The sequence below is a fragment of the Hemiscyllium ocellatum genome, unplaced genomic scaffold, assembly GCF_020745735.1.
Source record: "Hemiscyllium ocellatum isolate sHemOce1 unplaced genomic scaffold, sHemOce1.pat.X.cur. scaffold_2207_pat_ctg1, whole genome shotgun sequence".
In the NCBI taxonomy this organism is placed as follows: domain Eukaryota; kingdom Metazoa; phylum Chordata; class Chondrichthyes; order Orectolobiformes; family Hemiscylliidae; genus Hemiscyllium; species Hemiscyllium ocellatum.
Genome location: NW_026868009.1, coordinates 20106 through 81624, shown reverse-complemented (window position 1 = coordinate 81624; position 61519 = coordinate 20106). Strand labels below are relative to the sequence as shown.

Here is a 61519-nt window from a genome sequence, read left to right as displayed (position 1 = left end):
CGCAGGTCAGGCAGCATCCAAGGAACAGGAAATTCGACGTTTTGGGCCAGAGCCCTTCATCAGGAATCACTCCTTTTCCTTGGATGCTGCCTGACCTGCTGTGCTTTAACCAGCAACACATTTTCAGCTCTGATCTCCAGCATCTGCAGACCTCACTTTTTACTCATATGTATCAAGGACCCACAGTAACTGTTCCTTGTAGAAGCTGCACATTTCAATTGTGCCCATCCCTCCAGTTTCCTTGCCCATCCCATGCATCCTAAATCTTGCCTAATCACATCGTAGTTGCCTTTCCTCCAACTCATAACTCTTGTCCTGCAATATATACCCATCCCTTTCCATTGCTAAAATAAACTTAACCAATTTGTGGTCACTATCATGAAGTGCTCACCTACCTCCAAATTGAACACCTGGCCAGGTTCATTACCCAGTACTAAATCTGACGTGGCCTCGTCCCTTGTTGGCCTGTCTGTGTACTGTGTCAGGAAACCCTCCTGTACACATTGGACAACAACTGACCCATCTAAAGTAGATGAACTATAGTATTCCTAGTCAATATTTGGAAAGTTAAAGACCCCCATAACAACTACTGTGTCACTCTTGCTCCTGTCCAGAAGCATCTTTGCTATCCTTTCCTCTACATCTCTGAACTATTTGCAGGCCTATAGAAAACTCCCGACAGAGTGACCTCACCTTTCCTGTTTCTAACCTCAGTCCATACTACCTCAGTAGAGAGTCCTCAAATGTCCTTTCAACAATCATAATACTGTCCTTGACTAACAATGCCACCGCACACCACCTCCCCGACCTTACTATCTTCCCTGCTCTTACTGAAACATCTAAATCCTGGAACTGCAACAACCAACCATGTCCCTACTCTACCTATATCTCCAAAATGGTCACAACATCGAAGTCCCAAGTACCAACCCATGCTTCAAGTCCAATATTTCACCTGCTCCAATCACATCTCTAACTCAGAGAATGATGTGGTTTCCACTGAGCCATTGCTGATATTTAAGAACAAGCCTGTTGATGCATGGCCCCTTATCATTCCTGTTTGTGTTACAGATCAGGACAGTTTCATCCTCTATGCTGAGATTGACAGCAACAGAACAGGTAAATGGCTGCACCTTAAAGGTTTTGAGCAATTGTCTAATTGATATTCAGATTCTATAATCAAACTAAGAGAACATTTTGTCTTTGTTAAAGGTGGCAAGAGATTCACAAACAGTCTGTCAGAAGGCCGTGAGTCAACATTTGTTTCTATATTGAGAAAATGTATTGTTTGAGATCACTCCCACTCCCCCATATCTTTAAGAGCTGATTTCACTGTGGGTCTGGTTTCCTGAGGAGGAGTTGCAGTGTTGATGTTTGAAGCTGCAGTGGGAAACTGGTCAACTCATAGAATTCGTGCCTGGCCACCGTCAGAGAATCATCCCAAATGAGAACCCCCAGTTCAGTTTTAACTGACCTTGAATTCTCCCCTGATGAGGTCTTCATGATGCCAGTCTGACCCAGTACCATTCCCTCAGAAGACGTTTGTTGAAGGGTGGTCGGGTCTGATAAACGTGATTGAATTTTTAAGGAGTATTGAAGGATGGTTGATTGGGTGTTTGATATTGACCATCAATGCGGATGTTAGCAAGGTGTTTGGTGAAGTTCCACAAGGCAGACTGGTCACAGAATCAAAGGTTCATGGGATCCAGGGGAAAGTGGCGAGATTGATCCAAAGCAGGAGACATTGAGTTATTGTGAGTGGGTAGTTTTGTGACTGCGATGCTGTTCCGAGTGCCACTCAGGACTAGTTCCCTCAGTGTTCAGCTTCTATCAAAGTTTGGACATGTATGTAGGAGTCATGATTGAGAAACAAACAGACAAACTCAGCAGGTCTGGAGAAAAGAAATGGAAGAAAGCTACAACATGAAGGGACTTAGGGGCACTTGTGCACAAAACAAAGGTGCAGAAGAGATTGAGCAGGATGTTCCCTGATTTGGGTGTGTTAACTATCAGGAGAACTTGGTCAAACCTGGATTTATATTTGTGAGAGTATTGGAGGGTGAGGGGAGACCTGACAGAAATACATAAATTTATGAGAGGCAGGGATAGGGGGGACAGTCAGTTTTTTTTCAAAGAGTGGAGATGTCATATACAAGCGTCATAAATTTAAGGTGAATGAGGAAAAATTTGAGGGTGATTTGTGAGGATAGCTTTTAACAAAGAGATGGTAGGTGTCTGGAACAGGCTACCAGGGGAGGTGCTAGAAGCAGATCTGTGAGCAACATTTAAGAGCCATTTAGACAGGTCCATGAACAACAGGAATAGAGAGGGATGGACCATGTGCTGGGAAATGGGATTAGTTTAGAATGGCATCATGGTTTGTACTGACATGGAGGACCAAAGGCCATGTTCCTGCACTGTCCTGTTCCATGTTCTGTAGTCTATGTTTAGAGAGACAGGAACCGTCAACACATCTAAAACCCAGGAGAAAGTGTGGACTGCAGATGCTGCAAATCAGAGTCAAAATGTGTGGTGCTGGAAAAGCACAGCTAGTTCGGCAGCTTCCAAGAGGCAGGAGAGTCGATGTTTCAAGTATAAACTCTTCATCAAAAATGAGTCTTCTGCTCCTCGGATGCTGCCTGACCGGCTGTGCTTTTCCAGCACCACCCTTTTTGACTTCGACATTTAAAACTCACTTGGATGAGGATTTGAATAACATGAGTCTCCAGGGCTATGGACCAGGAGCTGGGCAGTGGGATGTTCTAGAGAGCCCTTTATCAATCAACACATATACAATGGGCTGAATAGCCTCCTCTTCTTGTTCAGGAAGCCTTCCAATATAAATCAACAGAAAATGCTGGAGAAACTCAGCAGGTCTGGCAGCATCTGTGGAGAGAAACCAGAGTTAAAATTTCAAATCCAGTGATCCTTCTTCAGAACTGTCTGTAGCTGGAGGAAAATGGTATCTATGGTAAAGACAGGTGATGGAGGAGGGGAAAAGGAGTGAGCAGATAGGGGGAGATGGAGCCCAGAGGTAGTGAATGGAAGTCAGATCATCAAAAGGATGCCAGGGAGAATGAAAAGCTGATAGTGGAGACAATAAGTTGGTGAAAATGGTTTGGCTGTGCTGAAAACAACTCATGTCATGACAGGGCCTGAGGTGTGAGGATGGATAAAGCACATGGAATGATGTGTTCTGGCTGTAAAAGTATTTAGAACTCAATACTGAGGCCAGGAAGCTGCAGGGTGCCCATGTGGAGAATGAGATGCTGTTCTTCCACCTTGCACTGAGCACCGCTGGAGTGCTGTGGAAATGGTGGTTAATGATCCTCTGGATGTGGATGTGGGTGGGATGATAGATGAGGGCAAGGCAAGGGAAGGGAAGTGATGAGGGCAGAAATGCAGGAGATGGGTTGGACACGGCTGAGGGCCTTGTCAACCGTGGTGATGGAGAATCCTTGGTTGAGGATAAAGCTTGACATTTCGGAGGACCCCTGTGCAGAATGTGGCCCCATCAGACAGATGCGGTGGGCTTGGAGAAACTGGGAGAATGGAACAGAGTCTTTACAGGAAGCAGGGTGTGAGGATGGGGAGTCAAGGTAACTGTGGGAGTCAGTGAGTTTGGAATGAATATTGGTGGCCAGCCTATCCCCAGAAATAGAAACAGAGATGTCAAGGAAGGGAAGGGAGGTGTCAGAGATCAGGTGAAGGTGAGAACAGGGTGGATATTGGAAGTGAAATTGATCACTTTTTCCAATTCTGGATGAGAGAGGGAAGCAGCACTGATGATGTCATCGACATACAGGAGAAAGAGTTGTGGGAGTGGCCTGAGGAGGCCTGGAATGAGGAATGTTCCACTTGCCCCACAATGAGAGAGGCATAACTGGGGCCCAGGTGGGTACGTGTGACCACACCAATGAAGAGGAGGTGGCTGGAGCTCACTAACCAATAATTCTGACACTGACATAAAGTGGCAAAAGAATCATGGATGTAGTTGGGAAGGGCTGGACAAGGGGCGGAAAAATTGAGTGAAGGTCAGCAGAGATAAGTTCCCTCAGGCAGGAAGAAGCAGGAACCCTGGGTCTGCCTGGGCAGTCCAGCTATAGATTTTGGGAAGAAGGCAGAAGTGGGCAAGTCAGGATTGTGGGAATGTGAGCTTGGAGGCTATGGGGGTGGTGGGGAGATGCTGGATCAGATGAACTTTGTAACTGTTGTGGACACAACAGCCTGACACCAGTCAGTTTGGGGGACATAGGGGTGAATGGTGGAGGGCAGAGAAATAAAATGATCCATGTAATGTTAGCAGTTCTCGATGGACAGGTAAAATCTCCGGTGTGAGATGATTGATGATCATTTCAATCCGTTCAACCACAACACTGATTACTCTTCAAGTCACTTGTCTGTATCTTGCCTTCTTATCAGGAGTAGCTTCCTTGTTCCTTGTTACATTCAGTGTTAACTCTCTCCTGTATCCCAGGAACAGATCCTTGATGTTGTGTTGACTCCTTCTTCTCAGGGATGGCTAATGAACATGTTGCTTTTAATTCCTTGATAACAGTTTCTCCTTGTCCCTTTTATCTCAGTACCACTGCATTTCAGAAAAAAGTCATTGTTGATTCGTTTAAGCTCTGAATCATTACTAAAGTTCTGAAGTTTACATTCTCACAGCCCCTCATTATTCTAAACTCCAGGGGAAACAAACCCAGCCTGTCCTCCCTCTCCTCATGAGACAACCTCCTTCTCAAACTCAGAAACTCCTTTGAGCCAGCACCAATATCCTTCATTATGTACAGCATTTGAGATGTGATCTCAGAACTGCCTTGTATATCTAAAATAACATGTTTATGTTTATATCCAATTCCTCTTTTATTCAAGGATAGCATTTTATTAACCTTCCTGATTCCATGGTGTAAGAATGTACCTCCCTTTGTGACCTGATTCCCACCACAGGTTAGAATTCTGCAGTGGTTCTCCATTCACATATTTCTCTACTTTTTCCCTGTGTTTAGTGTGTCTGCCCTGCCCAATGTCTGTACTCTGTGATCAATACAGGCGAATCCAACTCTCCTGTTCAGTGCTTTAACCAGATGATGACATCATGATCACATTGTGGTTTGTGGCAGCTTGCAGTAAGAAATTAGTTGACTGCAAACATAAAAATAGAGCATCATCTGCTGTAAGGGGTTATTCAGTGCCCTGAGATCATGAAAAGTTAGGCGTAAATGCATTTATTTTCATTCTGGTAATGAGAAATGCAACAACCAGTTTGTGAAGAGTAATGTCCCACAAACAGCACTGTGTTCAATCAGTTAGCCTGTGTATTTTCATGATGTAGCCTGAGGGATGAGTGATGGTGAGGACACAATGATCTGGGTTGAGGGATGAGTGACAAGGACACGGTAGAGAGCTCCTCTGTTCTTCATTGAAGTAATGCATGTGGAATTGTTCACCTCCACCTGAGAGAGCAGGCCAGTGCAACCTTGAACATCTGAGCCACAAGATAACACTTTAGACATTGCAGCGCTCCATTCGAACTGCTCCGAAGTCTCAGCATTGATCTTACGTTGTAATCACTGGAATGGGGAATTGAACCCACAGCCTTCTAACTCCGAGGGGTATGTGGTGTCCACTGAGCTGTTGCTGATACCTAACAACACACCTACCAATAAATATCCCCTTATCATTCCTGTTTGTGTTACAGATCAGGACAGTTCCAGCTTCTGTGCCAAGATTGACAGCAACAGAACAGGGAAATGGCCGTACGTTGGTGGTTTTGAGCTTTTGTCTAGATCTGAGATGAGATGAGTGACTGGTGTGGACAGAACAGCCTGAGAGTATTCAGTTCAGTGGGAGAGAGGAGTGAATGGAGGAGGGCAGAGAAATACAAAGACCAGTGTCAGTTCTCAATGAACGAGACAAGTGCGGCTTAAAGGCCAGAGGGAGGGGTCCAGGTGGAGGAAGAGAGTTGGAGGTGGGTGAAGGGGTCTGTGGGATGGACAGAGGACTCCTGTCCAAAGAAATGGGCACTGAGGCAAAGGCAACGGAAGAAGAGATCAACATCATGTCGTGTCTGAACTTCAGTGAGGTGGGAGTGCAAAGTGATTAAAACTGAGACCTTTGCTGAGTACAGAACATTCAGCATCGGAGAAGGGATAGTGAATGTCCAACAAGAGGTGGAGGCAGGAGAATGGGGAGAGACAAGTGGGACAGTGGGTGGAGGAAGGTTCTAGAGGGGTGGGGGTACATGGTATCGGGTGAATGAGCCGGAGAATTAAGTCGAACTGGGGCTCAGGACAGCTTTGAGACAGTTGAAGGGGTGCTGATGGAGAGAGAGGTCAAGAGTGTGTACATGATGGCACATAGCACTGAGGGTGGGTCTCTGGATGTGGTGAGAGCAGCTGTCTGAGGAGAGAGCTGTGATCCTGGGTGGATTCAAAACACAAAGGACGAAACTCATTCACTGTTTATGTCAACGAATGACCCCATCCCGTCCCATCAACCCCTCTCATCCCAATAGCCTCAGTGCTAACACAAGCCTTTGGCCTTATCGAGAGGAGTGGGGACAAGGTAGGAGAGCAGAACTGAGCCAGAACCAGATCAGTTATGGTCTTAATGAATTGTGGAGAAAACTCAATGGGCCATAGGGCTTGCCCCTGCTGTGAAGTACGATGTACATATCTTCTTGAAATTGAAGCAGATGAGGTTCAAAGTTACTGGCTGTGTGGTTTGGGAATTGGCTTTGGGCCAGGAAGCAGAGCGCTGTGGTCTGTGGTTTTATTTCAGACAGGAGGGAAGTGTGCAGCGCTGGTGATATAACTCTCTTCTTGATCTTTGTGAGTGATCTGCACTCAGGGATACAGGACAAACTCCAATGTTTGCAGATGACACAAAATTCAAAACCCAGTGAAGAGTGAGGAAAGTGCTGACAGGCTCTGGGGCATATAGGCTGGTGAAATGGCTAGCCAAATGAAAGTTAACACTGGGAAGAGTGAAGTGACACATCATGATAGGAAGAACAAAGAGAGGTGTGATAAATGGTGTAATTTTACAATGGTTACAGGAACAGAAAGTTAGCAGAAATGCACATTGAGAAGTCTTTGAAGCTTGGAGGTTTAATGAAATGCATTAAAATAGGCAAAAGAAATGTTTGTTTTTATTGAATGCCAAATGGAGTAGAAAAGCAAGGATGGACATTTCCAAAACATCAGTTTGAGCCCAGCTGCAGACACATGACCAATTCTGTGCACTATCCTTTAAGGAAGATGTTTTTGTACAAAGCAGATGAATCGAATGGTTCCAGAGAAGAGAGACTTCAGTTCTTTGGAGGAACTGGTATTGTCTTTACAACAGAGAAGATTCAGGGGAGATTTGATTGGGCTGTGCCAATTCAAGAAGAGTCTTTCGAAAGCAAGTCATGAGCAACTGTTTCCAAAGGCAGGACAGTCAGTTAGTAAATGGATCCAGGTAAAGGTGGTGATGAAAGAACCAGAGGTCACATGACAGACTCAATGCAGCAGACCCAGGAAAGGACACGGGGTGTGTGACTAATTTCAATAGCTTTTTCAAAGGGCCAGCCCAGGCACAGGGGGCTGAGTGGTCTCCTCCTGTTATGTATAATGCAGTACAACGGGAAGACAATATTTCCTGTTTTGCTGCCACACTGGAGTGGCATTCCATAAGACACACGTGTGACATAACAGAGTTAACTCTGATCTGTACCTGTCAGAGACTGGAACAGTTACTTTGATTAGATTACTTACAGTGTGGAAACAGGCCTTTCGGCCCACCCAGTCCACACCGACCCTCCAAAGAGCAACTCACCCAGATCCATTCCCCTTTATTTACCCCTTCACCAAACACTATAAGCAATTTATCATGGCCAATTCGCTACCCTGCACATCTTTGGACTGTGGGAGGACATTGGAGCACCTGGAGGAAACCCATGCACACACAGGGAGAATGTGCAAATTCCATACAGACAGTTGCCCGAGGTGGGAATTGAACCCAAATCCCTGGTGTTGTGAGGCAGCAGTGCTGACCACTGTACCACTGTGGCACCCCTTAATCGCTCCGAGTCTCAGAACGATTTGTATTTAACAAGGTGATTGTGAATCGAAACATTATAAAACATCCTGCAAGCTGCAGTAGTTGGTTAATGAATTGAAGAAGTCCCAAACACACACAAAAAATGAAATGATTTCAAAAATATAGAGGCAAAAGCTTTTGAAGTTTGTGTCTTTGGAAGAACAGGGAATGTGTCTAAACACTGTTCAGTTTCCTGACCGTGAAGATGCAGTCACTGCATTCCTGTTTGTTACTGCAGTTACATGGGATCACCACCAGCTCCAAGTTCCCTTCCAAGCCACCCACTCTGTACTGACATGGAAATATATTGTCGTTCGCTCACTGTCACTGGGTCACACTCCTGGAATTCCCTCCCCAGTGGCATTGTGGGTCTCCCAACATTTACACCGACTGATGATGAAAGCAAGGACTTTTTGCTGCCTTGTGGAGAGCTTTGTTGTCAAACAGTCACTGCCATAGTTTCTGGAAGGTTGAGCTGTCTCAGCTGATCCAGTGTTGGATCTCTTCCCCAATGGGCATTGAGAAGCAGAGTGCCCTCGTGGTCACCTATGGGCTGGACTGAGACTGGCACTGATGGGCAGAGCCAGTGATGTCAGCCCTGGGCAACCTTTTGACGGAGGTGCTCCCAAGCTATCGAGAGTGCTTAATGTATCCCGGAGTCTTAGCATGTACAAGAGGTAGAATATTGAACTGACCAGTGATTTGTGTTTTGGTTTGGCAACACTCAAGCATTGGCCAAGTCCCTTGTTTGCAGCATTGAAGAGATCAAGGGTGGCTTGCTAGTCGGGTGCAGAATGTGAAAACAACAGTGATGTTATCAGTGCGTACTGCATCTTATGTTGGTCTGTTGTGGTCATTTTATCATTGGCATGGATGAGACTGAGGTTGAAGAGATTTCTGTCTGGGCCGTGTTTAATCCTGAAACCAGAAGTCAAAGCTGCTGTTTGGTAGATTATAGATAATATGGAGCTATCACACAGTGTTGCTTTACCTTGGTCATATTCCTTGAAGACATCCGTTCCTGAAGATGTCAAGTCATCCCAAAGCAATTGCAGAATTTGGAAGAAGTTTCTGGACATTCCAAATTTTAAGAATATGATTCATCAAGTGATTTACTGAGTCATCTGCTGTGATCAGGTTGAGAAATGTAATACAGAGTTCCTGGTGTTGTTTTTGACATTTCACTTGGATTTGTCTGACAACAAAGGCCATGTTGGTGATTCTATTGGAAGGTTTAAAGCTGTAGTGTGTCTTTGGAAGGATTCCCACAGCCACAGGAAGTAGGAGAGTCAGGAGAATGTGTATCAGGACGTTCTCCACTAAGGACAAGATGCTCCACCATTCAAGAGGATCATGTTTGAGCTTGTAGTTCAATACCACTTTCCTGCACTATCCCTTTACCCCTCAATGTTTTTAATGCCGGGAAACTATCAATCTCATTCATGAACATACTCAATGGTTAAGCTTCCACAGCTCTTTGATGAGAGAATTCCCAAGATTAACTGCTTCGAAACAACAAATTCCCCCTCATCTCAGTTCCAACCACCTATCCCTCATTCTGAGACTGTATTCCCTGGTTCAAGACAGTGTATGACACTCACTCTGTAACAAGTGAATCTTTTTGTTGATATGGAAATCCAATCCGTTCACCACATTCCAGGTGGGATCTCACCAAAGATCGATATAATTGCAGTGAGATGTCAGGAATTAAGGGAGGGCCACACCAGGAGTGAAGGAAGGCCTAAACCAGGAGTGAGGGAAAGCCTGAACCAAGAGTGAGGAAAGGCCTGCAGCAGGAGGGAGTAAGCTACCCTAGATCTCTTCAATGCTTCTAAGGGTTGTACCATTTACTGTATACTTCCCTCTTGCATTAGACCTTATGCATCACCACATGTCTCTCAAAATTAAATTACAACAGCCATTTCTGTGCCCAAGTTGACAGCCTTTATATGTCCTGCTGTATCCTCTGGCAATCTTCCTCACGATCCAAAGCTCCCTCAATCTTTGTGTCATCTGCAAACTTACTAATCATCCCACTTACAATATTCTCCAAAATATTTATAAGTGTTGTGAACTAACAGGGGTCCCAACACTGACTCCTGTGGATCACCAATGGTCACAGATTTCCAGTCAGAAAAACACCCTTCCACCACTACTCTCTGTCTTCTATGACTAAGTCAATTCTGCATCCATCTTACCACCTCTCCGCAGATCCATGTGGCTTCAATTTCAGTATCAGCCTGTCATGAAAATCTTTGTCAAAGGCCTTACGAAAGTCCATGTGGACAATATCTATCACCCTGTCATTGTCAATCATGAAACTTGCTCAAAAGGCTGAATCAAGTTTCTGTGACATGACCTTCCTGCACAAAACCATGTTGCCTCGTGTTAATAAGAAGATATTTTTTTCAAATTGAGTATAGCCAGTCATTAAGAATCTACTCCAATATTTTCCCTACCACGGACGTAAGGCTCACCAGCCTGTAAGTTCCTGTATTATCCCTGTTGCCCTCAAACAAAGGAACAATGGTGGCTCTTCTCCAGTGCTCTGGGACCTGTCCTGTGACTAAACAGAATCCAAGGATTCTGTACAAGCTCCCAACAATTTGCTTCCTCACCTCGATGAGTCAGAGGAGGCAAATCTCTGTGTCTTTAAAATAAAATATCTGTTTCTGTACCCTCCATTTACCAAAGTAAATGGAAAATCATCCTGTACAATGTTTCTAAATGCATATTTGCTGCAGTGCAATCTTTGAGACTGGCTGCTGCTTTCCATCACTTCCTGATGACATTGGCTTCCTCTTTGAGCATGTGGCACCTTGTAGCCCTGTATAAATCTGCTCACTGACAGCCCCTCCCATTCTTCAACAATTACTGTACCTTACAGCAGTGCCCTTTTGTGGGACTGGAGTCACATGTCGGCCAGACCAGGTATGCAATGGGATGCATTGAAGAAGGAAATAAGGAGAGTACAGGGCTAAAGGGTGGGACCAACAAATCCAGTGAACCTTGAATACTGAGGAATACACAGCATTGGATGAAGGGAAAAGGGAGGCTTATGGCAGATACTGAGAATTCAAAACAGGAGCAATTTCTGGAGGATTATAAAATGTGCAAGTGGGAACTTAAAGTGGAGATTCAGAGTGCTTAAAGGAAATATGAAAGTATACTGACAGGTAATATAAAGAAACATTCAAAATATTTAAAGGAATATTCATGGTAAAAAGACAACAAAAACCATGGTTGTAATTGAAACTTGAACCCAGAAGATGTATGTCAGGCTGTAATTGACAGCTTTATGTTGCTGTTCAGGTGTGAGAGGGATGATTTTGGTGTAGAAATCAGGGAGATAGTCTGTGACAAGGTTAAAGAAATGAACATCGAGAGGAATTGCTGAGTGGTATGGACGGCAAAAAGTAGATAAATCTCCAGGGCAGGATGAAATGTATCTCAGGTTGTTGAGTGAGGCAGGGGAGAAAATAGCAGGGGTTTTGGAAATAATTTTCCATTCCTCTCCGGCTGCAGGAGAGGTGCTGGAGGACAGGAGGACAGCCAGTGTGGTACCTCAAGAAGGGAACAAGGGATAAACCAGGAAACTTCAGGCTAGTCAGTCTTAACTTAGTGTCAAAATGTGTGGCAGATCAGGTTATTGAACGGCTTATGCCCAAAACATCGACCGTCCTGCTCCTCAGATGCTGCCTGACCTGCTGTGCTTTTCCAGTGCCACACTGTTCAACTCTGACTCTCCAGCATGTGCAGTTCCCACTTTCTCTCAGTCTATACTCAGTGGTGTGGAAACTGTTCGAGGTAATTCTGAGGGACGGAATGGATCTGCATTTGGAGAGACAGGGATCAATCATGAACATGGATTTGCTCAGGAGGTCATATCTTAACAACTTCCCTGAATTTGTTTTGAAGAGGTTACCAGATGTGTAGACGCGGGGAATGAATTTAATGCCATCTTTTTAATGCAAAGGGAGATAGATTTTAAAAGAGATCTTATTGAATGATGGAGCTGGCTCGAGGGGCCAGATAGGTAGCATCTGCGGTGCAGGAGAATTGACGTTTCGAGTATAAGCCCTTCACCAGGAAGGATCTTTCTTCCTGATGGAAGGCTTCTTCCCGAAATGACGACTCTCCTACATCTCAGATGCTGCCTGACCGGCTGTGCTTTTCCAGCTCCACACTCTTCGACTCTAATCTCCAGCATCCGCAGTCCTCACATTCTCCTCGAGGGATCAGACAGCCCTCTCCTGCTCCGATTTCTGATGTTCTTGTGTCTTCTTGGACTTCGGCAAAACTTTTGACCAGGTTCCATATGGGAGAACGATAGCAAAGGTGAGAGCCCATGGGATCCAAGGAAATTTGGGGCAAATTCGATGCACAATTTACTGACTGGCAGGAAACAGAGGATGATGGTTGAGGGACATTTTTGTGACTGGAATGAAGAAGGGTTGATCAATATGGTTCCAGATGATAAACAAATAGTTGTGGTGGTAAATATTGAGGAGGATAGCCTTAGATAACAAGAGGATCTATACGGGCTGCTCAGATAGATTGATCAGTAGCAAACAGTATTCAACCTGGATAAGCGTGAGGTGATACACTTGGGCAGGACAGAAAAAGCAAGGGAAGACATAATGAGCAATAGGACCATGGGAAACACCAAGGATCAGAGTGACCTTGGTGTACATGTACACCAGGAGAAAGTGAGGACTGCAGATACTGGAGATCAGAGCTGAAAATGTGTTGCTGGAAAAGCGCAGCAGGTCAGGCAACATCCAAAGAGCAGGAGAATCAACGTTTCGGGCATGAGCCTGAAGAAGGGCTCATGCCCGAAACATCGATTCTCCTGCTCATAGGATGCTGCCAGACCTGCTGCGCCTTTCCAGCAACACATTTTCAGTACATGTACACCAGTCCCTTAATGTATCGGGACAGGTGGATAACGTGGATAAAAAACCCTATGGGATACTTCCCTTTATTAGTTGAAGCATAGAGCTTAACTCAGAGCAGTGAGGTTATGCTGGAACTGGATGAAAAATTGGTTAGGTCACAGCTAAAGAATTGTGTGAAGTTCAGGAATCCATATTATGGGAGGGATCTGGAGAGGGTACAGAGCAGATTTGCCAGGATGTTACCTGGGCTGGAGAGTTTCAATTCTGAAGAGAATTTGGATAGATTGTTTTCTCCAGGGAGGAGGAGATTGAGAGGAGACATGATTGAAATGCTTAAAATTATGAGGGACATAAATACGGTTGAATTGAAAATTATTTCCCCATGATGGAGTGATCAGTGACCATGGGACATTAATTTAATGTACGGGGCAGGGTGTTTGTTTTTATTCATTCATGAAACATGCATGTCACTGGCTGGCCAGCATTCATTGGCCATCCCTTGTTGATCTCTTGAGAAGATGGCGATGAGCTGCCTTCTTAAACCGTGACAGTCCACGTGCTGGAGGTTGACCCATAATGCCTTTAGGGAGTGAATTCCAGGATTTTGACCGAACAAGAGTGAAGGAGTGATGATATATTTCCAAGCCAGGACGGTGAGTGCCTTGGAGGGGAATTTGCAGGTGGTGGTGTTCCCATTTATCTGCTGCCACTGAATGTTTAGCTGGATGTTATCGTGGGTTGGGAAGGTGATGTCTCAGGATCTTTGATGAATGTTAGAGGTTTATCGGAGATGTGAGGGAAACCTTTTCACTCGGAGGAACGGGAATCTGAAAGTCATTGCTTTTAAGGGTGACACAGGCATGAAACCCTCATAATGTTTAAGGTCTGTTTAGGTGCAATGTTGATGTATAAAGTATTGGGACAACTGCTCGATAATAGAATTGGAATGGGTAGATGGTTGGTTTTGACCAGCATGGACTCAATGGGCCAAAGGGCCTTTTACTGTGCTCTACATCTCTATGACTCTATGATCAAGACCATTAGGGGTCGTGTGGTACAGTGGTAATGTCCCTCCTTCAAAGCCAGGAGGTCTCCGTGAAGTCCCACTTGATCCAGAGGTGTGTAATAATATCACTAATCATTTTGTTTGGAAAATATCTCCAGGAAAGTATTACTCACTTGAAATACCTGGGAATGGGTGTCAAAGTGCCACATCTTAGCATGGTGAGGGGATGGTAAGTGGGTTCTGGAAGGGGGAGCATAAAAGGGATGCCTTAGCAAGGGACACACTTTGAATTTAACCCCCAATAAGTTCCCTCATGTAAACTGTGATCCCCAATATCTCTGAGACACTGTGAACCGTGATTCTTTAAAATCATGGACCGACTGGATGTACATTGTGAAGGACCAGGATGTGTTTCCCTCTGCAATGGAAGGGATTGGCTCAGAGTGCTGGGTGCAGGGTTTGTAACCTGAACCATGGGACTGTGGGAAAATTGGAAACCCTGGCATAGGGTTGGGAACTGTGGAATGAGGAAACCCGTGGGAAGGCATCTGAGACTTCCCGACTTGGAGAATGTGGAAAGATCGTTTATGCTCTTCTTTTCTTGAGAATTTCAATCAAATCATCCCAAACCTTCCAGTGCAACAGGATACAAACATAATTTGTGATCCCACACCTTGTAATTTAACTCTGTGAGATCTGATGTCATCATTCTGCACCACACCCTTTCTCAGGTCAGAATATCCTTCCCAAGGTGTGTTGCCAAGAACGGCTCGTGAATTGAAAAAGGCATAAAATTAAAGATTATCCTTCTCAGGTTCAAATTCTTCCACAGCATTGGGTCTGTCATCCTTATACACTCACAATATTTCCAAATCTGGCCCCTCCACGTCGCTTCCTGTAAATGTAAACTCACCATAGTCCCAGAGGGCATCGGACTGTTCTCTCATTAGAGAGGAAAAGCTAGGCAAACGTGAGGACTGCAGGTTCTGGAGATCAGAGTCTAGATTAAAGTGATGAAGGGCTTTTGCCCGAAATGTCGATTTTCCTGCTCCTTGGATGCTGCCTGACCTGCTGTGCTTTTCCAGCACCACTCTAATCTACGCTCATTAGAGAGAGATGTGTGGTGGTGGTTTCACCGGACTGTAATAGTAACATCACTGAGGTCTAATTTTCAATCTCCAAGACTGTGAGAATCCCTGTCCAAACCTCTCCAACTCTCTTTCCCCCTCTTAAGTCGCTCCTGAAGACATGCGTGTTGGAACACCACCTGTCCAAATAACTCCGAATATGGTTTGATGTCTGATTCTCATGCAGTTCATTGAACATTTTCCAATGGTAAAGCTGTGATGTGAATCCAGGATTGTGTATGATTCTTTGATTCCAGAGTCAGAAAGCTAATGCAGTAAGGCAGTTTCAGAGTGAATCCTGTTTGTATTACAGCTCAGCCTGACTCCTGTACCTATGCCAGCATCGTGTTTGACAGCAACAGACAAGGTAACCAGCTACATACTTTTTTTCCCACATAGTGGTATTTCTAAACATTTAAAATACATCCTCCTCACTAACAGACTATTCTCTTTCATTTCAAGGTGACAAAACTCTCCGGGTTGCTGATTCAGAAGAGAGTGAGTCAGGTTTGTCCTTTCCGAATCCTAATCCTAATTCTTTCTCCTTTCCCAATCCCTGAAGCCCATTGTCCGATGTGTGGGACAGTGCTAGTTGAGCCTGGGTGATCCATTTCCTTGTTATTTGAGACCCCAACTTTGGGTGGCGCCATTATGGAGATTTAATCACATGACCTTAAAGCCCCATTCCCTCACCACGATGCTGTTGTCATTGGCCCGTCAATCTATTCATCTTCATTAGAGTGTTCCTTTACTCCACCAATCAGAAAGCAAACAGTCTCTCCACTATCCCATTGGATGATACTTGACTGTCTCTCAAAAAGCTTGTCTCTCCCAATGTATTTGTGAGCGTCATCAAGAGAATGAGGGGAAAATGTACAACTGATGGAGTAAATATTTCCCTTTCCTGTAACTACTCTGATAGTGATGGGACTGATATTTGGGTAAATATGCCCCTTTCCTGCATTTACCTTTAAACTGAATTTATAATTATCATCAGCTCTGATTTCTGTCTCTTTCTAGCGGATGTAACCTATGCAGCTGTGGTGAAGACACATTAGGAGCGAATAAGAACTGAGGTTGCGTTGTTTCTCAGATCAAATTCAAGGAACGTGATGGAACTTACCGGCTCAAAACTTGGCATTACTATTCTTCAAAATTGTTTTTTAAATTTTTTTAAAAATTGTGCCTTTTTATCTTAGTGTATTTTTAATTGTGGACTGAAAGGCATCAGAATTGTTGAAAACCAAAGATTGTTTAAGGGATACTGCACACTTTTGAAAGCAAGTAACCTGACACTCATTGTAACTGTTGTTTACACAGCTGCTGGGTCAGACAGCAACAGAAGAAGGTGCAGACGAACTGGAGACATGCCCATGTACAACTGGCGATTCAGCCAGAAACAAGTATCTGATTGGTCTTTGTACTAAAGACCAGTAATCAATGACAAAGACCATCTTGCTACCAATGACTATGTGATTGGTTCCCAGCTAATTGAACAGGTTGTGGATATGAACATGACAGGGAGAAGCCATCTGACCTCCACCTTCTGAGGAGCTGTTCATCATCAGCTCTGTTCCGGCAGGAAAATCTCCTTTAAATCTGAGGATAACCAGCTGATTGTCTTTTCCTTCAGCAGTTGCAGTAAGTTCTGACCTTTAATGAGTAAGTCAGACCTTTTATAAACCACACACTCTATCTCTAGTAAACCAGTGACAGCATCTGGAGAAGCAGCATTCTGATCAGCACAAGAATCATCTCAGCAGATCCCGCGAACAGGGATTGACGAAACTGTTTTCTGTGATTGATGTTTATTTTCTGTGTGTGTGTGTGTCTGTGTGTGTGTGTGTGTGTGTGTGTGTGTGTGTCTGTGTGTGTCTGTGTGTGTCTGTGTGTGTGTGTCTGTGTGTGTGTGTGTGTGTGCATACAATATGTGCTTGCTTTTAAGGGGACTTGATTCATGAGCATCTTAGAGTTTTAACTAATGTTGTTATAGCTCAATGGTCCATCATTTTTGTGTGGAATTAGAGTCTATTTATGTGTGATAAATATTTATCCTTGTGAAGAACCGAAACCTAGTCTGTGCCTTCTGTCATCTTTAGTTTAAAACTCAGGAGAAACTAACTTTTGTGACAATTCAGGGAATAATGCAACTTGATTTCCAACATGTTACCTCAGTGAGGCAGAACAGTATCCATCCATATGTAATAGACCACATTTGGAATATTGTGTCCAGTTCTGGTCGCCCTGCTATAGTAAAGATACAGAGGGTTGGGAGAGGGTGCAAAGAAGGTTTACCAGGATGCTGCCTGGACTGGAGAGCTTGCCTTATGAATAAAGGTTGAATAAGCTCGGACTTTTCTCTCTGGAGAGAAGGAGGAAGAGAGGAGACCTGGTCAAGGTGTACAAAATAATGAGAGCAATAGCCAGAGACTCTTCCCCAGGGCAGGATTGACTGGTACGAGAAGTCATAGTTTGAAGACATTAGGTGTAAAGGAGACGTCAGAGGCAGGTTCTTTACACAGAGAGTTGTGAATACGTGGAATGCATTGCCAGCTGTGGTGGTGGAAGCAGAGTCATTGGGGACTTGCCTTAAAGGGTCAGTTTCAAGTACCCTACCACACAGAGTGCACAGCAGGGGGGTAACCACAGGATGTCCACACTGTTCTAATCTACTTAACTGAACAAAGAATTCTCAAGTACTTGCCTTAATGGGTCAGTTTAAGTACTTTACAGATAAAAACAAATGAACTATCCCAACCACTGAAAGCAGCAATGAATTGATAAGTGCATCCTGGATTGTTTAATGTGATGAAATAGCTCTTGCTCGCGGTCCGTGGTTACCCTGGGGAGAGATCTGTTGTTATCCTTGTTTAATAGCTGAACTGTTTTGACACAATACAATGGATATGCTCAGGATGTATATGACCTAACCCTCCCCTACTTTTTTTTTAAAACAAAAACAGAACATGGTAATGTGAATCCCAGGTGGAATGTTAGATTGGGTTTCGATGATTATTAGGCTCCAACCTTGGTTTCTAGCGGTAGAGATTAGGACTGTTTAAATGAGCTGACCATGATGTGGTTAGGAGAAAAACAAAATCTGAGACGAAGTGGTCATGAAGATCAATGTTTCAAAGACGAGTGAATGTGTCGGGGCTTGCAAGAGATCAATCATTGAAATATGAATGAAAATGAAGCTGGCCTGACTGACAGAGACCAGTTTTAAATGTGGGTCATAGAAATGAAGATGAAAGTGAAGGTACCATGAAGAATCTGACTTGGAGATTCTATCCAATGAGCAGAAAATTGAAGAATTATAACTTGGTTAAATTCCTCAGCGTGCAGAGGAATAAAGCTGGAAGAGGTGTGAGCTGCATGACAGTTTTGATGAGCAGAAACAGTTGCATCTTCCCTTGAGTGGCTGTCAGGAGCTGTTTCATCACTTGGATCATTGAATCAGTGCATTTGTCAAAGAGACACCAAACAGAGAGTCTGAATCCTCTGTCTCTGGGGTGTCTGTATCAAATCCTCCCTGTTCTCCTATTGGTGTGCTATCCGTCCCCCTATTGGAGAAATGTGGAATTGCCACCTGGGAGTTTACGTCAGTTTTGTTTAGTCTGTAATTCTCTCGGTTCCCAGACATGGGCTGTGCCATGCCCCCTATTGGAGACATCTGGAATTACCGTCTGGGAGTCTGAGCTCGCCTGCTCTGGGTTTCCCTGTTGGTTTACTATCACTCCCCCTATTGGAGTCATCAGGAACTGCTGCGTGACAGTCTGAGTGAGTCTGTTCTGAGTGAGTCTCATGTCCATGGTGCGGAGATACCGTTAAGTGTCTGAGTTATACTGAGTCGGGAATGTTCAGTTTGCCGATCTGTCAGGGGGTTCTCGGGAATCTGTGACATTTCCGTGTTGTCACTGGGTAATGTGTGATGCCAATCTGTTGCACACTCTCCTATTGGGTCATTTAAACTGGTCGGGGGTCCCTTGGATATGGAATCTGCTACTGGTGACAGTGATGGAAGTGTATCATTTCCATCAGGGGTGGGTGCCCTGAGGATGTGTTATGGGGTGTCCTTGGTCTTGTTATTTGGTCTGAAACTGTGTCATCTGCCTTCCATATACTAAGGTGGTGAGAGTGGCTGTGTTGTGTGCCAAAGGCTTTTAACTGGTTTCTGTGGTACCAGCCAGTTTTACCCATGGCTAGTAGAATCTTATAGACTGAGGGGCTAGCTTTATCCACCACCATAAGTGGATTGGAATATTTAGGGGAAAGGAAGGAACTTGGCTCATAGACCTGGAGCATTACTTGCTATCCAGTGGGGTACTCGATACGGTTAACTTTGCGATTGAAGTAAGCCTTGCTTAGTTTCTTTCTCGTCCCTAACTGGATGGCTACTGCCAGCTAAGTGCCTTTGCTATTGTGGGTGAGGTGCTGTCCAGCTTTTTGTCGGGGAGGTCAGTGAGGCAGGCTCTGATAGGTCAAGTCCGAACAGGGAGACAACCCCTTTCATGGGTCAGCCTGTCATCAGTTGAGGGGTGGGTGGTATCTCCTCACCATGAGGACAAATGGAAGCACTGTCTCCCAGGTTTTGTTATTCTGTTGCACTGTTTTCCTCATCATCCCTTTCAGTCCGTGGTTCATTCTGCCTGTGATCCCACTGGATTGGGGGTGGTAAGTGATGTGGAATTCCTGTTTGATACCAAACATGGTCAACACATTTTGCATTACTCGGCTAGTGTAATGGGGTTCCCTGATCTGACTCGATACTGCAGGGTCAACCCCATCTCGTGAACACCTGTTGTGTGAGGATCTGGGCTGTTGTTCTCACTGTGTTTGCCCCAATGGGAAATGCATCGATCCGTTTTGTAAAAGTGTCGATGATGTCATGGATGTAGGTGTATCTGTTTTCACATGGAGGCAGGGCACCTATAGAGTCATCTTGGAGGTTTGTCCAGGGCCCTTCCACTGGACGTGCGTGCCAACACAGTTCTTCAAGTGTTCTGTCACAGCCTCAATTCCCTGGTGACCATGCCATCATGGAATTGGTAAATAATGTGGTTCCTGTCCTGAGTCAGGACTTACATAGACTCCTGCATTTGAACTAACCCATCATGTACTTGCAGGGAATCTTTCCACCTAGCTTAGCCATCTGGATAAATCCCTGCCACAATCTGTTTTAACGGGTCATCATGATGTTGCTCTTGTCTAAGGTCTTCTACGTTAGTCTGACTTACAATGACTGCATTGGCCTGCTCACCTATAGGTAGCTGCCACAATTTCCAACATGAGTCCTTTTTTTGGAGAATTCACCTGCTCTGTGGTTACCTTCTGGGGATGTCTTGTGGTGGTGTTTAACTTTAATTATACTGTATTGCCTTCCACGGGCAGACTGCAGTCTGTACTGAAATAAAGGGGACTGTTGGTAGTGATTTCCCATTGGCAGAAATTAAACCTTTGCTTCCCAGAGTGGTAAGAATTCAGTGAGGCTGTTGCACACACACATGCTGTTAGAGAATATATATCTGTGGGTGGAGGAACAGGTTGGAGTGGCTAACTACATAAGCCACAGCTGCTAGTTCCACAGCCTGGTCACTGAGATGGTTGGGTAATTTTCAGTCTATTTCAACCAATAGCTGTCCCTGAGTGTTGGTCGTGTATATCCCACAGCAGGTGATCCACATGCCATCCTGTCCAGTGGAGGCTCCACCTACAGAAATTCCGATGGCTGTGTCTGCTTGGTTATTCTCTTGTCTCATCCCTAACCGTTTTCCCTGCTGTTTGGGTCATAAAAGGGCCGGTAGGGTGTTTTGTGGCTGTGATTTGGCAGTCATGTGGGTCTCCTCCATAATTCAGGACATCAGCTAGGAAGCTGGGCACCTTGGTACGTTTGACCGTGATGTCCCGACTCTGAAGCAGTGGAGTCCATTGTGTGGCTCAAATCTGTCTCACCGAGCCATCTTTGATTGGGCTGTCCAGCAGGAGCTGGATTGGTGTATGTTCAGTCAGTATGGTCAGTGGGTTTCAACCAATAATGTAGTCAAAGTATTGGCCTGCCCAAAAGACTGTGTGGTGGTGCCATTCCCACATGGAAAGCCCTTGCTCCACAGGCTGTAGGACCCTGGAGACATAAGCTCCTGGCCCTTGCCTACCGTGTCACTCTTGCAGTGGAACAGCAGCTATCGTCTGGTCTGTGGCTGCAGCTTCGAGGACGTATGGTAAATCAGGGTTGGGAACTAGTCAGGCAGGTGCTGTTGTGAGGGCGTGTTGTAACTCAGTTACTCCTCTGTGTGTTGAGGTGTCCAATTCCAGGCAGCGTCCTTTATCAGTAACTCTGAGACTGGGGCTGCTTTGATGGTGAACCCATCAATGTGGTTTCTGCACTATCCCACGAACCCAAGGAAGGATCAAAGTGCAAGACCATCTCGGGGGAGTGGGAGTCGTTCTGTGGTCTCTAATCGCATTTGGTCTATTTCCCTTTTCCTGTGGGTGATTATCATTCACAAGGATGTGACCCTAGGCTGTAGATTTGTGTCTTTTTCAGATTAATTTTGCATCCTAGCCTGTGTAATAGATTGAGTATGTCACCTCGGAGCTGAATGTGCTCCTCCTTTGTTTCTGTTTACACAAGTCGGTCGTCTACATATTGTATGAGGCAGAAGTGAAACCTGCAGATGCTGGAAACTAGAGTTTAGATCAGAGTGGTGCTGGAAAAGTGCAGCAGGTCAGGCAGCATCCGAGGAGTAGGAAAATCAACGATTCGGGCAAAAAGCCCTTCATCAGGAATATCTCTGCCAGTAGCCTCCTCCAAATAAGGGTACTGGGCACCTCCATGTCTATTGAATGACTCCCTGCTCCCAATTGTCCCCAGGGTGACATTCCATTTACCCATTCAAGTCCAGCTTCAGGTGTGTATTGCAGGGTCTGTAGCTGTCAGGTTTGTTTGTAAACCGTCTGTGAGCAGCTGTAGCCTGTCTGGATCCTGCAGCGTGTGGATTAGCACAGTCACTTTAGTCAAGGCTGGGTTTGATTTCCCAGCATGCTTTAATCATTGTCCATTTAAATCATTTAAATGGCTGATGGAATTTAACGTGAGCAAGTGTGAAGTCTTGCACTTTGGCAAAAAGAATAAAAGCATAGACTACTTTCTAAATGGTGAGAAAATTAGTAAAGCCAAAGTACAAAGGGATCTGGGAGTGCTAGTCGAGGATTCTCTGAAGGTAAACATGCAGGTTGAGTCCGTGATTAAGAAAGCGAATGCAATGTTTTCTCTTATCTCAAGAGGGTTGGAATATAAAAGCAGAGATGTGCTACTGAGACTTTATAAAGCTCTGGTTAGGCCCCATTTGGAGTACTGAGATAACATGAAACTTTTTCTCTTCCTTTCAGGCATGAACACAAGCTGCAACAATTCAGAGTTACCCCCACCCCTCTGGAACCTTCCTCCACCCACTGTCCCACTTGTCTCTCCCCATTCTCCTCCCTCCACCTCTTGTTGGACATTCACTATCCCTTCTCCGATGCTGAATGTTCTGTACTCAGCAAAGGTCTCAGTTTTAATCACTTTGCACTCCCACCTCACCGAGGTTCAGACACGACATGATGTTGATCTCTTCTTCCGTTGCCTTTGCCTCTGTGACCATTTCTTTGGACAGGAGTCCTCTGTCCTCAGCCTGAGCTACAAATCTTCCAAACTCGCTCACCCCTTACAGCAGATGAAGCTCTCTATTTTTATATTGGTAGTCAACTAATTCATTACTGCAAGATGTCACAGACAATGTGATAATGTTGCCATAATCTGGTTAAAGGCCTGAACAGGAGAGTTGGATTCGCCTATATTGATCACAGAGTACACATTGGGCAGGGCAGACACACTAAACACAGGGAAAAAGTAGAGAATTATTTAAATGAGTAGGACTGCAGAATTCTGAGGTGTGATGGGAGGTAGGTTAGTCAACAGATGCACCATTGTAATCAGAGTCAAGAGAGTGATGCTGGAAAAGCACAGGAGGTCAGGCAGCATCCGAGGAGCAGGAGAATCAAGTCCTGCAGTCCTTACTTGCACCATGTCATCAGGGAGGTTAACAGCATTCTATCCTAGAATAAAGGAGGAATTGGTATCAGAGTATAAATGTTTTGCTTCAGTTATACAGAGTATTTCTGAGACCATATCTCAAATGCTGTACATAATGAAGGATATTGGTGCTGGCTCAAAGGGGGTTTCTGAGATTGAGAAGCAGGTTGTCTCATGAGGAGAGGGAGGACAGGTTTGGTTTGTTTCCCCTGGAGTTTAGAATAATGAGGGGCTGTGAGAATGTAACCTTCAAACTTTAATAACTATTCAGGGGATGAACGAATAAACAATGACTCTCTCTGGAATAAACTGGTCCTGAGATGAAAGAGACAAGCAGGAACTGTTATCAAGGAGTTAAAAGCAACATGATAATTATCCATCCCCAGGAAGAAAGAGTCAACACAACATCAACATGTTGTTCCTGGAGACAGGAGATAGTTAACACCAAATGTATCAAGGAACAAGGAAGCTACTCCTGATAAGAAGGTAAGTTACAGACTTGATCACTCATGGATTTTGTGGATGAAATTATCTAACGGATACTCAATAATGTCACATCAGAAACTCCACATGAAGTAAAATCCTGTAAGAATTCACCTTCAGAATTTTACAGTAGCAGAACTCCAGAGAACAATTCAGCAAAAGGATTGGACCTTGGATATCCAGAGACAGATGCTATTGGTTAGAATCGTAGACTAAATTCCACCAAAAATCAGGGACTAGCTAAGTTGAATCGTGAGGCTTAACTTGTTTTTTTTAAGGAGTCCTATTTTATTGCTATATGCAATAAACTTTGGGAAGATGGTTCAATATTTCATTGTCTCGAAGATTTCTTAATATGTATCCAAATTAAACGAAGTTTGTGGTAATTCACACACAACAGGGATCACTTGATTGAAATGTATAATATCGTAAATGTTTTTAGAGTCATAGAGATGTACAACATGGCCATAGACCCTTCAGTCCAACACTTCTATACCATCCAGATATCCTAAATTAATCTGGTCCCATCTGCCAGCATTTCATCCATATCCTGCTATGGATATACCTTTCCTGTTCATATTCCCGTCAAGATGCCTCTTAAATGTTGCAATTGTACCAGCCTCCATCACTTCCTCTGGCAGCTCATCACATACATGCAATGCCCTTTGCGGGAAAACGTTACCCCTTTTAAATCTTTCCCTCTCACTTTAAAATTATGCCCTCTAGTTTTGAACTCCACTATGGTGGAGCTCCATCCACGCCCTTCATGATTTTAACTTCTCTCAGGTCACCCCTCAGCTTTGAACAGTCCAGGGAAAACAGCCCCGGCCTCCTCAGGCTCTTCCGAAATCTCAAACCCTTCAACCCTGACAACAACCTTGTAAATCTTTTCTGAACCCTTTCAAGTTTCCCTTCATCCTTCCTATAGCAGGGAGACCAGAACTGAATGCAGCATGATAAAATTGGCCAAATCAGTGCACTATATAGCCACAGTATGACATCCCAACTCCTATACTTAATGCACTGCCCAATAATGGCAAGCATACCAAATACCTTCATCACTAACCAGCTCTACTTGCAACTCCATCATTCGGGAACTGTGAGTCTGTACTCTAAAGTCTCTTTGCTTGGCAACACTCCCCAGAACCTAACCATTAAGTGTGTATGTCCTACTCTGATTTGCCTTTCCAAAATGTAACACCTCACATTTGTCTCGATTAAACTCCATCTGCCATTCCTCGGCCCATCATTCCACTGATCAAGTTCCCATTTTACTCTGAGATAACCTTCTTCACTGTCCACTCCATCACCAATGTTGGTGTCCTGTTTTCCCGGACAGTTGTGTGATGTTGGAATTCTTTGCCTCAGGAAGCCGTGGAGGTAGGGTCATGGAATATTTTTAAAGGTAGTGATGGACAGATTCTTGTGAATCCGGGGAATCGAGGTGAAAATGTGGAATATGAAGCACAAACAAATCAGCCAAGATCTTCCTGAATGTTGGAGCAGGCTTGAGGGGTTGAATGGTTTACCTCTGCCCCAATTTCTTCTGGTCATATGTTTCATTCTGGGTAGGACCACACAGACTGTCCAAAACATTCATGAGAGATGTGATTGGAGCAGGGACGATATTGGATGATAGGAGAGAGTTGAGGTAAGGCAGGAACAAATATTAGAGGGTGCAGGGAGTGAGAAGATGATGAGAACAGATTCAGTCGTTTTCATATCCGTGCAAGGCACGTGGGTCTCACAGGCAAGGCCAGCGTTTGTTGCCCATCCCTGAACACCCTTGAAGTGAGAGGCTTGCTTGGCCATTTCAGAGGGCAGCAGGTCAGAGTCCGACACATTGCATTCAATCGCTCCAAAAGGACACACTGAGGCTTGAAATGGGAATCTGAAGTCACCTGTTGGGCAGCTTGGGTCAAGATGGTAGATTTGCTTCCCTGCAGGACATTAGTGAAACAGTTTCTATCTTTAAACAACAATTGATGTTAATTCAGATGGTCACCATCACACAGTTGAGTTTACAATTCCAGATTTGATAATTAAATGTAAATTCTACAAGTTGCCATGGTGAAAATTGAACCCCTCTCCCCAGAGCATGAACCTGACCCTCAGGTTCCCCACAGCAGCCCAGCTACTGGGAGTCATTTGGAGATGTGTGACACCCAAGTGGACTCTTCCTTGACCCATACCGAAGCAGCAGACAGACTGGCCGTGAACAGCTCGAAGCAGCAAGGACCGGGCCGAGCCAGTTACTCAGCCAGATGATTCAGGGAATCGGAAATGGTTATTGTCCAAGAATCCATCCAGGGTCAGGGACTGAGGAGAAGATTTCCATCTCCATCGCTCAGATAATAATTTAAAAGTGGATTTCCATCTCCATCGCTCAGATAATAACTTAAAGGTTGGTTTCCATCTCCAATGCTCGGATAATAATTTAAAGGTGGATTTCCATCTCCAATGCTCGGATAATAATTTAAAGGTGGATTTCCTTCTCCATTGCTCAGATAATAATTTAAAGAGCCTGGTCAGCTCCCTTCATGGAAACCCATTGGTTGTGGGATCACTTAGCTCCGTCTACCATTTGCTGCTTGTGCTGTTTGGTACACAAGTACACCTGTATGGTCACTTCTCCAGACTAACACCTCAGTTTTAGGTGTGGCTGTTGCTGCTTGTGACATGCCCTCCTACACTCTCCAGTGAACCTGGAATAATCCCCTGGCTTAATGGTAATGGCTGAGTGAGGGAGATGCCGGACTATGAGGTTACAGATGTGCTGGAGTACAATGTTGCTGCTGCTGATGGCCCACAGTGTCTCATGGATGTGCAGGCAGGAGTTGCTAGATCTGTTTAAAACCTGTCACATTTAGCATGGTGATAGAGTCACACAACATGTAGGAGAGGACCTTTTGTCAGAAAACACACACACACACACACACACACACACACACATCCACACACATCGAGACACACAGACACACACACAGACACACAAATACACCCACAGACACACGCACACACACCCCCACACACAGACACATACACACATAAACAAATAGACACAGACACATACACACACCAATATACACACAGACACACAGACACACGCACACACGCACATGCAGACACGCACAGACACACACAGATACACAACACAAACTAAGCTCTGGTCTTTGGGGAGGAGGAAACCACATAAAACCTTTTCAATGGTTCTCTGTTCACAAGACCTGCTGAGATGATCCTTGTGCTGATCAGAATGCTGATCCTTGGTCTTCCTTCTCCAGGTCGGTGATACCTGGAATAATTTGTTTTGAAAGTCTGAAATAAACTGAAAACTGGCTCTTGAAGGCCAGTTGTGATGGAGCTGAGTGAGTTGTTCAGGAAGAAGACCATATGACACAGGAAATGAAGTGGGCTATTCATCCCATCAGTGTCTTGCAGGTACAGTGCTGCTGTGACTGAGGGGTTGGGAGGATATGAAATGGGAACCATTCACAAACAGGAAACTTCAAACAGACATGTGACTGTCATTCCTTTTACTAGTATATGAATATCATTGTCCTTTCCCTGTATGTGAGAGAAAAGATGTCAGATGTTGGTGTGACTATGTGTGTTCCAAAGTATTCACTAACCAGATTAGACCATCCTGGAACATGTGCTGACTCTGTGTCCCCCACCTGCAGAAGGTGCTGGGCTGGGTTTCACCAGCAATTTCTGTTTTTGTTTCTGATTTCCAACATCCACCGCTCTTTGTCATTTTTTCAATTCACTGCGGCGAGTGTTTGTATTTCAGACTGGAGGGACGTGTGCTGAAACAAGGCTCTTTTTGAGCTGTGTGTATGACCTGGACTCAAGTGGACAGGACAGAATTTCAGTACTTGCAGGGAATATGAAGATCCGAAGTGTAGTGTAATGGACCAGATCAAACCACCTCAAAACATATCAAGGAGATAGCTTTGATCCTAATTTCTTTCTTGTTTAAATGCAAGTTCAAGGCATTGCACTCGAGATGTGATTCCATTGGTCAAACTATTCACCTTTCAGCAAAACTCAATTTATTCTGACATCACAATTTAAATACAAATGAAAAAAAAGAATTGGCATTACTTTACCTTTAATAAAATACTTAACAAAATAATATATTATTTAACAACTGCTCATCAACTGCTCCAATACAGCAGCATCGCATAAGCACACACTTGGCAAAGGTAACATCAACAAAGCAGACCTCCTACACTTGCAGAGATGAGATTGGAGCAAGTGGGATATTGGTTGCTAGGGGAGGGTCAAAGGGAAATAAGGGTAGAGAGAGTGAAGTGAGGCAGGGCCAGGTGTTAGAGGGTGCAGGGACTGAGCAGAGAGTGAAAACAGATTAGGTAGATTTTTAAAATTCGTTCAAGGCATGTGGGTCTCGCTGGCAAGGCCAGTATTTGTTCCCCATCCCTAACTGTCCTTGAACTGTGAGGCTTGCTTGGCCATTTCAGAGACAAGGACAGAGTCAGACACATTGCATTCAATCTGTCCGAAAAGGTCACACTGAAGTTTGAAGTGGGATCAGAAGTTACCTGGAGGGCAGATGGGGGAAAGATGGTGGATTTGTTTCCCTGAAGGACATTAGTGAAACAGGGTTTTTTTTGAGCAACATATGATGATAATTCAGATGGCCACCATCAGGAAGAACAAGGCTTCAATTCCAGATTTATTAATTAAATTCCACAAGTTGCCGTGGTGAGAATTGAACCCCATTTCAACAGAGCATAAACCTGATCTTCAGAGCCCCCTCAACAGCCCAGCTATGGGAGTCATTTGGGATGTGTGATTGGACTCTTTTCCTTGATCCATACAGACCGGCCATAAACAGTTCGAAACAGCAAGGAACGGGCCTGACGATTCAGAAAATCAGAAATGGTTATTGTTCAAGAATCCATCTAGAGCCAGTGACCGAGGAAAGGAGTTTTAATCTTCATTGCTCAGATAATAATCTAAAGAAACCAATCAGATCCCTTTCTGGAATGTTATGAAACAGGGATAGAAGCCAAACCAAACCCACCTCACTATCACTGGATACACAACACAATGAAAAGAAAACATTCAATGATCCTCAAAATGACTGAATGATTCTGACTGAGACATGACAAAGAACACATCTTGGACACCAAGTCTACAATTTTAACAAAAATTAACAATTCATTCTGAAGAACAAAACTGAGCACAGATAAACTATAAGGCAATAGCATGTTTTGAGTCAATTTGTAGTTCAGGTTAAGGTTCTGGATGTAGATTTGTTATCTGAGCAAACCAATATCCAAAACTATAAGGCAATCTAATTAATATCGACCACCTAAGCCCAATCTTCATTGATTATAAACATCCAATCAGACATCTCTCACAAATATGTGTGCAGACATACACACACATGCAGAGTTAAGATAAATGAGAAAAATAAAAGAATTGTGATTTTCCAGTTTGATGACCATTTTACTGATAAACGTCAGGCCTTTATGAAATCCTTGGATGATGAGTTCTCTTCCAGGTACATTGGATGTACCTCTTGCTTGAATTCCAAAGTCACTGGTCAATACAGATCGCTTCTGCAGATAGAGCTATAGAGTCATGGAGTCCTACAGCACAGAGACAGGCCCTTTGCCCCAAATGGTCCATGCCCACCAAAATGTCTGTCCACACTAACCCCATTTCTCTGCACTTGACCCATATCCTTCTAATCCTTTCCTGGACACGTATTTACCCAAATGCCTTTTAAATGTTGATAATCTATCCACCTCAACGACTTCCGCTGTCAGCTCATTCCAAGTTTGCAGGTGACACTAAGATTGGTGGAGTAGCAGATAGTGAAGGGGACAGTCAGAGAATTCAGCAGAATATAGATAAATTGGAGAGTTGAGCAGAGAAATGGCAGATGGAGTTTAATCCAGGTAAATGCGAGGTGATGCATTTTAGAAGATCCAATTCAAGAGCAAACATTATGGTAAATGGACAAGCCCTGCTGAAAATTAATGCACAGAGAGATCTGGGTGTTCAGATCCATTGTCCCCTGAAGGTTACAATGCAGTTCGATAGATTGCTCGAGAAGGTATACAGCATGGTTTCCTTTATCAGGCTGGGTATTGAGTACAGGAGTTGGTAGGTCAGGTTATGGTTGTATAAGATTTCGGTTCGGCCATGTTTGGAATGTTATGTACCCATCTGGTCGCCATGTAACCAAAAGGATGTGGATGCTTTGGAGAGGGAGCAAACGAGGTTCACCAGGATATTGTCTGGTATAATGGGGTGCTAGCTATGAAAAGAGGTTGAGCAGATTAGGATTATTTTCATTAGGAAGACAGAGGTTGAGGGGCACCTGATTGAGTCTACAAAATCATGAGAGGTATAGACAGGGTGGATAGCAAGAAGCTTTTTCCCGGAGTGGGGTCTCAGTTACGAGGCGTCATGAGTTCAAAGTGACAGGGGAAAAGTCTTTTTGTTGGGAATTGATGAGACTCACAGTTGGTGTGTTCCTCCCAGGTGCCAGGGTCTATGATGTATCAGATCGTATCTTTGGGGTCCTGAAGGGAGAGAGTGACCAGCCGCAAGTCGTGGTCTATGTAGGGACCAACAACATAGGTAGAAAGAGGGATAGGGATGTAAGGCAGGATTTCAGGGAGCTAGGGTGGAAGCTGAGATCTAGAACAAACAGATTTGTTATCTCTGGTTTGTTACCTGTGCCACATGATAGCAAGGCAAGGAATATGGAGAGATATCAGGGGAACAGAGATGGTGTAGGAGGGAGGGTTTCAGGTACTTGGATAATTGGGGCTCATTCTGGGGAAGGTGCAACTTGCACAAACAGGACGGTCTTCACTTGAACCAGAGGGGTACTAATATCCTGGGTGGAAAATTTGCTGGTGCTGATTGGGTGGGTTTAAAGAGAGGGATGGGAACCTGAAGTGTAGTTCCAGTAGACAGGAGGATGAGAGTGGGGAGGACACGGGCAGGATTACACGGTCACAGGAGTGTGCTGGCAGACAGCAAGCTGGTTTGAAGTGTGTCTACTTCAATGCCAGGAGTATCCGGAATACGGTAGGTGAGCTTGCAGTACGGATGGGTACCTGGGATTTCGATGTTGTGGCCATTTTGGATACATGGATAGACCAGGGTGAGGAATGGATGTTGCAGGTTTTCAGAATTCAGATCATTCATTAAGAACAGGCAAGGCGGTAAAAGAGAGGGAGGTGTAGCCTTGTTCATCAAGGAAAGTATAATGGTGGCTGAAAGAACTTTTGACACCATACTACTCCTGAGGTAGTATTGGCTAAGGTTAGAAGCAGGAGAGGAGAGGTCACACTGCTGGGAGTTTTTTTTTATAGGTCTCTGCAGAGCTCCAGGGAAGTGGAGGAGAGGATTGGCAAAACGATTCTGGGTAGGAGTGAAAGGAATAGGGTGATCATTAAGAGGGACTTTAATTTCCCCAACATTGACTGGAAATGCTATAACTCTAGTACTTCGGTTGGATCAGTTTTTGACCAATGTGTACAGAAGGGTTTCTTGACACAGTATGTCGAGGGGCCGACAAGAGGGGAGGCCACACTGGATCTGGTGCATGGTAATGAACCAGGCCAGGTGTTTGATTTAGTTGTAAGTGAGCACTTTGGAGAGAGTGACCATAATTCAGTTATGTTTAGTTTAACGATGGAAAGCGATAGGTACATGCCACAAGTCAAGGTTTATCGATGGGGCAAGGGCAAGAAGAACACAATTAGTCAAGAATTCGGATGCAGAGAATGGGTTATCAAAATGCAGGGGATGGGGACAATAGAAATGTGGAGCTGGTTTAATGATCAGATATTGCGTGTCCTTGATAGGTATGTCCCTGTCAGGCAGGGAGGAAGTTGTAAGGTAAGGGAACCGTGGTTTACTACAGAAATTGCATCTCTTGTTAATTGCAAAAAGGAGGCTTATATGTTGATGAGACAAGATGGTTCAGATGAAGTGATGGAGAGATACAGATTAGCTAGGAAAGATTTAAAGAGAGTTAAGAAGAGCAAAGAGAGGACATGATCAGTTTTTAGCAGGTAGAATAAAGGAAAACCCTAAATCTTTCTAGAGATGTGTGAGGAATAAAAGGATGACTAAGGTAGGAATAGGGCCAGTCAAAGACAGAAGTGGGAAGTTGAGTGTGGACCCTGTGGAGATCAGAGATGTGCTAAATGAACATTTCTCATCGGTTTTCACTCAGGATAAGGAGAACATTGTAGAGGAGATGAAAGAGATACAAGATCAATTCTAGAAAGTGTGAAAGTAGACAAGTTCCCCTGGGCTGGATGGGATTTATCCAAGGATTCTCTGGGAAGTTATGGAGGAGATAGCAGAAGCTTTGGCTTTGATATTTGAGTCATCACTGTCTACAGGTTTAGAACCAGAGGACTGGAGGATTGCAAATGTTGTGCCCTTGATCAAGGAGGGCAGGAGGGATGACCAGGTAATTATAGACCAGTGAGTCTGACTTCTGTTGTAGGAAAGGTTTTGGAAAAGATTATAAGAGATAAGATTTATCATCATCTAGCTAGCAATAATTTGATTGCAGATATTCAACATGGTTTCGCCAAGGGCAGGTCATGTCTCACAAACCTCATTGAATGTTTTGAGATGGTGACCAAGCATGTAGGTGAGGGTAGGGCAGTTGACGTGGTGTACATGGACTTCAGTAAAGCCTTTGATAAGGTTCCACATGGTAGTCTGTTGGAGAAAATGCAGAGGCATGGGATTGAGGGTGATTTAGCAGTTTGAATTAGAAACTGGCTTTCTGAAAGGAGGCAATGAGTGATGGTTGATGGAAAATATTTAGCCTGGAGTCCAGTTACTCGTGGTGTGCCACAACGATCTGTTTTGGGACCACTGCTGTTTGTCATTTTTATAATTTGGAGATGCCGGTGTTGGACTGGGGTGTACAAAGTTAAATATCACACAACACCAGGTTATAGTCCAACAGGGTTAATTGGAAGTCATTTTTGTAAATGACTCAGACGCAGGCATAGGTGGACGGGTTAGTAAGTTTACAGATGACACTGAATTGGTGGAGTGGTGAACAGTGTGGAAGAATGCTACAGGTTGCAGGGGGACTTGGATAAACTGCAGAACTGGGCTGAGAGGTGACAAATGGGGTTCACTGCAGCAAAATATGAGGTGGTTCACATTGGAAAGAATAACTGGAAGGCAGAGTAATGGGTCAATGGAAAGATTCTTGGTAGTGTGGATGTGCAGAGGGATCTTGGAGTCCATGTACATAGATCGCTGAAAGTTGCCACCCAGGTTGATTGTGCTGTTAAGAAGGCATTCCGTGTGTTAGGTTTCATTGGTAGAGGGATTGAGTTCTGGAGCTGCAATGTCATTCTGCAACTGTACAAAATGCTAGTGTGGCTGCACTCGGAATATTGTGTACAGTTCTGGTCGCCCCATTACAGGAAGGATGTGGAAGCATTGGAAAAGAAGCAGAGGAAATTTACCAGGATGTTGCCTGGTCTGGAGGGAAGGTCTTATGAGGAAAGGCTGAGAGACTTCAGTCTGTTCTCATTGGAAAGAAGAAGGCTAAGAGGGGATTTGATAGAGACATACAAGATGATCAGAGGATGAGATAGAGTAGAAAGTGAGCGCCTTTTTCCTCAGATAATGATATCAGCTTGTACGAGGGGGCATAACTACAAATTGAGGGGTGATATATTTAAGACAGATTTTAGAGGCAGGTTCTTTACTCAGAGTGATAAGGGTGTGGAATGCCCAACCTGCTAATGTAGTTAACTCAGCCACATTAGGGAGATTTAAACAATCCTTGGATAAGCACATGGATAATGATGTGATAGTGTAGGCAGACGGGCTTAGAATATTTTACAGGTCAGCACAACATTGAGGGCTGCAGGGCCTGTTCTGTGCTGTACTGTTCGATGCTCTATGTTCTAAGATTAAGGGAGATATGTGTGGAAGGTTCTTTACGCAGATTGGTGGTGAGTGCCTGGAACGGGTTGCCAGCGGAGGTGGTAGAGGTGGGCATGATACATTTAAGATGTATCGAGACAGAGACATGAATGGGCGAGAGCAGAGGGGTACAGATCCTTAGAAAATAGGTGACGGGTTTAGACAAAGGATCTGGAGCAGTACAGGCTTGGAGGGCTGAAGGGCCTGTTCCTGTGTTGTAATTTTCTTTGTTCTTTGTTCCACATCTAAGAAACACACAACAAATATGTGGTTGGAGATGTGGCTCCAGGATTCACACAAAGACCCACAGAACCTATGAAAAGGGGTACAAATTTCCTCAGTAGATGATAACACTCATGAGTGAGTAATCACCGATGACAATGACAATGACCTTGAATTAACCTGCGTTAGTTTTCCAGACCATATTCCAACAGCAATGTTTCCCTTTTCTTCTCTCATCTTTTGTCAAACAACCTATTTTTCAAACTTTAATTCTCAACTTTAAAATCACAGTTCCAAACCAAAAGTGAAGAAACCAAAAGAAAAGTAGTGATGCTCTCAATGGGAAACATGCTGCTTTTCACTGGGTCACACGGAATGGGAAGAGAGTTAGTCCAAAGTGGTCAGGCTGTACAGTGAGGATGGTACTCTGTCACTGCATGTCTGCCCACTGTGTTGATGCTTCACACACTCGATGTTACAGTGTCTGAAATGGATGGTGATTGGTCAGTTCGAGTACAGCCAGTACCTGAGGCCAACGGCTGCTGGGCCTGATGAGGCTCAGGAATGCTGGATGACCCTGGATCATTCCTGAAATACATACAAGGAACATTAATATTCAGAGGAAGCTAATGGCATAATCCCCAGGTCACAGTAACAAGAATCCTATCTTTTTGCTTATCCCCTCACAGGTCATGGGTCGGGCTGGCTGCTCCTAGCTGTCCATGAGAAGGTGGTGGGGAACTGTTGCTGGATCAAAATCCTGGAAATCCCTCCCTAAGGGCTCTGTGGCTCTTACCTCCAGAACACCGACTGGAGCAGTTCATGAAGGCAGCTCACCCCCACCTTCTCAAGGGCAACTGTGGACAGGTAGTCAATGCTGGCCCAATCAGAGATGCTCACGACCGGCAAATGAATAAACAAAATGTTCAGATTTAGACACAACTCACCCATGTCACCCTTGAAGAATTCACCACCAGAAACAGTTCTGCCTTGGTACCAGAATGTACCAAAGCACCCAAGGGTCAGCTTTGAGCAACTGGTTACAAGGCAGGGAGGGAGGGTGTTGGAGATGTGGGGAAAATTCCTGCAAGGGCTTCCCATCTGCTGTAACTTTGGAGGATGCTACAGAACATGGAAATCTTGGAAAGTGGGGGATGATCAGGAAACCACGTTCCCACCCAGTGAAAATTCAGCTGCTCGGAGGGCAAGGGAGAAATAGTAGGATTCACAAAAAAGGTCCTTTTTATCCTCAGCACTCACTGCAAGTGATAACATTCCAATCTTTCCCTCCATGAAACAGCCATGACAACTCAAAGTGACCACTGTGAGAAAAATGGGGAACACTTTCGTTTTATACAAGGATGAATTGTAGATTGATTTGCAGAATAGAGCTCTCAGATTAACCTGGAGCTGAAAACTTACAAACAGCCAGAAATTGACCAATTCTGTTCAGAATTTATTTCTCTGTCATTTACCTCTCATTTTCCCAGTGAGTGTTTGAGCAACTTGTAAGCAGGAAAATAACACATTCGGAGATCATTAGCAGGAGGCTGCATTCTGTCTCTGAAAAGGAGATATTCAATACAACCCTGAACTAGAGCAAAAGTGAGAGCTTCCTGATGAAGAGCTTTTGCCCGAAACATCGATTCTCCTGCTCCTCGGAAGCTGCCTGACCTGCTGTGCTTTTCCAACACCACACTCTCGACTCAGAGAATTTCTACCGCTACTCTCGTGTCAGTCACTGACTACCTTACCTTTTCAAAGGTGTCGTTCTCTTGATTTGCTGTGAACACCCTGAAGAGAAAAAAAAGTTTCATAAATATTTTGTAAAATTATGAACAAATTTGTCACATTGTCTCCACAATTGGAAATGTTTTCCCCCCATACACTTTCATCCCTTTATCCTCAAGAACTCTAACGCCTTCTTAAAAACATTCTTTGCTTTGGCCTCAACTGCTTTCTGTGACAGAGAACTCCACAGGATCACAGTAACTCCAAAGGGACTACTCTCCATGTCAATCCTGAATGGTCTACCCCATATCCTTTGACAGTGACCATTGGTTTTTGTCTCCCCGGTCACTGGAAACATCTTTCCTACATTTACCTCGTCGAGTTTTACTGAAATTTCACACATTTCCCTGAGATCCCCCTCATTTTTCCAAACTCCAGTGAATACCATCCGAACCGATCCAATCTCTCTTCATACATCAGCCCTGAAATCCCAGGAGTCTGTCTGAGAAACCTTCATTGCACTCTGTCCAATGCCAGAACATCCTTCCTCCCATAAGGGGACCAGAACCTCACCCAGTCCTCCAGGTGTGGTTTCTCCAAGACCTTGTACAATTACAGCAAGACATTCCTGCTCCTGTATCAAAACTTCTCTCTATGAAGCCAAAATGCAACTGACAAAGAAACGGAGGGAGAGGCCATGAAGATAAGGATCAGAATTTAAACGTCTCAAGGTCTTCAGCACTGACATAACTGAGCTCAGGATTCTGAGGCCTTCAATATTCCTCAGACATCCTGCCTGTTCAATTTGTTCAGCCAGAGCAAAGACAAGTAATGAGGGCAGTCCCAAAACAGATCAGTGCCTGAACATTGCACTCACTGCACAGGCCAGAAGAGGAGTCCATGTTACCATTCCTCCCCAAATATAGCTCTGTTACTCAGACTATCTGAGCCACCGTGTCTATGCCTTTATCCAGCAAACTCTCAAAAGCCACTTGAACAATAAATCACATAAGAATAATGTGGTGAACTGCAACTTCCTTTCTGTTCTGTTTGAGAGTCTGTACAAAGTGGGAATGAATGCAAAAGATGTGGGTTGTTGTGATTCTGTCAAATGGGAGTGAATGAAAAGATATTTTAGCGCATTGAGATTCAACAGTGATGGGAGGAGAATGGGGATTGATCCATCAGAGTTCAATGGAATGGGTTTAAATGGATCTCCTTGTGAAACAGCCTCAATGTTAAATCACTCACAACAAGGCTCCATCCCAGGCAACATCCTGGTGAATCTCCTGTGCACCCCTCCCTCTTGTTATGACAGAACCATACTGTTTTATCAAACCTCATTCTCCATGAACCCACCTCCTTTGTTGCTGAAGTTGATGAAGATTATGAAGCAGATGGGCAGGATGAGAAGTGTTGGAATGACTGGCAGATATACAGTGGTGGGCTCAGTCCTGTTCACTGTAAAACAGCAAGAACAGCATTATTCAGGAATCCCTCCATGTTGCTGCAGTGAAACTTGCAGCAGGGTTACAGAGCAAGAGGTGAAATGTACAAACAGGATGTTCTGTAATGGGGCAAACCAGTTCAACACTCTCACCTGCTGTTTCCCACAGACCAGGAATGTGCTCCCCTCCAAATACTTACCCAATTATCGCCTGAAAGATCACTCTATTAAATCTATTTCCATTGGCCTTTCAGGCAGTGCATTGCAGTTCAGAACAACTCCTGAAGGAGGCAACTGCTTAATTCTGTGATACAGAATATAAGGTTAGATGGATACTTTAAAACATTCTGCAGGGTATTTCCTGGACCCAGTCTTGACTCACCAACACAAGGGCACCCATTACTGAGCACTGATCTACCATCCCACCCTGTCCTGTGTCCTACATGTAGGCCAGACCAAGTAAGGAAGGCAGATTTCATACTGTAAAGGACCTGACTGATTCAAATGAACTTTCCCAACTGTCAACAGTGGTCACATGTGACCATAAGGTTACTTTTTCATTTAAATTCCAAATGTTTAAAATTTCATTTATCTTTCACCTTCCGCCGTGGTAGGATTTGAACTCATGGCCCCAGACATGAGTGTCTGGATTAGTTGCCCAGTGACAGCAGCAGTATACCACTATCTCCTTTTATAACCCATGTGTGAATGCAGGGCTAGGATAGGTCCCATGTGGCTGTGATGCCTCACACAGTCAGACAGAAACTGGGGGAATGTACTTGCACTGATGGAACTATTCCCGATGAAGGTGTGAACACTTTCATTGTAACCAAGAGGGACACATTACTCTGCAGCACCTTCCTGCTCGAGGAGATGATCCCATTGTCAGTTTAACTTTGGATCGTTTGAAGATTGAACTGAATATTCTGAGTGTGTCAATGCCTTTCAATACTGACATCAGAATGTACCTAAAAGGATCAACACATCAAATTACATTAAATGTTTAAAAAGTCAAATTTCAAACACAAAAGCAAAATACTGCAGATGTTGGAAATTTGAAATAAAAATCAAAATGCTGTAAATACTCAGCAGGCCAGACCCCACCTATGGAGAGAAACAGGGGTAATATTTTAGTTTCAATGACCAAATCATTAAAAATTCACAGAACCTGCTGCACTCTCACTGTACACCCTCTACAGACGGAATACTTCTTCATATTCATTAAATTACAGGATGAGAAGGACATTGGGTAGGGCAGCATTGATTACTCATCCCTATTAGTTAAGAATAAACCACATTGCTGTGTGTCTGGAGTCACAAGTAGGCCAGGCCAGGTTAGGATGACAGTTCCCTTCACGAAAGATCATTAGTGAACCAGATGGGTTTTTACAACAATAAACAGTGGTCACATAGTCAGCTTTTGACTCTTACTTTGAGAATTTTATTAATTTCAAATTCCACCATCTGCCATGGTAGGATTTGAATCCTACTCCCAGAACATTACCTGGGTGTTGGATTAACCATCCAACGATTATATGATCAATTGTTGTCTCCCATCCAGAATGATTTCTTACCATAAACCCACACCCGTGTCTCTTTCTAGATCAGATACTGAGAATCAGTTTGAGGTGTTTCCCTCCTCTGGGTTCCCGATGAGCTCGTACCGATTTCCACTGTGTACAGTTGTCCAAGTTCCTTGTGATTGGGCTGTAAATGTAATGAAGTGTTGGGAGGCCTCCTTCCTCATCCAGGTAACAGTGGTCAGGGGCGTGGGAGTCCCAGCTCCTGAAGATACAGGATAAAGTAACTGAATCTTCCTCTGTCCCACTCACTACTGAGACATTTCCTTGAGCAGCTGAGGAAGGACGAACATCAAAATGGTAAAAATTCTGGGAAGCATCAAGAGAGATAAGTATCCAGGGCCGGATCAGATATATCCAAGGTTACTATGGGAAGCGAGGAATGAGATTGCTGCTCCTCTGGTGATGATCTCTGAATCCTCACTCTCCATGGGAGTAGTAATGGATGATTGGAGGGAGGCGAGTGTTATTCCTCTGTTCGAGAAAAGGAATAGAAAAATCTCTGGGAATTACAAACCTGTCAGTCTGATGTCTGTGGTAAGCAACTTCCTGGAAAGGATTTATGACTATTTGGAAGAACAAAGTTTGATTAAAGATTGTCAGCGTGGCTTTGTGAGGGTCAGGTGATGCCTCACAAGCCTGATTGGGTTGTTTGAGGATGTGATGAGATAAATTGTGGAAGGTTGAGCATTGGGTATGGTTTTTATGGATTTCAATAAGGCATTTGATAGTCAATTAATTCAGACAGTTAGTAGGTATGAGACACAGGGAGATGTGGCTGTCTGGATACAAAATTGGCTTGCTGAATGAAGACAGCAAGTGATAGTGAATGGAAAGTATTCCACCGAGAAGTCAGTGACCAGTGATGTTCCACAGGGATCTGTTCTTGGGCCTCTGCTCTTTGTAGTTATTATAAATGACATGAATGAAGACCTGTCAGGGTTGGTTAGTAAGTTTGCCGATGCCGGTGGTGTTGTAGTGAGTGTAGAGTCCTGTTGGAGGCTACAACAAGCCATTGGCAGATGCAGATCTGGGCTGAGAAATGGCAGATGGAGTTCAACCTGGATAAATGTGAAGTGGAGCATTTTGGAAGGTCGACTTTGAATGCTGAATACAAGGTTAAAGACAGGATTCTTGACAGTGTGGAGAAACAGAGGATCTTGGGGTCCATGTACATCGATCCCTCAATGTTGTCACCCAAGTGGATAGCATTGTGAAGAAGGCGGATGGTGTTTGGTTTTCATTAACAGGTGGAATTGAGTTTAAGAGCCGCGAGGTTTTGCTTCAGCTCTATAAAATCCTGGTTAGACCACACTTGGAATATTATGTCCAGTTCTGGGTTGTCCCATTACTGGAAGGAAGTAGATGCTTTAGAGAGGGTTCAGAGGATATTTGCCAGGATACTCACAGGATTGGACGACTTGTCTTATGAAGAGAGGTTGAGTGAGTGAGGGCTTTTTGCACTGGAGAGAAGCAGGAAGAGAGGTGACTTGATAGAGGTATACAAGGTAATGAGAGGCATAGACAGAGTAGATAGCCAGAGACTCTTCCTAAGGCAGAAATGACTGTCACAAGGAGTCATCATTTTAAGGTGATTGGAGGAAGGTATTGGGGAGATGTCAGAGGTAGTTTATTTATGCAGAGACTGGTGGATATGTGGAAGGCAGTGGTAGTAAAGTCAGAAACATTAGGGATATTCAAACGACTGTTGGACAAACACAAGAATGGCAGAAGATTGAGGGTGTGGAGGATATTTTGATCTAAGGTTAAGATAAATGGTCAGCACAACATCGTGGGCTGTAGGGTCTATACTGTGCTGTACTGTTCTGTGTTCTATGTAACATACAAGGCTATGGACCAAATGCTGGAAGGTTGGACAGGTGCAGACTGACAGTGATGTTTTTGTTGGTGTAGACTGTATGGCTCAAGGGCCTCTTCCATCCTGTCTAATTCTATAATTGTATGGATCAGCCTTCCTTATGGTTCCTTCCATAAGGAACAAAAACGGAAATAAGATGTTGTGGGAGTAAACCATGGGTCCCATAGCAGTAGCTAAATGGTGGGTGTCATGGACCAGGCCACACCCCCTCAAAACACTTCAGGAAATTCGCCCAGACCCTAACTTATTGAGTTGTTTTATGCAAATGTCGATTGGATAATCCAGGAGAGATGCATATGGCCCAACCACTCACTTTTAAACAAAACAGTATTTATTCACACATGAACAAAAGAAAAACACATTTGAATCCCAGAACTATTTAAAAACCCAATCGCCTCGATTGCAACTTAATGATGCTGTTCCAAATGCTTGGAACGTCCCCATAAACACTCTCTTGGCAAAAAAGCTACAGTCAAACCCTGGTTCACACAGGAGAGATGTCAGAGAGAGAGAGGATCAATATGGAGCTGTTTCTTTGACCAGCAACCTCCAAAAACTGACTGCTTGCTGAACCAAACCAAACCAGAAAAAGTTAAGCTGGGTTAACTGGCCACTTCCCTTTCATTGCATAATTCTTTTCTGTTTTAATTTGAAAGCCTATTTCCTGAGGCAGTATCTGTTATCTATAATCAAATAGGCCCTAAAACTTCTCTGTTTACAACCCCTCTCAATAAACCAAGAACAGAATATCCTTGTCAAAGGAGCAGTATTGTCACAGTGGGGAAGGGAATAAATCAGCAGATAGTAAAGGCATGTAACAGAGGCAGTTCATTAATCATGGGTGACTTGAATCTTCGTGCACATTGGGATAGTCAGATTAGCAGAGGGAGCCATGAGGAAGAATTCAGAGACATATTGAAGGCAGTCTCTGAGAACAATGTGATGTGGATCCAACCAGGGATCAGGCTAGTTTGGGTTTGGTGATGTGTCATGATTCAGGCTTAATAACTGATGACAGAGTGAAAGATACCCTGGAATCTGTCACCATAACACGATAGCATTGAATATTCAGTTTGAGGGGGAGGAGCTTGGGTTGGCAGCTGCTGTGCTTAGCTTATCGAAGGGAATGGGGGCAGAACTGGCTGGAGTGAGCTGCAGAAACAGTTTAGCAGCAAAAACAGATGAGGAACAATAGCAGACTTGTAACAAGATAGATTATGGCTCCACAGCTCCAAACCAAAGGGGTTGCCATGGACACCCGCATGGGCCCCAGCTATGCCTGTCTCTTCGTAGGATATGTGGAACAGTCCATCTTCCGCAACTACACTGGCACCACCCACCACCTTTACCTCCACAACATCGATGACTGTATCGGCGATGCCTCATGCTCCCACGAGGAGGTTGAACAGTTCATCCACTTTACCAACACCTTCCACCCTGACCTCAAATTCACCTGGACCGTCTCAGACTCCTCCCTCCCCTTCCTAGACCTCTCCATTTCTATCTCGGGCGACCGAATCAACACGGACATCTACTATAAACCGACTGACTCCCACAGCTACCTAGATTACACCTCAGTTCTGTTGGTTACACAAACTGATAGAAAACAGAGAGTTGGGATAAGGTGGGAGTGATATCCAGCCAGCAAACTGTAATTAGTGGTGTATCACAGGATCTGAGATGGGGCCACATTTATTATAATATACATTAATGATTTGGATGAGGTCAGTGTAGCTGTAGAGAGATGTTGACAGGTTAAATAAGTGAGAAAAACTTAGCAATTGGAATATAATGTGGAAAATGTAAGGTCATACATTTGGCACAAAGAATAGAGAGGCTGAATATTCGTGAAACAGAGAAAGCCTGCAGAAAGTTCCAGAACAGAAGAACATGCAAATTTCACAAAAACATTCAGCAGAGAGTAGGGAAGGTCAATGAAATGCTCACCTTTATTTCAAATGGAATCGAATTTTAAAGTGGGGAGGTTTTACCAGACACTAGTTAGTTCACAGCTGGAATATTGTGGATAGGTTTGGTCCCTTATCAAAGGAAAGTGAAACTGGCATTGGAGGCAGGCCAGAGAAGATTCAATTGGTTGATGCCAGGTCGGGAGGGGCTGTCTTATGGGCAGCGTTTGACAAGATTGAGCCTGTGCTTGATGGATTACAGAAGAATGACAAGTGACCAAATTGAGACATTAAAGATGCTTCGAGTGCTTGATAAGGTGGATGCAGCGTGGTTGTCCCCCTTTGTCAGGAACAGAGGGCATCAGCTCAGAATGAGGGGTTACACATTTCAGATGAGAGGAATGTTTTCTCTAAGAGGGTAGTGAATCTCTGGACTACTTTACCACAGAGAGCAGTTAATGTTGGGTCATTGAGAATAGTCAAGGCTGAGACAGACAAATTTTTAATCATTCACGGAATCAGGGATTGTGAAGATAAAGCAAGAATGGGGAATTGACGTTTATCATCACAGTCATGATTTCACTGAATGTGGAACAGACTCAATGGGCTGAATGGCCTTCCTCTGTTCCTATATCTTATGGGCTACCTGCCTCAGTTCTCAACACCTCCATTTCTGAAACCTGTAAATCCCATTTCCTTTTCCAACCACATTCTTATCATGTCCTGACATCTTCAAAAACAAATTAGGGAGTTGATGGGATACCATGGGGAGTTTCAGACACGGTGATGGAATGGTCCATAAATCCCAGCCTCATCTCTCTCTCTCTCCTTCTCACTGCCTCCTGCCTGAGACCAACTGAAAGAGCCCAAGAGAAGGAGCCAACCCGAGAGCTCCCGGTCCAGGTGGAGTCTGTTCCCATTGAGCTATCGGGGCAGTGACACCATCCTAACATTGTTCCTTACCTTCAACTTCCAGCGTTGTTGGAGACTTTGTTTGAAAATTCTCAATATTGAGCTCTACACAATAGGGACCAGCATCCTCCTGGCTCAGTCCCTTCATCATTATTGAGACATTGTGGTTGGTGAGACCCCCCACGAATCTGAATCGATTCCCACCCTCGTGCTGTGTCACATTCTCACACAGCTCACCCTGGGAATGGTCTGGACCAGGATATGTACACTTAAAGAAAAAACCCATGTTTCCGCCTTGTACCATAAGATGGAGCCGGTGAGTGTGAGGTGAGTGTCAGGGTGGGTGAAGCTGCAGGGTAAGACAGCGGAGCCTCCTTCCTCAGCCCTCACTCCATCCGCGACTGTCATTGACCAACCATTAACAGAAACCACTGTGAGGGAAGAGGGAGAGAGAGAGAGGGAGATAGTGTCTGAACACAGACATCAGTGTGTGGAAGTGAAACTTGGAGACTCTATTCTGAGTATGTTATTTAGTGAGAACAGGTTAAACAGCTATAATGAGAGGGAGTGAACAAATAGTAATGTAAATTCATGAGCAATCCAATACACTGGGGACAGAGTTTCAGTTCCCACCATGGCAGCTGCTGGAAATTCAAATCAGTTATTACATCAGGAATTAAACACCAATCTAATGGGAACCATGAAACCATGATCAATTGTTGGAAAAAATCCATCTGGTTCACTGATGTTCTTTAGAAAAGGGAAATACCGTCCTTACCCAGTCTGACCTGCATGTGACTCCAGTCCCACAGCAACAGATTCAACTCTAAAACTCCCACATCAATGGCAAAGGGAGACCCTGAGTTGGACAAAACCAGTATAAAGTGTGAAAGGGAAGTTACAGAGATGTGCAGCACCGAAACAGACCCTTCAGTCCAACTTGCCCATGCCCATCAGATATCCTGAATAAATCTTGTCCCATTTGCCATATTTGGCCAATACCCCTCAGATCCCTTCCTATTAATATACCATCCAGATGCCTTTTAAATGTTATAATTATACCAGCCTCTACCACATCCCCTGGCAGTTCATTTCATTCTCACACCACACTCTGCATGAAAACGGTGTCCCTTCGGTCCCTTTTAAATCTTGCCCCTCCCACCTTAAACCTGTGCCCTCTAGTTTTGGACGCCCGTACCCTGGAGAAAAGACCTTGACTATTTATCATGTTTAAATTACGATTTGATGAACACCTTTAAGGTCACCCGTCAGCCACCAACACTCCAGGGAATCTTGCCCCAGCTTATTCAGCTTCGCCCACAACTCAAGCCTTTCAGGCCTGGTATCATTCTCCTCAATCTTTTCTGAACTCTTTTGAGTTTCACAGCATCTTTGCTATAGCAGGGAGGCCAGAAATGAATGCAGTATTCCAAAAGTGGGCCAACCAACATCCTGTACAGCCATGACAAGACCTCCTCATTCCTGTACTCAATGCATTGATCAATAAAGGTGAGTTTATCAAATGCTTCCTTCATTAACCAGTCTACCCTTTGACTCCACTTTCAAAGAACAATGAACCTGCACTCCAAGGTCTCTTTGTTTGGCAACACTCCCCAGTACCTTACCAGGAAGTGTATAAGTCCTGCCCTGATTTGCCTTAACAAAATGCAACACCTCAAAATTATCTAAGTTAAACTCCATCTGCCACTCCTCAGCCCATTGGCCCATCTGATCAAAGTCCCATTGTTCTCTGTGATAACCTTCTTTGCTGTTCACTACACCTCCAATTTTGGTGTCATCTGGAAACTTACTGACCATTTCTCTGATATTCACATCTGAGCCATTTATATAAATGATAAGAAGCAGTGGATCCAGCACCGATCCTTGCAGCACACCGCTGGGTACAGGCCTCCAGTCTAAAAAGCAATCCTGCACCACCACACTCTGTGTCCTATCTTCAAGCCAGTTAGGTATCTATATGGCTAGTTCCCCCTGTATTCCATGTGATCTAACCTTGTTAACCAGTCTATCATGCAGAACCCTGTCAAATACCTTGCTGAAGTCCATTTAGGCCATGTCCACCACTCTCCATTCATCAATCATCTTCATCACTCCTTACTAAACTCAATGATTCATGTTATGGCTGAACATGTCCTACTGATCCACACATTATCAGGAGCTACACAAATGTACAAGAATCCCAATAGGATGACCCCAACACCCAAAGTGCCTGACAGACTGTTACTCAGGACAGAACTGAGCAACACCAGGATTCTTCAGTAACAGTTAAATAATTCCATGAATGAATAATTCCAGTAATAAGAGCAGTGAAAGAAATGGATACCTAATTAATGCTCCGAAACAGCATCCCTTCAAAGCCACGTACACACACACACACACACACACACACACACACACTTAAGACAGAGAAAAGATAGACGATTTATATGAGTGACAAAAGAATGTAGACAGGGTAACAGGGTAAACAAAACTCTGAAAATAAAAGTCCTGACCACAAGATGGAAGGATCGTTCTCTCTCACAGTTCTTGTGTTTTTTGTAGCAGGAATGAGATGCTGTGTTCCGGACAGTGATGGTTATGCTTCAAATTCAACGGCCATTCAGGAGAACTTAGAACTTTTCACATGTGACTTCTTTCTTTCCAGATTACTTGTGTTTTCTCTGCTTTTCTCTCCAGTGATGGGGGAGAGGCAGAGCTGGCTGCTTTCTCTCTGTAGGCCCCAGATACTTTCCACTTTCAGAGACTCCAGGAATATATAACTTTGTAACAGCACAGTTCAACCAATCAGACAGCAGTTGCTGAGCAGAATTTTCTGAACTCGAAACATTATCATGAAGTCCGATGACATCAGGTCAAACATGAGCAAGGGAATCTCTGGATGACTACCCACTGCCACATTCCCCCCACTCCCAGGCTTCTGATCATGTTTATCACCACTTGGAGGAAGCACTGAGGTCAACACTGGCACAGAATGTACTCTGGGTGGGAGACGTCACTGTCCAACACCAAGACAGACTCAGCAGCTTTACTACTGCCTGAGCTGGTGGAATCTGAAATGACATAGCTCTTGGACTGGGTCTGTGGCGGGTGGTGAGGGAACCAACAAGAGAGAAAAGCTTGACCTTGTCCTCAGTCGTCTATCTGCCTATTATAGAATTGGGAGGAGTAACTATCACACAGTCCCGTGGAGACAAATTCCCATCTTCACACTGAGGTACATCCCCACCATGTATGGCACTAGGCCTGTGTTAAATGGGACAGACTTTGAACAGATCGAGCAAGTCAAGACTGGGATCCCTGAGACACTGTGGGCCATCAGTACAGCAGAGTGAGCTGTAACACAATCTGTAAGCTCATGGCATGTAATTCTCCCCCACTCAGCCATTACAATCAAGTCAGAACATCAATTCTGGTTCAATGAACAATGCAGGAGGTGATGCCAGGAACATCACCAGCAAACCTGAAAATGAGATGTCAGCTCTAAAACTACTTCTGTGTCAAACAGCATAAACCACAATTGATGCTCTGGGGGAAGTGATTCCACTGTCAGTGCATCAGATATAAGCTCAGCAGACCTGTCACATGCAGTTATGAATGGGTGAGGACAATTAAGCAACTAACAGGAATATGAGTCTCCACAAATATCCCCATCCTCAATGAGGGGGGGCCCTGCTCATCAGTGCAAATAATAGGGCTGTGGCATTCACACCTAACTTGACCCAGAAGATGTCCCCAGCATCATAGAAGATTCCTTACCCAGCGGCAAATATAATTCAGTGGGTCAGCATTCACGTGTAGATAGGGCTAGGGACAGAAATCATGGGATCTAGTGCTGTTCCTCACACAGCCCCTGGCCCAACCTCCAGGACATACACTCACTTCCACTGACCTGACACAGTGAACACCCTTCTTCAATCCTGATGTACTGTCCACCCCTGTCCTGGAGAGACCTGACCAAGTAAGGATGGCAGAGACAAAAACAGAAATTGTGGGAAAAACTCAGCAGGTATGGTGACATCTGTGGAGAGAAAGTAAAGTTAATGTTTTGGGTCCAGTGACACTTCTTCAGAAATAAAATGATCAATGACAGTGGACTGAGAGGAGTGTGGGTCTTGCAGCTGCTCCTGAGATTCAGATTTATTTTCAAATTTACTTCCAGCTTTCTTACATTTATTACATTTCAGTCAGAAAAGCTTTTTGTTTGATTCACTTTTAGTTATTTTATATTCAATAACACAAAAGAAATTCCCAAAATGGACAGGCACAATTTATTTTATCAAACAGAGTCCTATCAATGGACTTTTTGGATAGGCCCACATGTGGGCTGTGGGAAGTTTTGCTGATGGAAAATCATTGCTGAGGGAAGTTTTGTTTCAAACCAAGTTGTGGTCACAGAACTCTTGGACAGGTTAACACGTGGTTGGCTCTGGAGTGGGATTTTATTTTTAATCAGAACATTGATAGCTGTCTGCTGACCACTTGTGCTTAATATTAGCTCTTTTGATAAAGAAATGTAGTTTATTTTAGAGTTAAAATGTCAGTGTAAGTTGCTTCTTTTTTGACTTAATGACATTGAGGACATACAAGAGACACAGAGTTAGATGGCCAGTAGATTTCGAGAGGTGATAACACAGCAGGATCAGTCAGATAGGATGACTGTCAGGAAAGGTAAGAAGGTAGTTCAGAAATCTCTCGGACTGTTGAAAGGATAATCTCTCAGAGGAAATTAGAAGGGACAGTCAGATCTCGGGCGCTAAAAATGAACCTTATGTTCAAAGGGATTTGACAACATTTAAAAGAATAATTGTTGTAGGTGATTCTCCTGTCAAGGCGACAGACAGGAGGTTCTGCAGCAGTGAGCATGGATCTAGGATATTAGACTGTTTTCTTGGTGCTAGGATTAAGGACATTGCAAAATGTTTGAAGCATACTGTTAAAGGGAATAATGAGAAACCAGATATTTTTGTACACATTGATGGGAATGACATAGTTAGGGAAAAGATTAAGTCTTCACAAAGTAATATCAAAGGTTAGGTCGAAGATTAAAAAACAGACCCACAAAAGTAATAATCTCTGGTTTACTCCCAAAGCCAAGCTCAGATGAGGGAACAAAAGGATAAAGGAGACAAATCAATGGCTGAAGAGGGATTCAGATTCTTGGATCACTGTGTCCTCTTCTGAGACAGAAAAGACCATTCACAAAGGACGGTTTCAACTGTACTGCTTTCGGGAACAATGTGTGAACAAAGGGATTGAGTTTCCAGTCAGGGATAGGAGAGAATCGTACACTAAATATAAACAACTGGATCCAAATGGATCTCTTGCACCATATAATGAGTGTCGGGGCATTCATACGAGGGCGATCAGGAAGTCAAAGAAAGGACATGAGATAGCCTCAGCAAATAAGGTTAAGGATAATCCAAAGGGATTCTATAAATACATTAAGACCAAGACAGCAACAAGAGACAGAGTATAGGGCAAAGAGATTGCCTTTGTATTCAACCTCAAGAGCTGGAAGAGATCTTAAGTGAATATTTGTTGTCAGTTTTTACTGTGGAGAGAGAAGTGGAGGTGAGAGAACGCTGAGAAATAAATATTGATGTTTTGAAAACCGTTTGCATTACAGAAGAGGAAGGGCTGGAGGTCTTTGAAAATATAAATCTCTGAGCCCTGATCTCATGAATCCCAGGACTTTGTCAGAAGTTAAGATGAAATTGCTGGGCACCTTGCAGAAACATTTGTATCATCTATAAATACGAGTGAGACGCTGAGTGAGTGGAGAGTGACTAATGTTCAAGAAGGGATGTCAGGGGAAGCCTGGGAACTTCAGACCTGTGTGTCTGACTTCAGTGGTGGATAAGTTGTTGAAAATAATTCTGAAATTTGGGATTTATATGCATTTGGAGAGGCAAGGAATGAATAGGGATAGTCAACATGGGAGACTGATCAACAAGATTAGATCTCATGGAATACAGGGAGAACCAGTTATTTGGATACAGAACTGGCTCAAAGGGAGAGGACAGTGGGTGGTGGTGGAGGGATGTTTTTCAGACTGGAGGCCTGTGACCAGTGGAGTGCCACAAGGACTGGTGCTGGGTCCTCTACTTTTTGTCATATACATAAATGATTTGGATGTGAGCATAAGAGGTACAGTTAGTAAGTTTTCAGATGACACCAAAAGTGAAGGTGTAGTGGACAGCAAAGAAGGTTACCTCAGATTACAACAGGATCTTGACCAGATGGGGCAATGGGCTGAGAAGTGGCAGATGGAACTTAATTCAGATAAATGCGAGGTGCTGCATTTTGGGAAAGCAAATCTTAACAGGACTTATACACTTAATGGTAAGGTCCTAGGGAGTGTTGCTGAACAAAGAGACCTTGGAGTGCAGGTTCATAGCTCCTTGAAAGTGGAGTCGCAGTTAGATAGGATAGTGAAGTAGGCATTTGGTATGCTTTCCTTTATTGATCAGAGTATTGAATACAGGAGCCGGGGGGGGGGGGGGGGGTCATGTTGCAGCTGTACAGGACATTGGTTAGGCCACTGTTGGAAGATTGTGTGCAATTCTGGTCTCCTTCCTACTGGAAAGAAGTTGTGAAACTTGACAGGGTTCAGAAAGGATTTACAAGGATGTTGCCAAGATTGGATGATTTGAGCTAAATGGAGAGGCTGAACAGACTGGGGCTATTTTCCCTGGAGCATCAGAGGCTGAGGGGTGACCTTACAGAGGCTTACAAAATTATGAAGGGTATGGATAGGATAAATAGGCAAAGTCTTTTCCCTGGGGTCGGGGAGTCCAGAACTAGAGGGCATAGGTTTAGGATGAGGGGGAAAGATATAAAGCAGATCTAAGGAGCAAATGTTTCACACAGAGAGTGGTACATGTATGGAATGAGCTGCTGGAGGAAGTGGTGGAGGCTGGTACAATTGCAACATTTAAGAGGCATTTGGATGGGTACATGAATAGGAAGGGTTTGGCGGGATATGGGCCGGGTGCTGGCAGGTGGGACTCGAGTGGGTTGGGATATCTGGTCAGCATGGATGGGTTGGACTGAAGGGTCTGTTTCCATGCTATACATCTCTATGGCTCTATGACTCTAGAGATAGTCAGCATGGTTTTGTGCAAGTGATATTGTGTCTCACAAACTTGATTGAGATTTTTGAAGAGGTAAACAAGAAAATTGATGAGGGCAGAGGGGTTAACATTGTTTACTTAGACTTTGGTAAATCCTTTGACAAGGTTCCGCATTGTAGACTAATTAGTGAAGTTAGATCCCATGGGATTCCGGGTGAGCTTGGCAAGTGGATGCACAATTGGCTGAAAGGCAGAAGACAGAGAGTGACGGTGGAGGGAGGGTTTTGTTTCGGAGGCCTGTGACCAGCAGGGTTCCACGGGGATCGGGGCTGGGCCCACTTTTGTCAGTCATTTGTTTTAAAAATTTAGATAAGAACACAGAAAGAATGTTTTACAAGTTTGCGGTTGACACCAACATTGATGGTACATTGAACAATCTTAGAATACAAAGAGATCGTCATCAAATGGGTTAATGGGCTGAAGAGCGACAGATGGAGTTTAAGATAAGTGTGAGGTATTGCACTTTGTGAAAACAAACAAAGGCAAGACTTATACAATTAAAATTAGGGCCTTGGGTAGTGCTGTAGAACAGAGACCTTGGGATTCAGGCATCATCTATATATACAGTGGTTCAGCAGCAGTTGGGATATTATGTTCAGGGTGGACAGGATGCTGGTGAGTCCTCTATAGTGTCCAGTTCTGGTCACCCTGTTATTGCAAGGATATCATTTAGCTGGAGAGGGTTCAGAAGAGATTTACCAGGAAGTTGCTGAGAAAGTAGGCCTTGAGTTACCGGAAGAGGCTGGAGCGACTGGGACTTTTCTCACTGGAGTGTACAAGGTTGAGAGGTGACCTTATCAAGATCGATAAAAGCCTGAGGAATATAGATAAGGTGAATGGCAGGTGTCTTTTTGCTCAGGTGGGAGATTTCAAGACTGGGGCATATCTTTAAGGTGAGAGGAGAAAGGTTTTAAAAAGACATAAGGGGCAGTTTTTATTTTACACAGAGAGTGGTTCATGTGGAATGAGCTTCCAGAGGAAATGGTGGATGTGGGTACAGTTACAATGCTTAAAAGACATTTAGATAATTTCATGAAAAAGAAATGTTTGGAGGGATACAGGCCAAGTGCAGGCAGGTGGGAGTACTTTAGTTTGGGATTATGGTCAGTGTGGACTAGTTGAACTGAAAGGTCTGCTCCTGTGCTGTATGACTCTATAACTGATTATAGCTGGGAAAAGGTTGGTATAGATGCTGAAGATGGGGAGGTGGGTGAGGGGGCAGGAGTAAAAACTCAGTGGGAAGGGACCTCAGACAGAGAGAAAAACAATTGGACAGACAAACGAAAGGGGAAAGGTCGGCCTGGGAGAATGAACAGCTGCTGATGGGGACCATGCGTCACTGACAATGGATTGTTTTGGTCGTAGCCCATGTGATGACAAGGCCTGGTGTGTGGGGGTTGGGGGAAGGAGATAGGAGAAGGTGCTGAGGCACTAAAATTATTGACCTCAATATTGAGTCCAGAAGGTCACTGGGTCCCCAAAAGCTGGTGTGTCAATCTGGCAGGCAACTGGATGTTCAGCCTCATTTTTGTGGACGAACATTTCTGTTCTGCAAAGTAATCACCCAGTCTGTGTTTTGTTTACCCAATACAGAGTTTGAAGTGGACTGTGCAGAGTTGGTGGATTATGAGCAGCCCCGAGCCTGCGTGAGGTGGTGCTGATGGAGAGAGAAGGCTCAATATTGTGCGTATGGCAACAAATGACACTGAGTATGAATGGCAGATTTCATTCTCTAAATCAAGTCACCGTATTCCTACCAGACCATGGGCTGCTTTCTCTTGAGAGAGAGAGAGAAATGTTGGTGGTTTAACCTGAGGGCCACCGCACCTCAGTGAGGGGAGAGTTGAGAAGGAGGGTCCCTCATGGTCACCTGAGCCAATGTGGGGATTGAACCCACACGATTGGCATCACACTGCTTAGCAAGCCGACCGCCCAGCTAACTGAACCAAACTCCAGATTCCCTGAAGTGTACAACTGAATCAGATCAGATTTTCCAAATCTCAGCCATGAGGTTAGCTTTACTTTCAAATTCCAGATTTTAAAAAACATTTATTCACAGTTCACCTTCTGTTGTGATGGGATTTGAACCCATAGCCACAGACTTGCGTGTCTGGATTAGTCAACCAGCAACAGTAACAAATGTGTTGCTGGTCAAAGCACAGCAGGCCAGGCAGCATCTCAGGAATAGAGAATTCGACGTTTCGAGCATAAGCCCTTCATCAGGAATCCCCTGCTCCTGCCCCACCGAACTCATCTCCCAATACCTCGACACGGTCCTGTCCCCTTTAGTCCAAGAACTCCCCACCTACGTTCGGGACACCACCCACGCCCTCCACCTCCTCCAGGACTTTCGCTTCCCCGGTCCCCAACGCCTTATTTTCACTATGGACATCCAGTCCCTGTACACCTCCATCCCCCATCACGAAGGACTCAAAGCCCTCCGCTTCTTCCTTTCCCGCCGCACCAACCAGTACCCTTCCACTGACACCCTCCTTCGACTGACTGAACTGGTCCTCACCCTGAATAACTTCTCTTTTCAATCCTCCCACTTCCTCCAAACCAAAGGAGTTGCCATGGGCACCCGCATGGGCCCCAGCTATGCCTGCCTCTTCGTAGGATATGTGGAACAGTCCATCTTCCGCAACTACACTGGCACCACCCCCCACCTTTTCCTCCGCTACATCGATGACTGTATCGGCGCTGCCTCGTGCTCCCACGAGGAGGTTGAACAGTTCATCAACTTTACTAACACCTTCCATCCCGACCTGAAATTCACCTGGACCATCTCAGACTCCTCCCTCCCCTTCCTAGACCTCTCCATTTCTATCTCGGGCGACCGACTCAACACAGACATCTATTATAAACCGACTGACTCCCACAAGCTTATTCCTGATGAAGGGCTTATGCTCGAAATGTCGAATTCTCTATTCCTGAGATGCTGCCTGGCCTGCTGTGCTTTGACCAGCAACACATTTGCAGCTGTGATCTCCAGCATCTGCAGACCTCATTTTTTTACTACAGCAACAGTAACAGTATACCACCACCTTCCTTTATAACCCATGGGTGAATGCAGGGCGCGGATAAGTCCCACATGGCTGTGATGCCTCACACAGTCAGATGGACACTGTGGGAATGTAGTTGCACTGATGGAACTATTCCTGATGAAGGTTGTAACCAAGAGGGACACATCAGACAGTTGCACCTTCCTGTTCAAGGAGATGATCTCAATGTCAGTATAACTTTGGGGCTTTTGGAGATATAACTGAATGTTCTGAGTCTGTCAATGTCTTTCAATACTGACATCAGAATGCACCTAAAAATGTCAGGACAGCATAGTACATTAAATATGGACTAAAATTAAATTTGAAACCCAAAGCTAAAACTCTACAGATGGTAGAAATTTTTAATAAACATCAAAATGCTGCAAATACTCAGCAGGGCAGAGAATACCTGTGGAAAGAAACAGGGTTAATGTTTTAGTTCCATGTCCTTTCACCAGAAAATCAAATCGCAAAACATTCACAGAATCTGTTCCACTCTCACTGTGCACCTTCTACAGGCTGAAGAATGTGGGAACGGTTTCTTACCATGTACCTGCAGCCGAGTCTCTTTCTGGATCAGATACTGAGAATCAGGTTCGAACTGTATTCCACCAGACACAGGTAAGTGTGATTGTCCCTCACACTCAGCTGGTTTATCCTGGTCGAGGCGTTTCCCTCCTCTGGGTTCCCGATGAGCTCGTACCGATTTCCACCGTGTCCAGTTGTCCAAGTTCCCTGTGATTGGGCTGTAAATGTAACGATGTGTTGGCAGGGCTCCTTCCTCATCCAGGTAACAGTGGACAGGGGAGGGTAGTACCAGCGACTGAAGATACAGGGTAAAGTAACTGAATCTCCCTCTGTCCCACTCACCACTGAGACATTTCCTTGAGCAGCTGAGGAAAGGACAAACATCAGAATGGATGAGGTCAGTGTGCAGAAGTTCTTATTTCAATATGTTACATTCCTTTCAACTTCACAATAAAATGAACAATTAAAGACTCCACTCACATCTCTAACAGGTCTGTCCTAGACATTCCCCAACAAGAGTCACCCTGATCAAAATGTCTCCTCGTCACTCAATTTGAAAACCTTGATTACAAGATACTTCCATGATGTGGGGGTGCCAGTGTTGCATTGCGGTGGACAAAGTCAGAAGTCACACTGCACCAGGACTTCACCTGATTCAGGAGTAGTGCTCTGAACCTTGTTATTTCAAATAAACCTGTTGGCCTATAACCTGGTGCCGTGTGACCGCTGAAGGTACTTACAGATCGGATCCATTGAACCCTCCTGAATTCATTCATGCAGAACCCTCCGCCCGATGCTCAATACTAATATTCTTTAAACAAGGTCAAGGATTTTACAGCCTCCCCCTCACTCTGTTGCTCAAACACATTCAAAGTATTGACCACACTCTGTGTGAAGGAGAGCCCCCTGGTGTCATTCCTAATGTAACCATTCCCCAGCTCCAACCTGTGACCTTTGAAGTGAGCACAGGCTAATTTAAACTCAGAGTCCAGATTACATTTTCCTACACTGAGTAAAATATTTGGGTGCAGGAGGAGGGGGATAACCAGCCATGTGCCTCTTTGCTGCATGAACTTAAAAGAGGAGCTATGAGATTAAATGTTCTCTCATTCTTATTTAAATCAGTAATCTGTTATTTTGTAATTGTTCCCCTGTTTGACTTCTGTTCACAAGAGCAAATATCCTCTCAGAATCTGCATTGTCAAGCTCCTCAGGATCTTGAGGAAGGGTCACTCAGCCTGAAACATTAAGTCTGATTTCTCTCCACAGGTGCTGCCAGACTTGCTTTTCCAACAGTTTCCATTTTTGTTTCTGATTTGCAGCATCTGCAGTTTTTTGTTTGTATTTTCCTCAGGATGTTCGCTGTTTCATTAATTTCTACTTTTGTTTTATTTGGTGGGTGTCACTGGCCCAGATTATGTGCATTTATTGTCCCATCCTGATTGCCCAGGAGAAGCTGCTTTCTTCAACTGCTGCAGCCCTGAGGTGTCGGGTTTGTCCAGATTAATTTAAGGGATTGAGTTTCAGGACTTTGACCCAGCAACAGTGAAGGAATGCCAATAGACTACAAGTAGACTCAGACTACACTGCATTGACCAAGGCCCCAATAACAGTGAGAACAGTCCCAGCCCTGTCAACCCTGCAAAGGCCTCCTCAGTAACATCTAGGAGCTAGTGCACAGACGGGTCGACTAACAGCCTCACATGGTCAAACTCACAGAACCATAACTTACAATATTACAGACACCACGATGACTGTCCCTGGACACAGCCTGACCCACCACCAGGACTAACCCAGCAGAGGTGGAGGCACAGTGGTATACCATCAGGTGGGAGTTGCCCAGGGACTCCCCAGTATGAAGTTCCCAAGTTAAAGACTACATTGTAAGCCCATTGAACTTCAATCTGTAACCTCACAATCCACATTAACACCCCCCACACCAACATTCCCGTCAGGCTGGGAGATCAATGAAGAGACACATGATTTTGCTGCATGCAATACCAGGTAAAAGTGAGGGCTGCAGATCCTGGAGATCAGAGTCAGGATTAGAGTGGTGCTGGAAAAGCACAGTAGGTCAGGCAGTATCCAAGAGCAGGAAAATCACCTTTTCGGGCCGGAGCCCTTCATCAGCTACATTCCTGATGAAGGGCTTCTGCCCGAAACATTGATTTTCCTGCTCCTCAGATGCTGCCTGACCTGCTGTGCTTTTCCAGCACCACTCTAACCTTGACTGTGTACAACACCAGGCAAATTCAAATGTGTGAGGCCAACACACTGAATCTACAACATCCCCAGGACTACTTGCTCATCAAACAACAGAAACAGCACACAACAGAGCCACCCCATAACCAATGGATCAGATGGCTCTGCAGTCCTGCTATAGACAGACTTCAGTCAAGCCTTTGACAAGATCCCTCACTGCAGACTGGTAAAAATGTGAAGTCACATGGTATCGGGGTGAGCTGGCAATGTGGACACCGAACTGACTTAGTCATAGGAGACAGAGGGTAACAATGGAATGGAGGGTTGTAACAAGTGATGTTCCACAGGGATCAGTGCTGGGACGTCTGCTGTTCATGGCCTATCCAATGATTTGGAGGAAAATGTGTCTGATCTAATTTGTAATTTTGCAGGCGATGTAAAGATTGGTGGAATTAAGGATAATGAGAAGGATTATCAGAAGATTCAGCAGGATACAGATCAGTTCGATAGCAGATGGAGTTTAATCCAGACAAATGTGACTGATGTATTTTGGAATGTCAAGTGCAGGTGGAAATTAAACACTGAATGGCAGAACCCTGAGGAGGATTAATATGCAGAGGGATCTGGGTGTGCAGGTCTACAGCTCACTGGAGGTGACAACGCAGACAGATAAGGGAGTGAAAAAGGCCCACAGCATCATTGCCTTCATTGGAAGGAGCATTGAGTATAACGACAGACAAAGTTATGCTGCAGCTTTAAAGAACTTTAATTCGGCCACACTTGGAATATTAGGTGCAGTTTTAGTCACCACACTACCAGAAGGATATGGATGCTTTGGAGAGAGTACAGAAATGGTTTACCAGGATATTGTCTTGAATGGGGGATTTTAGCTGTGAAGAACGGGTGGATAGACTGGTTTTTTTTTCACTGGAACTCAGGAGGTTGAGGGGTGACCTCATCGAAGTTTATAAGATTGTGAATGGCAGGGATAAAGTGGAATATATGAGGCTTTTTCCCCCTAGTAGAGGGGTCAATTACTAGAGGACATGGGTTTAAGATATGGGGCTGGGGTTTGGAGAGGGTTGGGGGGAGGGTGGTGGTGGTGGTATTAAGAGATGTACAAGGCAGGTTTCTCACACAAAAGGGTGGGTGAGTGGCTGCAACGCACTGCCAGTGGAGGTGGTGGAAGCAGACACTATAGCAGCATTCCAGAAGCACCTGGATGAATACATGAATAGGAAAGGATGCTGATCCTGTAAGTGAAGACAATTTTAGTATGGAAAGTCAAAATGTGTCAGCGCTGGTTTGGGGGATGGAAGGGCATGTTCCTGTGCTGTATTGTTATTTGTTCTTCTTCTAATTATGACACTGGCATCTACCCAACAATACCCAGGTATACCCTGTCCACAAAAAGCAAGGTGGGTCTGACCAGACCAATTAAACTGATTGAAGGTATCAGTGACTGCCTTTAACATCAAGGCTGTATTTGAGCGAGTGTAGCATCAAGGAACCTGAGCCAGTGGGAAGCCGAGGGGAGAAACCTCCATGGGTTTCAGTCAGACCTGGCACAGAGGAAGATGGTTCATAGAATCCTTTCATTGTGGAAGCAGGCCATTTGGCCCTACAAGTCCACACCAACCGTCTGAAGAGAGTGATCCACCCAGGCCCATTCCCAACCCGAACCTATTACTCTACATTTACCCTGAACTGATACACCTAACCTGTATATCCATGAACACTATGAGCAATTTAGCATGGCTAACTCACCTGACCTGTACATCTTTGGATTGTGAGAGAAAACCAGAGTACCCAGAGGAAACCCACACAGACACAGGAGAATGTGTAAACTCCACACAGACTGTTACCTCAGACTGGAATCAAACCCAGATTGTTGTGGTTGTTGGAGGAGAAAGTGGGGACTGCAGATGCTGGAGATCAGAGCTGAAAATGTGTTGCTGGAAAAGCGTAGCAGGTCAGGCAGCATCCAAGGAGCAGGAGAATCGATGTTTCGGGCATGAGCCCTTCTTCAGGAATGAGGAAAGTGTGTCCAGCAGGCTAAGATAAAAGGTAGGGAGGAGGGACTTGGGGAGGGGCGTTGGAAGTGCGATAGGTGGAAGGAAGTCAAGGTGAGGGTGATAGGCCGGAGTTGGGGTGAGGGCCGAGAGGTCAGGAAGAAGTTTGCAGGTTATGAAGGCGGTGCTGAGTTCGAGGGATTTGACTGAGACAAGGTGGAGGGACGGGAAATGAGGAAATTGGAGAAATCTGCGTTCATCCCTTGTGGTTGGAGGGTTCCTAGGCGGAAGATGAGGTGCTCTTCCTCCAGCCGTCGTGTTGCTATGGTTTGGCGATGTAGGAGTCCTAGGACCTGCATGTCCTTGGTGGAGTGGGAAGAAGAGTTGAAGTTTTGAGCCACGGGGTGGTTGGGTTGGTTGGTCCGGGTGCCCCAGAGGTGTTCTCTGAAACGTTCTGCAAGTAGGCGGCCTGTCTCCCCAATATAGAGGAGGCCACATCGGGTGCAGCAGATGCAGTAAATGATGTGTGTGGAGGTGCAGGTGAATTTGTGGCAGATATGGAAGGATCCCTTGGGGCCTTGGAGAAAAGTAAGGGGGGAGGTGTGGGCGCAAGTTTTGCATTTCTTGCAGTTGCAGGGGAAGGTGCCGGGAGTGGAGTTGGGTTGGTGGGGGGTGTGGATCTGATGAGGGAGTGGTCTTTTTGGAATGCTGATAGGGGAGGGGAGGGAAATATATCCCTAGTGGTGGGGTAAGTTTGGAAGTGGCGGAAATGACGACGGATGATACGATGTATATGGAGGTTGGTGGGGTGGTAGGTGAGGACCAGTGGGGTTCTGTCCTGGTGGCGATTGGAGGGGCAGGGCTCAAGGGCAGAGGAGCGGGAAGTGGAGGAGATGCAGAGGAGGGCATCGTCGATTATGTCTGGGGGAAATTGCGGACTTTGAAGAAGGAGACTATCTAGCTTGTACGGTATTGGAACTGGTCCTCCTGGGAGCAGATGCGGCGGAGACAAAGAAATTGGGAGTATGGGATGGCGTTTTTACAGGGGGCAGAGTGGGAGGAGGTGTAGGCTAGGTAGCTGTGGGAATCGGTCAGTTTATAGTAAATGTACGTGTTCATTCGGTCGCCCGAGATAGAAATGGAAAGGTCTAGGAAGGGAGGGAGGAGTCTGAGATGGTCCAGATAAATTTGAGGTCGGGCTGGAAGGTGTTAGTAAAGTTCCATGAACTGTTCAACCTCCTCATGGGAGCACGAGGCAGCACCGATACAGTCATCGATGTAATGGAGGAAAAGGTGGGGGTGATGCCAGTGCAGCTGCAGAAGATGGACTGTTCCACATATCCTACGAAGAGGCAGGCATAGCTGGGGCCCATGCGGGTGCCCATGGCTACTCCTTTGGTTTGGAGGAAGTGGGAGGATTGGAACGATACGTTGTTCAGGGTGAGGACCAGTTCAGTCAGTCAAAGGAGGGTGTCAGTGGAAGGGTACTGGTTGGTATGGAGGGAAACGAAGAAGCAGAGGGCTTTGAGTCCTTCGCGATGGAGGATGGAGGTGTACAGGGACTGGATGTCCATTGTGAAGATAAGGCGTTGGGGACCGGGGAAGTAAAAATCATGGAGGAGGTGGAGGGCGTGGGTGGTGTTCCAAACATAGGTGGGGAGATCTTGGACTAAGGGGGACAGGATCATGTCGAGGTAAGGAGAGATGAGTTCTGTGTAAGCAGGAGCAGGCTCAGACAATGGGTCGGCCGGGGCAATCAGGTTTGTGGATTTTGGGCAGGAGGAAGAAACGGGCGGTGTGGGGTTGTGGGATTATGCGGTTGGAGGTGGTGGATGGGCGATCCTCTGAGGTGATGAGGTTGTGGATGGTCGGGAAATGATAGTTTGGTGGTGGGGAAGTTTTTTCTGTGGGGCAGGAGCAGGCTGAGACAATGGGTCGGCCAGAGCAGTCAGGTTTGTGGATTTTGGACAGGAGGTAGAAACGGGCGGTGTGGGGTTGTGGGACTATGATTGTGGTTGTTGGTCAGTCATCTCTGCTCCAGAACATCCCTGCAGGAGTTCCTCAGGGTAGTGTTCTTGGCCTAACCATCTCCTGCTGTATCATCAATGACTTTCCCTCCACTATATACATGAGAACATCACCACCTACAAGCTTCACTCCAATACACTCACCATCTTGATTTGGAATATTTCATCATTACTTCAGTGTGACTGGGACAAACCCCTTGGAATCCTTAACCAACCTTATCGGGAATGTCCCTGCAGCTGAGGGGATGCAGCAGATCAAGAAGGCAGCTTACCATTCCCTTCTCCAGGGCAATTAGGGATGGCCAATATAGGCTGACCGAGCATGTGACACCCACGTCCCCTTGAACAATGAAAAGATAACTATATTCCAGTCAGGATGGTCTGTATCTGATGCCATTTTTTACACTGAGGTCATAGAGGTCACTACTTTGGAAGGTGCTGGTGGAGGAAGTGTTGCTGCCTTGCTGCAGTGTATTTTATTGTTATTTTTATTGTTACAATACTGTTGGGGTGGGGGAGTTCCAGGATTTTGACCCAGTGACAGTGACAGGGCAGCAATATATTTTCCTGCACTCTTCCAGACAAGTGGGGAGTATTCCATCACACTTCGAACTGGTCAATATGCTTTGGAGTCAGGAGGTGTGTTAATTTACAGGATCTCCAGCCTGTGACCTACTCTTGAAACCACAATTCCATTTACACTCCTGGGTTCACTCCTTGTCCACAACAGAGTGAGTCATTCAGGGGGCAGTTAAGAGTCAACCTCATTACAGTGGGTATGGGGCCGCATGTAGGTCAGACCAATAAGGATACAGATTTCCCTCCCTAAAGGACATGAGTGAACCAGGTTTTTTTTTGTCAGAGGTGTCTACATGGTCTTTATTAAACTGGCTTTTCAGTCTAGATTCCTTTCAAATTCAAATTTCACAATCTGCCATGGATTGGAAAGTATTCCCCAGGACATTAGCCTCTGCAGAGTCCTTCTCCCCCCATCCATCTATTTTCTGCTCAGCCAATAGAAAGTGAAGATAGAAACAGTGAGGTTTTCAGCCAATGTGAGCTGAGGATTCCCTCACTCTGAGATGTGCTCATCCAATGAGGGCTCGGAATTTATGGATCTCTTTTTCTCACCCAATGCCGATAGAGCAGGACTGTCATTGGGAAGGGGGTCTTGGAGCTTGAATCTTTGATGATGTTGTGTCTGTTCCCTGCCCAAAAAACTGAAGCCGGTCTGACCACAG

At 44.8% G+C, this 61519-nt stretch overlaps 1 protein-coding gene and 2 long non-coding RNA genes across 3 annotated transcripts in view; 1 reads left to right on the top strand and 2 right to left on the bottom strand.

The window, feature by feature from the left end:
- Nucleotides 1-1060: 1060 nt before the first annotated feature.
- Nucleotides 1061-17134, top strand: LOC132811438 (uncharacterized). The gene is made up of 5 exons (XR_009643258.1): nucleotides 1061-1116; nucleotides 1210-1245; nucleotides 15427-15480; nucleotides 15576-15620; nucleotides 16134-17134. It is a non-coding gene; the product is annotated as an uncharacterized LOC132811438 (long non-coding RNA).
- A 10641-nt stretch (nucleotides 17135-27775) lies between these two features.
- Nucleotides 27776-37045, bottom strand: LOC132811439 (uncharacterized). Its single transcript, XR_009643259.1, has 3 exons — nucleotides 36949-37045; nucleotides 35613-35652; nucleotides 27776-34446 (listed from the first exon to the last, which is right to left on the bottom strand). It is a non-coding gene; the product is annotated as an uncharacterized LOC132811439 (long non-coding RNA).
- A 17040-nt stretch (nucleotides 37046-54085) lies between these two features.
- Nucleotides 54086-61519, bottom strand: part of LOC132811441 (sialic acid-binding Ig-like lectin 15) — a 20835-nt gene continuing 13401 nt past the window's right edge. The window contains exon 3 of the mRNA XM_060822811.1: nucleotides 54086-54402. Coding sequence (XP_060678794.1) covers nucleotides 54086-54402 — 317 coding nt within the window. The remainder of the gene's footprint in view (nucleotides 54403-61519) is intronic.